The following is a 52,983-nucleotide window of genomic DNA, read 5'->3' as shown; positions in this document are numbered from 1 at the left end:
TCACTAGGAAGTGTAAAAGTAGACAAGGAATCTTGCAGATTGTGACAACGTTGTCCATATTACACAGGTATCTTCATTACACCACCACAAAGATCTGCAGATTTGAGTCGGAGGACCTTTTCTTTATTGGCTATTATGTTCCAAGCTGTACCGATTCCCCATAACATTTGGGCACTTTTAGTATTATTATTATTATTATTTTATTATTTATATAGTGCCAACAAATTCCGTAGCGCTGTACAATGGGTGGACTAACAGACACATAATTGAGATCAGACCACTGGACGTACAGGAACAGAGGGGGTTGAGGGCCCTGCTCAATGAGCTTACATGCTAGAGGGAGTGGGGTATAGTGACACAAACGGGTTAAAGTAGGGGAATTAAATAGTTTGTTAGAGAAGGGTTTATTGAGTGCTTGGTAGGTCATTTTTGACAGTTGCAGGAAAGGAGTCATGGGGTGGGGGATGAGAAGCCTGCTGACAGTTTAATTGATACGCTTTAACGAAGAAGTGAGTTTTCAAAGATTTTTTGAAGGAGTGGAGGCTGGGTGAAAGTCTGATTGAGGAGGGAAGGGAGTTCCACAGAATAGGTGCAGCCCTAGAGAAGTCTTGAAGGCGAGCGTCAGAGGTTGGGATCCGGGCAGAGGATAGGCGTAGGTCTTGGGATGAGCGCAGGGGTCTTGACGGGACATACTTGTGTATGAGGGAGGATAGGTATGTTGGAGCAGCATTATGTAGGGATTTGTAAGCAAGTGCCAGAATTTTGAATTGGGCCCTATATCTAACTGGAAGCCAATGCATGGACGGACAGAGCGTAAAGAACAGAATGCCCAGTGCAAGATTTTAGGGAGGGGGCAGGTGCACAATGGAGGCGGTGAGGAATCTGTGATTTTCTTGCTGCCACAATATATTCCAGCTCCCGGCATCACTAGAGGGCACGCGAAGGAGCAGAGCTCCTTTATCGCCGCCTGCAATATGAGCAGCCGAATGCCTCAAGCAGCCAGCCATCTCTTGGGTCCCCCATTATACAGGGCATTTGCTGGGGCGTTAGGGGGGCTGTGTTTTTAGCTGCCCCCAGCAAACGCCTTGTTAGCCTCGCGGTAAATACAGGGCTGCATCACGGAGCTCCCAGACAATTTCCACGCAGGTCACAGACACATCTTCCATATAGTACACACAGACACAACGTTTGAGATTTTGCAGACAAGTGAAATTAATTTGATAAACAAATTTGATAGCAAACAGATCTTACAACCCTTCCCAACCAGGCATCAATCTCCAGTCTTCTATCCTTTCTTCTAACACACAGGCAAGCCCACTCAGCCACCCCAGGGCATGGCTCCTTCCTCTTTACCTGAAACAGTTGCTTCTTCCATTCTGAAGTGAGAAGTGCTGGAGTTAGATGGAGGCAGCAACTGATCATATTCGGGCATCATTGCCATATACTCCCCTTCTGGAGTCAATGCATACCATTCTAGATGAGGAATGATGACTGCATAGCATGGTTGAGACCTATTCAGTGTCAGTGTGCACTATAATAGCTGCAATTTTACTGCTACAGCAATCACAACTAGTAGATAGATATTCTCCTTCAGCCACAGCCGGGAGATGTGCCACATTGATTCTAATGCACGTGGAGCCCATACTGAAAACCAATATTATATCACTAGGAAGTGTAGAAGTAGACAAGGAATCTTGCAGATTGTGACAACGTTGTCCATATTACACAGGTATCTTCATTACACCACCACAAAGATCTGCAGATTTGAGTCGGAGGACCTTTTCTTTATTGGCTATTATGTTCCAAGCTGTACCGATTCCCCATAACATTTGGGCACTTTTATTATTATTATTATTATTATTATTTTATTATTTATATAGCGCCAACAAATTCCGTAGCGCTGTACAATGGGTGGACTAACAGACACATAATTGAGATCAGACCACTGGACGTACAGGAACAGAGGGGGTTGAGGGCCCTGCTCAATGAGCTTACATGCTAGAGGGAGTGGGGTATAGTGACACAAACGGGTTAAAGTAGGGGAATTAAATAGTTTGTTAGAGAAGGGTTTATTGAGTGCTTGGTAGGTCATTTTTGACAGTTGCAGGAAAGGAGTCATGGGGTGGGGGATGAGAAGCCTGCTGACAGTTTAATTGATACGCTTTAACGAAGAAGTGTTTTTTCAAAGATTTTTTGAAGGAGTGGAGGCTGGGTGAAAGTCTGATTGAGGAGGGAAGGCAGTTCCACAGAATAGGTGCAGCCCTAGAGAAGTCTTGAAGGCGAGCGTCAGAGGTTGGGATCCGGGCAGAGGATAGGCGTAGGTCTTGGGATGAGCGCAGGGGTCTTGACGGGACATACTTGTGTATGAGGGAGGATAGGTATGTTGGAGCAGCATTATGTAGGGATTTGTAAGCAAGTGCCAGAATTTTGAATTGGGCCCTATATCTAACTGGAAGCCAATGCATGGACTGACAGAGCGTGGAGGTGTGGGAGGTGCGACCGGACAGGAAAATAAGCCTCGCAGCCGCGTTCATTACAGATTGCAGCGGTGCAAGCTGGGAACATGTAAGACCGGTCAGAAGGGGATTGCAGTAGTCGAGGCGAGAGAGAACAACAGCATGAACCAATATCTTAGCCGCGTCCGGCGTTAGATATGGGCGGATGCGCGCTATGTTCTTGAGTTGGAAGCGACAGGATTTGACTATCGATTGGACATGGGGAGTAAAAGAGAGGTCAGAATTGAAAAGAACCCCTAGGCAGCGAGCCTGCGAGGTAGAGGTGATAGTAGCGCCGTTGACTTGGATGGAGACAACAGGAGTAGCAGCACTTGAGGGAGGAAAAACTAGAAGTTCTGTTTTGGACAGGTTGAGTTTAAGGAAGTGAGCAGCCATCCAGTTGGAAATAGCAGAGAGGCAGTCAGAAACACGAGTCAAGGTGGGCGGAGAGAGATCAGGGGAGGACAGGTAGATTTGCGTGTCATCTGCATATAAATGATATTGGAAACCAAAGGAGCTGATGAGTTTACCAAGGGAGGCAGTATAGATAGAGAACAGTAGGGGGCAGAGGACAGAACCTTGGGGGACGCCGACAGAGAGGGGTTGGTGAGAAGAGGCAGAACCAGAGAAAGAAACACTGAAAGAGCGCTGGGAGAGGTAGGAGGAGCACCAGGAGAGAGCAGTATCCCGTAGACCAAAGTTACGAAGAATGTGAAGAAGCTGTTGATGATCAACAGTGTCAAATGCGGCAGAAAGATCAAGGAGGATTAGGATAGAGTATTGGCCGTGAGATTTAGCAGCAATTAAGTCGTTGGATACTTTGGTCACAGCAGTTTCGACAGAGTGACCAGCGCGGAATCCAGACTGAAGGGGGTCAAGCAGAGAGTTGGATTCGAGAAAGTCTGTCAATCTGGCGTACACAACTCTCTCGAGGATCTTGGAGGCAAATGGGAGTAGCGAGATAGGGCGGTAGTTGGATGGGGAGTTGGGATCAAGGTTGGGCTTTTTCAGAATCGGGGTTACGGTTGCATGTTTGAAGGGGGAGGGAAATGTGCCAGAGGAAAGGGAGAGATCGAAAATGCTAGCGAGAGGAAGAGCAAGAGAGGGAGACAAAGTGCGGATGAGATGCGAGGGAATAGGATCGAGAGAGCAGGTGGTGGGGCGGGAGGACAGTAGCAGTGCAGAAACCTCTTGTGCTGTAGCAGGTGCAAATGTGCATAGGATGGCAGGGGGAGTGGGGTTGGGTGATATAATGATAGGGCACCTATTTGAACAGTATGTGTGCATATATGAACTTGTAGACTTACTCATTGGGAATGGATTGAGCTAACACATTGTTGTAACCTCCAGGGCATTGTATAATCCTTCCACTTCCTCCAAATTCAAATCAGAGAAGGTTATCACAAACCAACCTTTTTGACTTCACAAATCGGATAAATTGTTGGCATGAAGTCACACCTGTAACACAATTGTGAAAGTCTCCTCGTTTCTGTTGATATACACATCATCAAGTAAATTGTCTATGTTTCTTCAACTGCCCTCTGAATCTACACATCCTATAAGGCGGTGGTTCCCAACCCAGTCCTCAAGTACCCCCTAACAGTTCAGGATTTAGGGATTGTTCAGTTGTGTCCAAGGTGTTTTTAGAAGAGGAATATTAAATAAAAAATAAAAAAAAACTTTAGACACAACAAGGTAATCCCTAAATCCTGGACCGGTAGGGGGGTACTAGAGGACTGGGTTGTGAGCTCCTGCTATAAGGCCTTCATTTTTCAAACAGCACTTTCTCATCCCTTAAATATGAACTCAGTCCCCAAATGGTTGGTGGTTGGAGACCCAGAACCCAACATGGCTACCCTTGTAGGATATTATACCTTGTGTCCTCGACCCCAAGTTGGGGGCTTGCTAGTTTGAGCCAGCCATTTTGGGATTAACAAGAGATTTCCTTTCCCCTTGTTCATTTTTGATTACTCTTATCTTTAGATATACTAAAGGAGTCCTATTGGTGAGGATATACAGCGTACTGTACTTCATCTTCTTATCAGTTTTTTTTTTCTAGAGTATTTGATTAGTCTCCCTGTTTTGGTCTTTCTTCTAAGTCTATGCCATGCTGTTTTCTGCTCCTATACTTACTAAGGCTTTGTCAGTTACTCGCAGGGCCGGATTGACATAGGGGCTGATGGAGCTGCAGCTCCAGGCCCGGGCCCATGGAGTAGGCTCATTTACACACACTACTCTTGGGTCTGCCACCTGACTGGTATTTTAAGGCACAGCCAGTATTTGAGGCTGCCGGGCCGTGACGGTATTGCAGTAATACCGGGAATACAAATGCAAATATTTTTCTCAGTATAAACGGAGATTACTCTGCAATACCAGCATCGGCCAGTAGGGGGTCACTGTGTATGGAGAGAAGCAGGGATAGGAAGTTACAGCGTCTACCTGCCTCTCTCTACTCACCGATCTGCGGGGGAGCAGCTACACAGCACAGAGAGTCCAGACAGCAGCAGTCAGCCTGCAGAGACAGACTACAGCTCAGGTATGTGAAGGATGGGGGGGGAAGGCAGCAGGGAGACATGGGGACACTGAGAGACATGGTGACGCTGAGACAAGGAGACACTAGGGATACAGTGTCCCCATGTCTCCCAGCCAGTTTTCCTAGTGTCTCAGTGTCCCCTAGCTTCCCAGTGTGTGTCCCTATGTCTCGGAGTGTCCCCAAATGTCTGTGTCCACATGTCTCTCAGCCAGTGTCCCTAGTGTCCACAAGTGCTCCCATGGTCTGTGTCCCCATGTCTCTCAGTGTCCCTAGTGTCTTAGTTTCACCAAATGTCTGTCAGGGTCTGTGTGCCCAAATGTCTCAGTATCACCATGTCTCCCAGTGTCCCCGGGTCTCACTGTGTCCCATAGACACTGGGAGACTAGGCGACATAGGGACACTGACACTGTGGTATATAGGGACATTGTTGCCAGACTGGCCTTCCAATTCTTTGGACAGACATGCCCCCTTTTTGGGCATGTTCGCCCCTTTTGGCAGTTCTGGTCACATGATTCACGTCAGTGGCCCACACTTTTACCCCGCCCATTAACTTCCTGCTTCACTGGACACTGCTGTTAGGGGGTATGGATTTACTTGAAAGATGAAAGCATACATTAGAGCGAGATTGGCATAGAGTATGTGTTTTCTTATAGCTGCATCCTTTGAGTTTCCCACCAACACCATCAGATACATGACGCTTGAGAGGTATTACTGTTTTAGTGTTTTTGGTCGATAAGATTCTGTAATTAGGCCCCAACATAATTGTCAGCACCAGGCCCACTGGGCTCTTAATCTGGCCCTGGTTACTCGCTATTGCCTCCTTTATCCTTACACAATCTGCAATTTGATTTCTTCACTTCTTAACCGGTCATGGCGGTTTTTAAAATAATTTCCCTTAGCACTCCTCTGAATGGCTATTTCCATCAATCCCAGATGTGGCTGCATATATTTGCAGGTTAGCTCATTTTTGTATTCGAGACAGCTATAGGAATCGCTTGTAAACCCTATCGCATTATATTCCATAGGCATGCCTCCTTCCCTTCCTTAAACAAGATAGAGGGATCCTATAGTGCCCGGAAACAAAACTGGCACCATAGGTTTCTACAGTGCCCACCCCTCCCCTCAGGGTCACATTAGGATTTCCCCCATAGGAAAGCATTGAATCAAGGCTTTACTATAGGGAATAAAATCTGACCTAGAAGTCCTCATGCAGAGTGAGGACGTCCAGCGTCAGATAACATACCAAAGGTCCGTTTCGATTCCGGAAGCCCTCTAGTGGCGGTCGGGTAGGCAGACAGAGCTGTTCTCTGGAACTAAGTGCAAAAGGGACACAGCACCCACACTACTTCAATAAGCGTAACTGGTCTGGGTGCCTACAGTGTCCCTTTAAGCTTAAAATAAAGCTAATAAGCTCAAAATACCTGTGGTTAGTTTCTCTTTTAATAATGTGTAGTTTTCGTGCTGGGCTGTAAAATGTTGGCAGTTTTCAGCAGTGTAACGCAGCCTAATTAGCCACCCCCTCTCACATTGCAACATGTTCCTGATTCCCATTCTCTGAAAGAAACGTACCTTTTGCAGCCAATGAAAATAGAGGTATGTCTTCTCTAGTATAAGGAATGCTCACAGCACAGACTGCACTGCAGCTAGAGTCCATATGTGATCCTCTTTCTCCCTCATGGTAATGTAGGCGATACATTCTCCTCCAGTCACTGCCAGCCAACCTCCCTACCCAGTGTTAACCCTTTCCCTGACAGCCAACCTCCCAACCTAGTGTTAACCCTTTCCCTGACAGCCAGCCAACCGCCCTACCCGGTGTTAACCCCTCCCCTGTCAGCCAACCTCCCAACCCAGTGTTAACCCCTTCCCCGACAGCCAACCGCCCTACCCGGTGTTAAACCCTCCTCTGCCATCCAACCTCCCTACCCCGTGTTAAACCCTCCCCTGCCAGCCAACCTCCCTACCCAGTGGTAAAGGGACACTATAGTCACCAAAACAACTTTAGTTTAATTAAGCAGTTTTGGTTCATAGATCATGCTCCTGCAGCCTCACTGCCCAATTCTCTGCCATTTAGGAGCTACATCACTTTGTTCATGCAGATCTAGTCACATTTACTTGCATGTGACTTACATAGCCTTCCTAAACACTTCCAGTAAAAAGACATCTAATGTTGGGGCGGAGCCAAGCAGCGCACAGGAGCGGTCGCCATTTCCTACAGCTCCTGTGTGCACCAGCCGATAACGCGGAATATCGCCAGCATCCCGCGAGCCACAAACCTCTAGACACCGGTGCTGCATTCAGGGCACCGTCCGGAAGCGGCCGATGCCTTTCTTTTCGACGCCGGGCAAGAAAAACCGCAAACGAGGCTTTGGGGCCTACCGCGCGGCCGGCCGGACGCACGCAACGGCTGGGGAACACTTTCTCTGGGGAGACCCGGACCTGTCAGACCTGCTACCACTATACCAGGCAGACGGAGAAATGGGGAGAAAATCCCAAAAAACGCCCGCGACCACAGCAAAAACACAGCGCGACATAGGCCAGATGTGGTCAGCCTCAACACCATCAAGAGACTCACAGGAACCCTCTCCCACGAGAGACCCCACACCACAACAGTCTGAAAGTGAGTACTCACCCCAGAGCCCACACCAGGCCACCCAGGACACAGCCAGCACACCTAGACACTTGTCCACTGCCACAAAACAGGATATACAGGAGATGCTCTTAAGCCTCCAATCAAACCTTAAGAAAATGTGGGAAGCTGATCTGGCAAAACTGACCACAGAGGTACAAGCTGTTACAGCGCGCACCCAAGCCACTGAAACAGATGTTGCAGCCCTGAAACAGGACTTCCAGACACTGAGCGACAAGGTACACCAGTTGCAAAAGGTCCAACTTGACACCAACAGACAAGTGAGCACCCTAGATGACAGAGGCAGGAGGAAGAACATAAAGATAAGGGGAGTCCCAGAAACCATCCCCTTGGAGGACCTGCCGCAATATGTGAGGAGGCTGGTGGAAAATCTCATGCCTGCAAAACGAGCTAAGTACTTTACGTTTGATGGGGTATATAGAATAGCCAAATCCCCCAGGGCCCCAACTGCAGCACCCAGGGACATAATCCTCAGATGCCAAACGGTAGCCGATAAACTAGGGCTAACAGCAGCGTTACAGGGAAAAGCCCCGTACAATTTTGAAAACGGCCACATATCCTTTTTTCAAGATTTAAGCAGGGCCACCCTGCAGTGGCGTAGGAGCATGCAACCTCTCACGAGGACATTACAGGCGGAAAACGTAACCTATAGATGGGCTACCCCAAACACCCTGTGGGTCACGAAGGACGGGCAATCCTATAAGGCCACAGCCCCGACGGATGCTCCTGCACTGCTAACTACGTTGGGCCTATCCACCAACGGAACCCGCACACTCGGAACACTAGGCTCCCGATCTGAAACATCTACGCAGGAACTGAGACGGAACACGAACCCCACCACTTGAATGGGACATTCACAGTCATATATCCCCCAAGAGGGAAAGAAGGGACACCATTCAGCTGTTGCTGGAACTAATGGCCCCTCCAAAGCCGTTATTTGTTAAAGTTGATATGTATGATTTATTTCTTATTATTTTTACTTTTTGTGGCAAACTAATAGCGAAGCAACTCACTTGCTGGTTCACCATACTCACGCAAACACACGAGAGAGGTGACGAAATCTTTAAGGCCCTAGGCCTTTGATATACACGTCAGGCATAAAACGAACCCACAGATTGCTCACACAGCAACACACCCCCCCCCCCCCCCCCCCAGGGAAAAGGGGTAGACACTAGAAGGATGTCGGAGGGACACCATGTGACATTAGACCACTGTAGCACTAGACAAGCCCCACATGGTAACCAACATCCCCACGCTATCATAGCCAAGCAGCACGACTTATTACTTGCTCCACGGACACGTAGCTTACACCGCTGTAACATATTGGAGCAACACCTCCATGACATACACAACATTACTATACCTAGCGACTATAGACTAGCTTATCCGAGCTCCAAATAGAACCACACAGGACATGGCGGTACTATACAAACAACTAGGTCACCTCGTTATAACCACACAGTCCACCATCTCACAAAATGTGCAAACATATTGAATGCCATACCTGATGTATAACTGTTACACTCTGACTACAAAGCAATGGCAACTATGTATATCATGCTATGTTATACGCAAAATGCACCAAAAATAAAGAATTTAAAAAAAAAAAAAGACATCTAATGTTTATACTTCCTTTATTGCAAATGCGGTTTAATTTAGAATTTATTATCGCTTGCTTTAGTAACAGCTTACTGTATGCAATTAAAATTAAATGTACAGAGCAGGAGATACAATTTTGTAAACTAAGTTATATCTGGTTGAAACAAACCATTTTGTTTTCATGCAGGCTCTATCAGTCACAACCAGGGGAGGTGTGGCTAGGGCTGCATAAACAGAAACAAACACGATTTAACTCCTAAATGACAGATTTAAGCAGTGAGACTTCAGAGTCTATATACAAAAACCGCCTCATTAAGCTAAAAATTGATTTGGCAATTACATATATCACACTAAAATGGACTAGTAAATATACAATAACTACCATTATTTCAGAACCAACATTAAATGTGTTGTGATTTCTCTTACAGAGCCACTGCAAGTGTGTAATTTGTATGAAGGAATTACAGAGCCCCTATTAACATGCAGTCTGTTTGGGGGTATTGCAAAGTCAACTTTTGAATCCGATTGATGCCTCACTTTGATGATGCAATTCATGATAAACTATTAATAGACAGAATGGAATCATTAAAAATGAAACGGACTTTAGATATATAGATAGGTGGAGACACTGGAAGCAATGGAAGGAAACAGAGTTGTATCTTTTTGCCAGTTCCCTTAAAAACATATACTTCAGCTTTAAAGTTTTATTTTTTCCCCCGATTGGTTACTGGGGAAGTGTTCAGCCTCATCTAAATTGAGCACTATTTGTGTGCAAAAGACCTTGGAAGACTCGTGCATGCCATACCTCACAAGTGTCCCTATTTAGAAAGGACAGTCCCTAAGTCAGCCCAAATCTCTCTGACTCTTTTCTAGGAGCTTTATATTGTTAGTGTGTCTGAGTGTATAACAGAGCTTCAGAGCAATGATGCAGCTGGGGGGGAGTGGCTAGGACTACATTAACAGATTTACCTCTTAAATGGAAGAGAATTGAGCAATGAAAAGGTCAAGTTAAAAGCTATGCACCATAACCACTTCATAGAGCTGCTTAGAACCACTTGTTTTGAAGCTCAACTATGTGATACTTATCATTGTGTGTTAATATACACAGAGCTTAGTGCTTAGCAATAAATTGGCAAACAAAAATAAACAGACACACACTAAAATTATATTTAGCTAAGTTTATTAAATCGGAGCCCCCCCCCCCCCCCCAGAGGGAGATTGCAGAAACTTTGGGGGGAAAAAAAAAAAAAAAAAGTTATCTGGATGCATGGTCATCTGCCATAACAGCTGCTATTAAGACTATACAGTTAATGTTTGGTTTATCCATGATGTTTCTTACCCACATTGGTAAGATCAGGTACCTGACTACTTGCTATTGGACACATTGTTAGAGCAGTTTCACAGAAGCAAAGGAGAAAAAAAAAATCAAATCACATCTGTAAAGGAAATAAATATTTGTGAACAGCAGTTTAAACTTCTTAAAATTGACATTTAAATATATTTGTACTGTGCTGAAAGTGACTTATAAGGAAACAGAATGGAACCAAACAGTGTGGCAAATATTTATTCTAGGTTAGTGTGAAAGCATTGTGATCACGGCATTAAAAAAAGAATGTTATTGGATTCAGCACTTTAATTTTATACAGCAGCCAGTCTTTCCTAAATAAGGAATGTTTGATACATTATTTCCTTGCTTTTATTTTTTTTCTCTTCTAGATCTTTATACATTACAAACTAAAATACATGATCGATTAAATTAATGACTTCACTGTTAGTAATGAATAAAATTATATGTTCATTTAGCAAGGGACTAAAGTGTAAAAAAAAACAAAAAACAAAAAAAAAAACACACGCGCGCTCACTCACACTCACACACTTACACTCACACTCACACTCATCATCATCTACTAACTAGAGCAGCTAGATCTTGCCTGCAAGTTTAAGGGTTCACAAAGCCCATAATATGTGCAAAGAAATGCAATACAAGAATCCATGCAAAAAATACATACATCAAAACAAACTGAGAAAAAAAAAATAAGGGGAGAAAAAAAAAGCAGTATAAATATATATATATACCCTTCCCTGCTAGAAGGAACTTGCCAGCAGCAAAGGACCTAAATGTGACATGTATACAATGGTAGTCTATAGCATTGGATGTATACTGAGGCAGAACCAGCAGACCAGATTTAATGCTTCCACTTCTGTGCAGTTAAGTCATGCCATCTTTGGTTGGCTGCAGTACCGAGTGGGGTGAGCGGCATACATAATGTTGTATTGAGAAGTGTCAACTCTCCGTAGGTAGCTGAGCTTCAATGTCCACTCTACAAATGGGGCACTTCTTATTCGTGATCAGCCACTGGTCTACACATACTTGGTGGAAGAGATGCATACACGGGAGGCGTCTGAAAGAGAAATAGAATAATGTAATGTGGCTCTTTAGCTTGGACCTTTCAGCAACTATATTATTTCAAATGTGCATGAAGCAAGATCTTTAATTAATGAGCTAATTAAAGGAACAGCAACATTTGGAATACAAACATAGTCCTAACATTAGAGTGACGTAGGGGCGATTTAGATTACGTTTTTCCTCCCCTGAAATATTAAAATAAAGCATGTTACTTACCTTATATTCCTGGATGCACATGTCACCGTGCGGTCTCTCCTCTACTGGTGAGATCAACAATACTGATTATCTCAAAACGAATGATCTCAGCCAGCAAAATGGTTCTCTAGGAGGCCTATTGCACATGTGCGGCAATAGCAGCACTGCGCCAATCAGCATCTCCTCGTAGACATGCTTTGACTCAATGTATCTCTATCCAGAGCAAATGCCAAACTTTGCATCGCAACCAGGAAGCCTGCTAGCGGCTGTCCAAGTGAAAGTCAATAGAGGAGGCGTTAAGCAACAATGTAAACACTGCATAGACTGCAGGGAGAGTCTCCTTGCCCCAGAAACACTACAATACAAAGCTGTAGTAGTTCTGGTGCTTAGAGTGCCTCTTTAACTGGTCTTTAACCGTCACAGAAAATCATCATCAACCTAACACCAGCAGAATAAAATACATAAAAGAAATGTAATAAAAATACCCCCCAAAAACGATGTACATCTCTAAGAATATTTACCGGACATCTTCCCCTTCCTCTAATATAGAAAGGCATATTGTACATTTTTCTTCAGTGTCTTCCTCTGTTGCTTCCTCGCCATCTTGCTTGCCTTGTAGTTTCCTCTGTGAGAACCAATCAGTGGATACCTTATTAGTAGAGATATGATTATTGTCAAACTGAACAGAAATTTGAGTCATGCAAAAGAATACAAAGCGCTCGTCTCTTATGCTTTCACGATTCCTTCACAAGTTCCCCCAAAATACTAATTTCTGCAACAGAAAGTACCCACAAGGCTGAAAACACAAATGCTAAATGTTTGTTTTTTTTTTAAATTATTTTAACATTTGTCATTACAGGGTCTGATATGAATTCTTGGCTGTAAAGTGTTTGATTATTATGAATGAGACAGAAGTACTGGTATACAAGACCTCTAATAACACAAAATGCTTTCTAAACATAATTGCATATCCTGAAAGATGGACGACACATACACTCTTCCATAGATGCTAAAATGCATATTCTGTTTCTGTCAAAAAAAATACCCAGAGAAGATTTACAAGAATTACTTTTTTTCTGGTTCAGTGAAAAAGTCCTGACATACTGAAATATGGTATATCCTATTGGCAATACACACAATAAAGTATATATTATTTGATTACACTAATCTCATCCATGTCAAAAATGGACAAGACTATATATTCATTGCACACAAAAAATAAAGAAATAGCCTTACAATACACACTGATCATCACCCACCACCTTATTTATCTATTTTCACTTAATATTCTTGCACCAACAAACTTATAATCATGAAATATATTTTTTTACATTTATTTTTTACCAATAAAATATTTGACTAAATTAAAATTCTTTTATCACATGCATTAGATAGTCTGTCATCATGCCTTTTTGTGTATCGGAAGAATTGGCAGGTATGAATTAAATAAACAAATGAATGAAAGCTATCTATAAAACGATATTCTGAGACAACACTGAAAAAATGGAGCAATCAGGAGGAATATTCCACCGGTTTCCACAATGACTGTGCCATGCTTCAAATATAGTCCTCGGACAACCCACAAAGGCTCGTCAGCTTACGTGGTTGCTTTTTAATGCACATTTAAAGGGTCAATCTGAGAAACATAACCACTAAGCTCACTGTGTTGGTTACTCTGCCAAGAGTGCTCTAGCGCTGACCCACAGTTTCATATCAAACTGTTTAGGAACAGTTTGATATAAACTGGAGCACTTCTTAGCAGCCCCCCACAGCGTCCATCTCGGCAACATTAATAATGCGGAATTAACATTTATACAGTATCAGTGTCAATTTCATCCAACCTGGGCAGTGGTGATAGTGTTGTGGGTAGGTTGGCATAGCTCATCCAGTGCTATCTGTAAATATCAGAGTTACACAAGTTAGTGAAATTGACATTGATAATAAATAACTGTAAATTCTACATTACGAATGTGCCGCTCATGTGGACGGTATATGGCAGGGGTTCCCAACCCAGTCCTCAAGTACCCCCTACCAGTCCAGGATTTAGGGATTACCCAGTTGTGTCTCAGGTGTTTTTAGAAAACAATAAACACTTCTACAAGGTAATCCCTAAATCCTGGACTGGTAGGGGGTGCTTGAGGACTAGGTTGGGAACCCCTGGTCTATGGGAACCAGGGTTTATATCAAAACTATATATATTACGCAATGATTTGATGGTTTTTCACAATAGATTTTTATTGATTTTTCAAAATAGCAAAATACACAAAATTAAATTAATATAAATACTCATTGTACAACATGAGATACTAGAGTATAAGAAATTGATAAACAAAAAAAAGCAAGATAAACCGAGTCACAATAATGACCGTCAATGATTTGTTTACTAAAGCTTAACATTCAAAGAAATGTAAAGAGAAACAGTCAGTGACCATCCATTCTTATATCTCTTTACAAAGAAAGTTATTGGAAAAGCTACCCTCAGCTATGATGGTGAAGCAATACGGCTGCTGACACCGGCAACATCCAACTACATTTTCATAAAAAAATTTAAATAAATAATAATACAAACACGCTCACCTTTTTGTATTTGTGTGGATATGTACATCTTTCTATTGTTCCCTGTGAAGCACCACGATTCACATTACCAAGTCGCTCTTCCAGGTGTATTAATTCCTGTAAACAAGGAGGCAATTAGGGCCACATACATTCTAGAATATATGAAGAGGATTGAAATAAATGCTGTAGAACATATGTTAGACTGCACACAGATGATAAAATAATGGTAAATAAAAAAAATTATACATAAAATTAAAATCTTAAACGAGAATTTAACCCAATTAAAATTAAGGAAAGTAGCAAACAAAATGAGAGGTCCATTTGTGCATTGTATTATTACTAAGGCAATTCTTCACAGAAGAGAAAAGTGTTTTGAAGTGCCAATGCAGTGGTTGCAGGCCCAACAAGTGTGGGCATATACTTTGATGGGATTTATAGTGCCCATGAGAATGAGGCCATGAAGGAAAGGGAAGTTCTAAATCGAGTCCTGGATGGATAGGATAACTCAAATGGCATACATGTTACGTATACATTACACATTAATTAGCGAGTGCACTCACAGTGTAAAAAAAATAGGCACACGGCGGAAATCTATGGACATTTAATATTAGCAGTGTATGCTAGAATTTTGTTACATTGACTCTTACAGATCACAATTGCATCAAAATGATTTAAGTGTGCTTGATTTAATTAACAATAAGTTACACAGTAAGCATTAATCCGTTGATACCAGAGGGAGATGTAAATTCAATGAACAATGCTCTGGCACACAAAAAGCTTCAAGATTTGCTTTTTGTTTATTTTTTTGAGTCGCACACATTCCACAAAAACTAAAAATTGGGTCAGTTCAAAGGTCCTCTTCCCTCTATTTTTTTGCAGGACAATTTATTAACACTCTGCATCTGATCAGTGTTTTCTTCTAACACTAGTAAAATGTAACTCGAGATGTTCATTTTTAAAAATAATAAAATTGTATTTATTTAGGAATGGAACAAAGTAGAAACCCCTAAGCATACTTTGCCAAAGACATGACAGCAGAAATCTTATATTCTGTTACAAACCTCAAAATTGCCCCTGAAAGGAACTCTGAATGACCTTCCATCCAATCCAGATGAAATGTAGCGGATGTGAGGGTAGCCCGCCATGTCTGGAACCTATTCAAATAGCAGATGTAAGTTAAACTTTATCACAACTGCTTGGTAATGATCTCACAAAGCTCTTAGTCGCCAGAGACAGACAAAACACAGAGCAACCGTGTGACACTTCCACTGGCAGGAAATGTCGATTTCTTCATACAGACAGAAATGTAAAACCTCAAGACTATCACCAGAATAATCATAAATGTGGGTATAATGTCACTGTAAGGGTCATCATATTCACTATAAACTTGGGAGTTAAACATTACTGGCAAACAATGCCATTTAAATTTTATTGGCAGATCAGATAAAGGAACTAGGAAACATCCCATAACTCTCTGTAGGTCTACATTAGATTGGTTGTATACTCAGGGCAAACATGTCTGTGGCAACATCACCCAAGTTAGGCACTGGTGATTGATGGATGGAGCTACTGAAAATAGGAGATGGTCACATTCCTTGGTCGTCTCCTACGTTTACAGCTTTAACAAGACACACAATGCCTCAGAACCCGAATGCTAACAAGGTCAACAATTTATCTTCACATTCCCGAGCAAGCAGTTAAAAGATATGTGAAGTCGAGAGCTTTGTTCAACAATATCCTAAAGATATGTTCAAAGGGCAACACAAGTACTATTTCCAGTCTGTTGCTCATAAACAATCAGGGACATAGTCCCATATCCAGAAGAAAATGTGAGCAGTTGTGGTAATAACCGATAAATATACTATTGCTTGGGTATATGAAATGAGTAATAATCTATTGAGAATATAATTTAACTGTTTTATCCATACAAAAATCATGACTTGATTCAATTTGATAAGACAGTCTAAAAGACAAAGATAAGGAAATATTGTATTATGGATGATATTCATTCAAGAAGGGTCATTATAGGATAAAATAGGTTTTACGTCTACAGAGACAGCCATTTCAGTAGGTAAATACAAACTATGTTAAACAGATATTGAACGCATATCCTTTCAAAGCAGTATGGGGACAACATGATACAAGATCAGAAAGCATTATGACTTAAGTCCTTCACTAAAATGACAGAGGCGGGCTACAAAATTAATAAAAGGAATGGAACATATCAGCTATGAAGAAAGGTTAACAAATTTAAACCTATTTAGTTTAGAAAAACGTCGCCTGAGAGGGGATATGATAACATTATACAAATATATTCGGGGCCAATACAAACCATTGTGTGGAAATCTATTCACAAACCGGACTTTACATAGGACACGAGGCCATGCGTTTAGACTGGAAGAAAGAAGATTTCGTCTAAGGCAAAGGAAAGGTTTTTTTACTGTAAGAACAATCAGGATGTGGAATTCTCTGCCTGAAGAAGTGGTTTTATCAGAGTCCATACAGATGTTCAAACAGCTACTAGATGCATACTTGCAAAGACAGAATATTCAAGGATATAATCTTTCAATGTAGGGTAATAACTGCTTGATTCAAGGATAAATCTGACTGCCATTCTGGGGTCAATAAGGAATTTTTTGTCCTAGCTTGTTGCAAAATTGTGCTTCAAACTGGGGGTTTTTTTTTTGTTGTTTTTTTTTTTTGGTTTTTTTTCTCTTTTGGATCAACAGCAAAAAACAGGTGTGAGGAAGGCTGAACTTGATGGATGCAAGTCTCTTTTCAGCTATCTAACTATGTAACTATGTAACTATGTAAATATGAATAGTGTATCTACAAAACAAAATTTCTGGACAGTGTTAAACAACGATGTTCATGTAAGAAACAGGTTACCATGGCGTTCACACAGGAAATATTGTTCTCAAAATGGCTGCTGGGAAATAGAGTTGGTTGATTTAGGTTATATATGTTATCATCCAATAGATGGGTGTAGAACAGGGAAATACTATGAATAGTTCTCCAGTGACTGCCATGGTGCCCTTCCATCTGTCCGTATGATGGCCAGGGACTGCCATGGTGCCCTTCCATCCCTCCGTATGGTGGCCAGTGACTGCCAAGGTGCCCTTCCTCCCTCTTCATGGTGGCCAGTCTTCATAGTGCCCCTACTTCCCTACTCATGCTATCGGAATAATATTGTATGTAGCGGACTATTAATGCACGGCTAGGTCTAGAGCAGGAAATTAAATATTTATATTGGGATCAGCATTCCATTTTACACTATATTCCTAGAAAGATAAAGAGCACTTGCTTCTACCCTCTAAGTCACAAACATAATTAATTTAACTTTTATATAAGTGGTTATAAAACCTTCTTTAGTAATAACCCATTTATGTATATAGCATTAGCTAGGCTAGGGGACTAATTTAGTTGCAGTATACACCAAATAACCAAAATAACTGGCACAAAACCTGCATTACACTCTTTACAGGGTCAAAACAATCTTCAGTGCATTAGGGAAGGTGTGAGCAGTGGCCCGGAGCCTAAGGAATATAATGTTCCTGTCCTCCAGTTAAGAATAACTGTTGTAAATTATTATGGACTATGATATCACAACTCAGACTAATCAAGCTTGTCTATAAATATCTCCGAATTTGAAGACTCTAACTCAACTAATGAAGGGACATTAACAGTAAGAGCATAATTGTGATCTTTATGGGTTTCCTTGAGAGTATAGGATATTGAAAACTATTTGAGAATGTGCTTACAAACAGGTTTAAAAATCCACTTACAAATGGCTGAACAATTATAATCTTTTTCACTGTGTGAATTATAATTTTTAATGAGTATAAAGGAATAAGTGTTCACCTATGGGGAGGGGGGGAATTCTCCGCGAGGCAAGGTGCTAAAACCTTGTGCTTACCAATACATCACTATACTTTTATAGGTGACCGAGCAAAACTGCATGTTCTTTACCCACAACGTCATGTGAAATATTTTAGAACGTCCGAGGTCCTACATTTGGGCCAGTGTTGTTTGATGTTTGCAAGGCCTACATTACATCTGCCAGTAACCATTAAGAGGCAAATGCTGACCAGTTTACAATGCACAGTAGATTTACACATCTTTTGCCTACACTAGCTCCTCAAAGTAGACAGCGATGCAAAAGGCTATGGAATCAGATGCAGAGTGTTAATGCCTCACAGAATTTGATTTATACTATAAAATAAACTACAAACGGTCAGGATCCTTACTGTGTATACAGCCATGAAAAAGACATTTCTAAAGTAAATGATAGACAACAGCTAGAGTTTTTTAATTGATACAGGATTAATTTTATAGCAAAAAAAGTTGTGAATTTGAGACATTATAAAATTCTGTTTAATTGATAATTTCCCTGGAAAAAATACAGACCATTAGCATTCAATGCCTGATCACAAGAGAGACAGAGTCCATGGACTAACAGGGACTGCCCAGCTTGTTTATAATAATAGTACCACAGGGCGCGATTGGAGCTAAATAAATATGATTTTTGATATGGAGATACAGTTTGCAAAGCCAAATTAGGAATTGTGAGACCAATTAGCCTTCACGGGTGTTTACCCCTCAATTACAGCTAACTTGCCAAGACAAAGGGATTTTCACAACCTCCAGCCATGAAGAAGTTATAGCACTCACTGGTGTTAAAAGTTAAAGTGACACTCCAGGCACCCAGACCACGTCTGCCCATTGGAGTGGTCTGGGTGCCATCTGCCATCACCCTTAACCCTGCAAGTGTAATAATTGCAGTTTTTATAAACGGCAATAATGACCTTGCAGGATTAAGTCCTCTTCTAGTGGCTCCCTACCAGACAGCCACTAGAGGGACTTCTGACTTCTTAAAACACAAAAAGTGCTTTAAACTATGCTGGACGTCCTAATGCTATGCATGAGGACCTCCAGCGTCGCCGGAATTCCCATTGGAAAGCATTGAATGATGCTTTCCTACAGAGAGGTCTAAAGCGCGGCAACACCATTGCCGCACATGCGCATTAGGTCTCCCCCGCCGGCTGGTGTCGGCAAGGGAGGAGCGTGGGCGGAGTCTGACCCAGCGCCGAGGGACATCGGCGCTGGATTCAGGTAAGTCACTGAAGGGGTTTTAACCCCTTCAGCAACATGGGATGGGAGGCACTGTAGGAACCTGCAGTGCCAGAAAAACTGAAATATGTTTTCCTGGCACTATACAAGTCCCTTTAAGTGTATTGAAATTAGTGTGCGGATTAATGAGTCCATATTTTATCAAAGTACTTTGACCAAGAAAGGGCCAATACATTATTACTGTGACCATGCAAAGGATTTTAGTAAACTGGGGGGAAAAGGTAACGTAAGGACAAACTGGCCTCACTGTAGTGAACACAACCTGGGTTTTTGGTTGTTATAGCGGAACGGTCACAAGGGAATGTTTTGCACAATCTGATAAACTAAAGTTATCCCAGGGTTGCATTTTTATTTATTTTCTTTAATTTTCATTTGTTACTGATATTTAGTTTACATGCCTTATGAGCCGTCCTGGTAAAGCCAGAGCCTGGCATGCTACTTAATTTAACCCCCATAGCACTGTACGCATAACTGCATATACCCGTACACCAACCTGTGAGAATGCATGCATTCATAGAGCATTTATCTGCAGAAGCACAACAGTGCATGAGCAAGCTTGTTGTACCCTGCGGCGATGTCTCCCTGAACATGAAAGTGCTTGGATGAGAAGTATTTGTCCGCATGATAACGTAGTGAGGGGATGAGAAATTGTCACTTCCAGAGGAAGTGAAAGTTCCATAAAAATGTTTTTTTTTTTTTTTAAATATATATATATATATATATATATATATATATATATATATATATATATATATATACATACACACACACACACACACACACACACACACAAATATATACACACACATACAATAAATGTAAAAAAAAAATGGCTGAAAAGGAATGGATTTGGATCTGTACAAAAACGTAAAAAATTACTATTTGTAAAATTAAATTTAAAACAGCTTAGAAGTAATTGTATTCTCACTTACTAATACTCAGCAGTTTCCACAGTGAATAAACATCTTACCATTAATGGAAGGGCCCCGATCTGCAAATGATGAAGCCTGGGAGGTGGGTGGTAGTGACCTAGATGGGGATGTAAGGGACCAGTTTGGTAGGGTGTTGCTGTCACTCCAGTTTCAATTGCTATTTCCCTGGAAGATCCAAAACAAAAGATTCCTTTTAGAGTTAGCATATTCAATACAGTAAAGCCAAAATGGGATAACATTCTCCAGTAAGTCACAAAAATTGCACTAAAGAGTCGATAAAAATAGCCTGACTAGCTTTTTGAAAACAAACACAAGTTAACAGATGGCAAAAGTATTTAATTACGAGATAAATCAGTCCACACTATTTCACCTTAAATACCAAGGATGCTTGGGCAAATACCAGAGCCGCAATGGTGGTTCTTGGCAAGCCAGATGTTTCTGACTACAACTGAATGAGCATCATGGGAAGTCAAGTTATGAGGATTAGCCATTGCAGCCATGAACCATTCTGTCCAGCAATGCATCACTTTCTATTGTGCCGTAATGTGATGAGTTGTTAAAACCTTTCACTAACTAAAAGCATTGGTAAATCCTGAGAACAAGCAAATCTGTGCAAATTACTGGTGACTGGTTCATATTAAATTTACAATATACTTTTAAAATGGCATTTAGAATAAATTATCCAGAACGCCTGAATAGTTTGATTTTGAAGGACAATCAACATGAAGTGAAAAATAAAATAAAATGTATTTTTATAGAATGCAATGTGGCTTTTGCCACTAGCCTTTAATGTTTTTCAGCTCTGGGCATAAATCAGGAAACCTGAACTTATCAATAACAGATTTTGTATTTGATTCCATTAGATGCAGAATATGAGAATACGGTCAGACTGTTGCTGTGATCATATAGGGAAAGGCAAGCTCCAGAGAGTAGTGAAACCAAAAAAATCTGAAGTCTGACACAGTTATTTAAAGGGACATCATGGCAAAGCTGACTTACCAAGCCGATCTCTCAGGAGCCTGGCGAGGGTGGGAGGACATTGTCTGAGGCACATGAATATGGTGTCCGTGTCCATAATTGGGGTGCATTCTGTGTGGGTGTGGAGGTGGCCGTTCATGAGCACGCCTGAAATATATGACCGCCCTTAAATCCAAATTACTGAAAAAAGCAGTTTGTTTTTTTTAAGTAAAAACACAAATATTAACATACAAGTAAGGTATATTAGCAATGATAAATCTACTGTGGATTCCTACACATCATACAAACTGTTTTCATCAAATACTACATGCAGAATGTTTTACGGTTTAATAATAATAATATAAAAAAAAATAATAATAATAAAAAGCAAAAGATATATGCACAAAGAGCAATAGTGGGTCAAAATAAGAAAGCTGTAATAATCCTCATGTAAACCGACAGACTGCTTTTTACAACATTTCCCCATATCATCCACGTTATCAGTCATGCATGTACCTCCTAAAGAACCTAGATGGCTAGTTCATTTATATAAAGACATGTCAGCCACTAATTATTCTCCTAAATCAAGGCAATATAGCATTGATCTTTAGGATGAGTTATGCATTAATTTCTTAAAGAGGTTATTTTGAAAGGAACAGAAGTAAAAAGTTAAAGGGACACTATACTCACCAGAACAACTACAGCTTAATGTAGTTGTTCTGGTAAGTATAGTCAGTCCCGGCAAGCGTTTTGCTGTAAACATTGCCTTTTCAGAGAAAAAGCAGTGTTTACATTGCTCCCAAGGGATACCTCCAGCGGCCACTCGTTCCTCATCTGTGCACGGAGACGCTGAACTTTCCCCATGGAGATTAACTGATTTAATGCATATCTATGAAGAGAAGTTGATTGGCCTAACCGGGTCCCACCCCGTGACAATCTCATCCAATCCAAGATTTTCCTATGGGAAAGCATTGGATTGGCCCAGATCATCAATTCCAACAAGGTCAGCCAAGGAGGTGGATCAGGGGCAGGGCCAGTGCCGGGGCTCACGCGCAGCCCTGTAAATAAGATACGTTTTCTTACCTTTTAACCCCTTAAGGACACATGACATGTGTGACATGTCATGATTCCCTTTTATTCCAGAAGTTTGGTCCTTAAGGGGTTAAGGGGGCAAGCCACCTAATGGTGGTTTTAATACTACAGGGCCAGGAATACATGCTAAGCAAAATTTCAACACAATCAATGTATTTCATAAAAATTGTATGCTTTAAGCATTTATAGAATTCCATAACTTGGGTTGAATATTAATTTGGATAAAGAAAGAACTACATACGTTGGATGCTGCATCAAACGCCGCCGCTGGACTTCCATTCTCTGGATGACCTCATGTGGATGCAACCGCTGTGTTGCAGGGGCTGCAGCAGAAATATGGTGGGACATGGATTGGTGAGATGTGGTGAGATGCTGGGTGAGAGGTGCTGTTGCACTTGAAAGGTGATGGGAAGGAGGAGGTGGAGGGACTGGATGACCAGATGTTAGGCTTGGTAGAGATGGATGAAAAGGATGCACTGGATGAGCAATGACATAGTCCATCTGAGGAGGTGGTGGTGGAGGTTGCGGAGGGGGATTGGCGTGTGAATGAGGGCAAGATGAAGTTTGGTGGTGCAAAGGCCTTGTAAGAGAAGCATCTGAAATAAAAAAAAAACAGAAAAAAAAAAAAGCTCAACCTTTGTACAGGAAGTATATGTATATGAAATATTACTTATATATAATATAGACTGCATTATTTAAGACCTATTACTATTTGCATTGCCAAAATATGTGTGACAGAGCTGTCTACCACACACCTAGGCTACTAGAAGGCAACATGTTAAACAGGAATCAGTGAAGAGAGGAGAAATAAAATCTGTGCTGATTGGATATACATTAGGTTTAAACGAAACTCCTTTGTGACAATAATAAAAGAAAAACAAAAAAACCCTGGAACTGGAGGCTTTTATGTTGGCTGTAACAAGCTTTATCAAGTATATGAGAGACTTTCTCAATTCTTAAACTGCCATAGCATTCTTCGAGAATATCCTCTGCCAGAATCTCCCATAATCCTCTTTAAGTGTACAAAACACTGCATATTTTATCCATGTGTGTGAAGACACAGTGGTGTTGTGGCATGGAATGCTGGGCGTTTGAGAGGAAGGGTGTAGATCCTCCCACAGATGCACAGTATTTGCTGGTGAGGTGCACTGTGCTGACGTTGAGAGAAGCCTGTTAGCAGAAATAAACACATTTGATTTATTGTATATGCTGTAATATTCTAGCAATTACAATCCATCAAAATTAATTTCCGTAGAGTCCCATGCATAGCCCAATGTATACTTTTTTAAACTTTACTTTAATAGAAACAGTGAGAACGCCAACGTAGCAATTAGCAATCCATGCAGAGAATAAAGTTAACTTACATGGAGCATGCATGTAATGACGACAGGAAGAGAGAGAAGTCTGGGGAGGAGGCTGAGCTTGAGCTACCATGTTGGATCCATATCCATCAATTGCTATGGGTTGTGCAGTACTGGCTGAGGACTGGTGTCCGTAAACGGTAGAGCGTGAAGAGGAGCCTGGACAGCAAGGGTCAAACGCAGAGGTGCTATGAAAACTAACACTCCCATGGCTTCTTATACCATTGTTGCTCAGATCTACTGGTAAGGCTTGCTGCAATAAAAATAATGTAAGGAAAACATTAGCACCCATTCAATTTTTCCTAAGTTACAACCCCCTAAAAATTATTTTATTGATGACATTGTATATCTTATGGATTTTTATACAAGTGGTGTGGAATAAATGGCGCTGAATAATAGGTATAAACAATAGATTCTAGCTGCTGAAAACACTCTGTGGGTACTCCTCAAATGCCCACCATACAAAGATAATCACCAAGATACAAAAAAGGTTTCAGGCCCAATTGGTGTTGCCACCCCTTGGGTCTTCTACCTTTAGGAGTGCAGCGCTGTGTTTAGTGTGAGATTACAGTAAATTACCTGTAGTTTAAAAACAGGTACCCTTTGCGTTCTCCAATGCAGTGAATATACAAAAGAAAACAAAAATATATACAAATAATTGTGCAGTATGTTAAACACTGTGATTAAAAGTTTAGTGAGTTTACAATTATGTCTACACTCACATTTTTTAGAGCCTTTTCAAGTGAATTAGGCTCTAAACTTGTGCACGTCTGTGTCTTTAAAGGTAGATCACACAACCCCTCTCTCCAGGTTGGATGGTGTATTCTCCTCTCCACACGGTATATGAAAGACACAGAATTACCGAGCTAAGTGTAGCATCCTTTGTAGTTTTTGTGAGTTTTAAAAAATTAGATTAAAATGCTCACCTTATTTAGAGCCTTTTGGTAACTGGCTCTAAGTATGCAGACCTAGTGTCAATTTGTGGGGTGACACTGCCCTTTCCCTGGAATCACTGGAACTGGATACAGTTTGTAGTAAAAAATAGATGAATTTATTACAATATATAAATAATCAATATAAAATACTTTCTAGAAAATAAAAAACAGATAAGAACAAATATATTATGAGTATTAGTGGTTCCAAATAAAAATGTTGAGTCCACTTTAAAACATTTTTATTTGGAACCACTAATACTCATAATATATTTGTTGTTATCTGTTTTTTATTTTCTAGAAAGTATTTTATATTGATTATTTATATATTGTAATAAATTCATCTATTTTTTACTACAAACTGTATCCAGTTCCAGTGATGGGGCAGTGTCACCCCACAAATTGACACTAGGTCTGCATACTTAGAGCCAGTTACCAAAAGGCTCTAAATAAGGTGAGCATTTTAATCTCATTTTTTAAAACTCACAAAAACTACAAAGGAAGCTACACTTAGCTCGGTAATTCTGTGTCTTTCATATACCGTGTGGAGAGGAGAATACACCATCCAACCTGGAGAGAGGGGTTGTGTGATCTACCTTTAAAGACACAGACGTGCACAAGTTTAGAGCCTAATTCACTTGAAAAGGCTCTAAAAAAATGTGAGTGTAGACATAATTGTAAACTCACTAAACTTTTAATCACAGTGTTTAACATACTGCACAATTATTTGTATATATTTTTGTTTTCTTTTGTATATTCACTGCATTGGAGAACGCAAAGGGTACCTGTTTTTAAACTACAGGTAATTTACTGTAATCTCACACTAAACACAGCGCTGCACTCCTAAAGGTAGAAGACCCAAGGGGTGGCAACACCAATTGGGCCTGAAACCTTTTTTGTATCTTGGTGATTATCATTGTATATCTTATGTCTACATGTGAAGATAAGAATAGGATGGAACTAAAAAGATTGTAATTCAGCAATTTAAAAGAGGTTGGTGGATAACATCAGCGTACACCAGATAATGTTTCAACAATTAATTCCTACATAAAAGGAATGGTCACCTTAAATAAGCCAACTAAGATGCTGATGAACTATAACAAGGGGGTGTGTGAACTGCCTAACTGCATTCCATTTCAGAATTGAAAAGCATGGTGTCTTACCGGGTCATGATAGGTTGAACCAGAACTGCCAGTGGCTCCACAAGGTGGTGGTACAGGGGCACTTCTCTCCACGGGGCAATGAGAGTCCGGATAAGGAGGAGAAAGAGGAACAGCTGGGTGTGAATTATGATGGTGGTGGTGATGATGGTGTGGAAAATGGTGACTGTGTGGTTGGAAACAGTTTGAGTGTGGATGTCCCAAGGCATGATGATTTTGAGACGATCCACCACATGGTGAGTGTTGGGGGCAACAAGATGGCAAACGTGGCATAGCTGGAGGGCCACCATCTACAGCAGAGCCTGAAGTAGTCATCCTGGTGTCATCTACAATATGGACGACAATAAAAATAAAATGTCTTTCTGGTTCCTTGAAGAGCCCTTATAATAGACATGCTTCATACACATTGATGTGTCAATTAAAAAAATAACCAGTTTAAAATTAGTGGATGAAAAATTACAATACATTTTATACTATTAAATATTAATATTATATTATTAAATGGTTTGCCATTGATCTGCTGTGTAATAAAATACTCAAGGCATCATAAGAATTTCATCTCAATGAAGTTATGGTGCTTTTAGGTAATGGGTCATCTTTGCCAAAAGATATGTTGTTGTTTTTTATTTTAAACGAGAAGTTAGTGATAGCCTGAGAGCGTCAGCTGATGCTCTTAGACTATCGCTGGTGCCCATTCCAAGGCTCCCACATTGAAGCCGAGAACTTAACTTGAAAAAGAAGGGCAGAGCAGATAACCACCATGTACACTACTTAAAGTGTCACCTCAAACCTCCCTTACTCCTATTGTTTCCTCTTCTTTGCCTCTTTCAGAATCTGTTTCTTCATTTCTGATCTATTTATCTTTAAAACATGACAAGATCGAGACTGCTTTGTCTTGTGTATTTTTCCTATGCTTGACAATTGTGACAAAAGGGTGGAGATTAGGGCAAGTTGAGGTAAGCTCCTCTCTTTATCAAACTGCCAAATGTAAGAAAACCACAAGACAAAATAGTCTCTACTTTGTTTTAGGTTTTAAAGAGAACCAATTCAGAAATAAAGACAAGAAGAATCTGAAAAACAAAGCGAAGAGAAAACAGGAGGAAGGGAAACTTGAGGCGACAGAACCACTTTAAGGTAAGACAAGATTAAGTTGTTATGGTGCCTGGAATGTTCCTTCAACATAGAATGTTGCCAAAAATGTATCACACAGTGACAAAATATGTAGGTCTCAGGATGCTGTATGCTGTCCCTGTGCTCATACATTCATAGTGAACATTAATAGAAAGCAAAATAAAAAGTAAAGCAAAATAACTGAAAATCTAAAGTATACATAACAAAAGGCATTTGCATATAATACAAGACTATGATTAATAAAATCGAATACATTTTGTGAAGTTACATTACACAGATATCGAATATATAAAAAAAAAAAAGAAAATCCTTTGCTAACCTATATAAGTAAACCATGAAAAAAACTTTACAATGTTCAGAGTGGCTGGCAAAACAAGTGCTATAGCCTGTTGCCCCATTCTCCTTAAACAATTTCGCATCTATTGCTTTGATTGAAATATGACCCAATAAGCAGCATTATTCGACCTACTGGTTTTCTCTACCGTTGGCTTAATATGCCAACAGTTGGCACTGCAGTCAATAACTCAATTTCTAGAAGCATTTTAAAAGCTCTTGTGTGCAAAATGCTGCACAAATCGGGCTTAAATCTTTCTTAAGTTAGCTTTATAAATCACTTCTAGACAAAACATTGTCTCAGTCTGCTTTTGTATGCTCACAAGGAGCCAATTTAAATGCAAACACGGCCCAGTTGGAATTAATTGCTTGTAAAGCCGTATCCCACTGACGGTTAGTGTGGATTCATGGTCTGGCAGCAATTTGTCCTTTTACTTCTAGTTAATCACGGCTGTCAGCATAAGGTGTGAAAAGACACACTTGCTGTTTTATGAATTAATTCAGTTGTTTCCAACACCTTATTGAATTCACTATTGGCAACTCACTTGCAATGCCATCAGTCTCTTCTTTTTTTTTTTTATTATTATTATTATTAAGATACAGAATTAAGTTTTACCTCTTAGGAAATGAAAAGTTTAATAAGAATAACTATTGGCAAGCACTTTGTTCAAAGGAGTTTATTCACAAACAACAAAGTGTATTAAGAAAACAGAATTGCCATAGCATCTACTGCTCTATAGTCACTGTATTGCTATTTTGGCCAACATTTTGCAATTTGATTTCCAATTCACTACAATATGGCATTAAATGAATAAACACTAAAAACTTTGACGTGATTATTTTAGAGTCCCTGAAATGTGATTGCCGTTCAAAGTGCACATATCATAAAGCTATTTTACTTATAAATTACCTGCATATTATGAAGTGGCGCACACGTTGTCAAAACATACAAACAAGTGATTTACGTTAAAGAAAACAAAAGGTGACAAGAGCCATGCTTAAACGAGCATTTGTGAAGCGAGATTGCCAAGTGTGGAAACAAATAATTCTTTCTACACACATTTGCTCAAGCACATACTGGGAAGGCATTCTGTGCAGAATACATCAGAGCAGGGGATTTACCAAGGCAAATACAGTTGCTACTCCAAAGCAAAGAGATGAATAAGGAGCTATCACCACAGAAACCAATGGAATGTCTCTATATTTAGTACTTTGCACCTTGAACAGCACCTGTTTTGCTTTCATACCCCTCTCCCCTAAGGTCTTTGAAGAGTTTGTTTCCCCCGAATTGTGTATTTCTGATCTGGTTCTGATCAGGTTTGCAGCTGCTTAAAACCTCATCTTACCTGCTGTTGTGCCTGTAGTGCTGTTATTTGCAGGGCCTGGGGGTGTCTCAGGCACGTTGGAAGTCTGAGCCCCAGATGATCCTGAAACAGCTTCAGAGGCCGGCTCTGAGGTAGACGTATTGCTGGAAACAGTGCTGCCAGGCTGGGACTCCATTCTGACAGAGGTAGTTGGCACAACTGTGGGATCTATAAAGCAGAAAGGCAGAATACCTATCGAAAGTTCAGGTTTGTGTTTTTTTATTGTTGCTATTACAGGTCAAGTTATATAAACATCTTCATTAGCCTACCGTACCCATATTTAGGAAACGTAGTCGTTTCAGATTTAGTGCTTAGAGCACGAAACGTGTTAGACAATGGTCCCAGTTCCCCTACTTTGCCGTTATTCATGTGTTTACAGTATTTGTCAATCTGTTATGAAGAAATTCAAGTATTTGCATTTTTCTTTTCTATCAGAGGTTGCGGCTGTTCTTTTTTGGAATTCCCCACTTAGGGTCTGATCAATAGGACACAATTAAAGGGACACTCCAGGAGGCAGATGTGGTCTGGGTGCCAACTCCCATCACCCTTAACGCTGCAAGTGTAATTATTGCAGTTTTTATAAACTGCAATAATTACCTTGCAGGGCTGAGTCCTCCTCTAGTGGTTCTCTATCAGACAGCCACTAGAGGGACTTCCGGCTTCTTAAAACAGGAAAAGTGTTTTAAACGACGCTGGACGTCCTCACGCTATGCATGAGACCTCCAGCGTCGCCGGAATCCCCATAGGAAAGCATGCACATCAGGTCTCCCCCGCCAGAGGAGCTTGCGCGGAGCCTTACCCAGCGCCAAGGGAGCGCTGGATTCAGGTAAGTCACTGAAGGGGTTTTAACCCCTTCAGCAACATAAGAAGGGGGCTGGGAGCGGGGCACTGCAGGATTTGTTTTCCTGGCACTGAAGAATCCCTTTAAACAAAAGCCCAGAAAGAAGTCTAGGCAATTTCACGTTTTGAACCCTAGGTTTCAATAAAATCACATAAAGGAAGTCCTGCTGTAATTATTTCAAAACTTTAACTATACACAGTGCAAGCCAAATGGCAAGCAAATGAATAAATGAAAAAAGTAGAAACATGCAAATCATGTGAGGAAAAGCCAGGAGGGTGCAGTGTCTAGGTACTGCAGGCACTATACAAATGTCAATGATGTGGTTATAGTGTCTGGTGTGTCACTTTAAAGGGTTACACCAACCAAAAAAAACAGTCTTTATAAAACACTGTTTTTGTTAGAGTAACAATTTATGGCAGATCTTCCCCACCGCCCTCTATAAAATAAAACTCATACTCAAATCATTGTAGTGGTCATGATAAACAAACTACATATCTAAACAAGGGCATGAATTGCTGAAGGAAAACTCCATGATTGAAAACTTAGGCCCTTGAAGGCGCACTCAAGGCAGTACAACCACTGTTGAAATCTGTAGTGGTTATTTTGCTTAGATACTTCTAATGCCATTTCTTGGTTTGAAATCAAAAACATTAATAAAAGTTTGATAAAAACAGGGGGTCCACCAACAGACTACCTCCACTTCTCAATTGTTAATGTCAATTTCATCCAGACGAATACGAATGATTAGCTGGGACTGCTTTCCTGATCCGCTCCCAGAATCTCACTAAATCAGTGAAGACTTGGTTGGATGTACATTGCATTGACACTTTGAAGGTGTTCATTTTGCATCGTCAACAACAGAGTTGGGGACTGCTTATTAGGAAAATTCCTAACGTGTTATCGTCCTGGTACACAACTCAGCCTTCAATTATAGAACATTACATCTCATACATAGTGCTAACAGAAATGCTAGCAAATGCATAGGTTTTAATTTAATGTGTGGATCTCTCCCAATTATCTATCAAATCCTCAGCTTTAGACAGTGTGTGCTGGCTACTATTATAGCTTTCAAGAAGCCTTTGTGCCTTGTTCACTTTAAAGGTTTTATATTAAACACTTTAAAAGGACAGCACCAGGGAACTCTTTGTAGCAAACTACTGAACCAGTTTTATTGCTTAGAGTGCCCCTTTACACAACTGTAAAGGGAAATCACTGGGGAACTTCATAGCTTAAAGACAAAATAAAAATCATAACCTTAAAAATTAAATTTTATAAGTAAATAACACATACCATCTTCATCTACAGTCAGGTCCACAACTTCAGTTGCATTTTGCCTTAAAGGCTGAATAACTGTGGAGACCCTACTGCGACTCCTCTGTTCCTGTGATCTGCCAGACTGAGAGTTTGAGCTTTGGCCCCAATGAGATCGAGAGTGTCCAACTGAAGAGCGAGATCTGAAACAGAACCGGGGCACTGGTTAGCATGTCATACTGATAAAAGTTAGCCTATGATAGCAGAGGTGAAAAGGCTTCAGAGAATCATGGGTAATGCAGTTAAAAAAGCAGGGCCTGCAAAATAAATAGTTACATACACGTATGCAGTTAAAGCGATCCGTCAATTCCCAGTGTTTTTAATACTATGTTTACTTCTTCCTACATTAAAAACAAAAACTTTTAACTTGCAATGTTATTCTAGTTTTGCCTTGTCTGAACTGGATTTTGTCATTTGCTAAACCTTATATTTTTCTCATTGATTACCAATGTTCTAATTGATGCAAATTATAGAGAACCGACAGCTCCCAATTAAAGTGTCTGCGTGTTGAGTTTTTTAAACCTACATATTTAAAAGGGCAGCAGCTTAGCAAACTGTACAACCCACAGGAGACAGTCTGCAATATCTCAGAGAAAAGTTTTTAAAGTGTTTTACTGAAACGCTCTCCAAGATATAAGACCACCTGATATAGACATAGATTTATTCCACCTGCACTGTACAAGTTGCTCTTTGATAGATCAAATATCCCAATGGCTCTGAACACAAATATTACAATGGAAAATATAACTTTAGACAGCAGTTTCAGTTAACAGACGCCATCAAAATAGAGCTGAAGAGATTTTTCAAATATTTCAAACAAAAAGGTTTAAGATGACTTGTGCAAAACAAACCTGCACTCCCTAAATATAGGATACTTCATCTTAGTGAAATAGTTATGGTGCAATGACCCTGTTAAAACTGCCCTATTTATTGCTGGGTGTGATATGCTTGTGCGCGCGCACACACACACTGTCAACCTCTTATTGCCCTGCTCTCAAGCAACTTAACTCTTTATAAAGAAAATAAAAAATCAGCTTATAGCAAGCCACTCTGTTGGGAATTTATGTCCCATCAAATACTATGCAAGAAGTTGCCTGCTCCTGCAGGACTACAACTCCTATTATGTTCACTGAGATTTTAGCGGAGGCTTGGGGGGGGGGGAGTTAAATCTTATGTAAGCTTATGTGACGTGTAACACTAATCAAAGTCATCTAGTGCTTTACTGAGCCTGCTAAGAATATTGGTCCACAATAGCTTTATACACCTAGGCACCATGTAAATGGTTTTTTTTTTTTTTTAAATCCTAAAGTAGGTTTGTTTTTGTTGTTGTAGTTGTAGTTTATTTAATACAAATACCTAGATCGGTTGTGCAGTCCCGTGATACAAACCAGCCTTTCACACTGTTATTACATATCTAGGTAAGTGACGACTCATTCACAATTATAGAGACTTGCGTGTTTTGATACATTTTAACTTGTGTTTTGGGGCCCTATGAATCCCACTTTTTTTCTGTTTTCCACTGAAAAATGTCAATAAAAATACATATAGACAATAAAATAATCCACCTCTTGAAGCAGCTTTGGACAGAGATCTTTCTTCAGTACTTTTCTATGAGAAACATTTGAACGGACATTTCCTAAGCGCTAACAAGGAAGTATGGTGGGGAAGGGGGAGAGGGTGGGGTGGAGGAGGAGTCTTCTTCAGTTTTCATTACTGGGCCTAATGTCATCCAGCATAGGGGCAGCCTCTTTACTGCAGCCATATCCTCTTCCTGTGAGATCATCAAGTTTGATGATCTGTGTCCAATTAATTGTTTCTCATAGACCAGCACTGCAGACATACAGTGTATACCTGCCAACCCTTTACTACTCACAGATAAGAAGTGGACGGACACATGCAGCAGTGGCATACTACGCGGGCACACATAAGATCAAAATCTGTGCCCCCAAATCACCTTAATACAATGTAATTTGGTGCTTTGATTGCCCCTTTAAGCTCTGCAATAAACAAAGTTGTCATGTGAAGGGATAAAACACTTACATTTCAATTGCTTTGTTGTTATGAAAGGAAGTGCATAACAAGCACATTTCGGGAACCAGTGAAACAGCCAAGAGCCTGTTTACACTATAACATATCCCAAACTGTCAGTGTCTTGACTCACAACACAATTCTAGTACAAGCACTGTTTAAAAGGATTCTGACATACAACACGCTCTCATCGTAACAAAAACAAAAAGCAACAAGACACTTAAGTATATAAAGCTAGGGAGATGTCTCTGGAAGCACCAAAGTAATTTCTATATTTACGCTGTAGACAAGAGAAATGTAAACCATACTTATTTACAATAATTTATGCAATATATGCATATACCATTGTGTTTTCATACTTTTTCAGGCCACATGTTTAGCACATGTATATATGGCATCTTAAAACGTAGAAGCTCCATCTAAACAACTATTTGCGGTCAATTGTAAACAATGCAACATATACATACAATATATTGTTAGCCAACAATGAGAAAGGAAAGAAAATAAATTGGTTCAACCTGTATGTTTCCCCGACTGTCACAATCTCCACCTCGCTGTCAGTTGAGGTAACGTTGATTTCTTCGTTGGCTGGGACCTGGGGGGTGGATGAAGCTTCGATGACTACAACGTCCTCATCGATGGTGCCTATTAACAGAATATTGGAAGGCAGGTTTACAAGCTGGACTTAAAAAAATAAATTAAAAAAAACAAACAAATATGTACGCCCCTGCTTGTCACATATGCAAAAAAATTTAGAAGTGTGCCCAAAAATAGCCGCATGCTGAGAGCAGAAAAGAAATTAATGCCATGGACTCAACATGCAGATTTACAAAAGTAGCACAGACCTGAATAAAACAAGGTATGATTAGTATTTTCAATAGGGAGAGAGAGGAAGAGGGTGGGGGGATTGGTCATCAGCTTAAAGGAATACTCCAAGAGTAATAATCACTGCCACACATAGCACACCCCACTGCTCCTGGGCGGCAGTAGCATTCATCACCCAGAAACATAGAACAAGTAGTTTGACTACCTACAATTGGGGGGAGCACTATTACCAACACAGCAAGTTGTAGAGGTGATGGTGGTGGTCAAAGAATGAAACCACTTATTGTTACAAATTAAATAGTCTAACTCTCTTAAACAAATCAAATTCTAATAAAAGGAATAAAATTGGACATCATAAATAAGATGTGGAAATTTCAAAGTGGATCATCTGCCATTTTGGCATTCAATATTCATAAAACACATTTATTTTAATCCGATACCCAAAAAAGAAAAAAAGAAAGAAAAAAAAAGAAAAAAAAAACAGCAGTCATATTTACTGAGAACACTTGAAAAAAGATTTTGCCCAAACTAAATTGGTTAATTTGGTTACAGGTACCAGAACCTAAAACATAATTTTCCTTCACTACACCAACAAAATAATTGATCTACATTGTTCTCCATCAAGCTAAAACATACTGCAAGGGTTTCACACATAGCAATTAATGCAACTTGCTTGATCTCCCACTATGTAAAAGGCCACTCTAAGCAATAGCTTGGTGTATTAGCTATGTTTGATCTCAAACTGTCAGGATGTAAATCGATGGATCTGTCTGTTAGTGTCTGTGTTTCCAGTTATTCACTAGATTGGAAATTGCACATTTAATGCCACAATATCCTAGCTGGAAAAACTGTTGGAGATTTTTTTTTTTTCACAAGGGAAATGCCCATTTTGGCCTAAAGGGTGCAACGTCCCTTTCACTTGCCCACAATGTCTTGCTTATTGAAATCGACTCCTGATTTTGAGCAAAACATAACAGAAATACTGCCAGATAAGGAATTGTGTTGCTGCTAGAAACTGCTGATTGGGGGAGATTTTTTAGCACTCAAATCAAACCATCTGCTCCATCTACTGCCAGTCATAGCAACAAAACTACTAATTGTCAGGCAAGGGGGATTCTATAGAGCTCGCACCAGCTGTATACAGAAAACATGCCAACAAGCCTTTGGTTACTATGGCCCAGTGACTGCAAAGGAGATCCAATGCACAATGAAAGAGATATAAACAAAATTCCTCCATCATCACAGAACATTGCTTGCTGTGAAATGCTTGTGGGTGGTTACAGATAGCCATACACAGCATGTATTCTCTTTACAAGGGATACAAACACAGTACCTAAAAGAAATATTGATTTTAACGGACATATCAAAATATTTTTGGCAGTGCTGTGGGATTGTGAATTCACAATCTCGGATAATAATGCATTTAGTATACTCCGTAAGCAATTTCAGGCAATAAAATCTCCTGACTGCTGCTTTAAAGTTATTAATCCATTGCTGTAGAGAATAACTAGCCATAGTGTTAGTAAACCATTAAAGAACATCTCATGTGATAACTAGGTAGAACTATATAGTATGTATAAGTTGCACGGGTGGTTAACTCATAATTATCAAACTTTAGAGCAATGGATTTAGAAGTCAGTCCCTGCCGGAAAAAGAGAGAGCCTGCACCACCACTAAACACCAGTGACAGAGACCTCCAGATCTCCCCTCACTCCTGACAGGACTGAGCAGCAGAAATTAGACAGGAAAGTGTTTGTCTATGCATAAATGTGTGTAAGCATGGGCAAGAAACAAGTTATCTCTGAATGCATGCGTGAGTAGCTACTTATATATATATGTATATGAATACATTTGTGCATATGGCTAATGAGGTAAGTGGTTAAGTATGCATATATTAGACTGTGCAGCTTTTTGCTTTGTGCATGTAACGGACTTATTACCGTATATACTCGAGTATAAGCAGAGTTTTTCAGCACATTTTTTGTGCTGAAAAACCCCAACTCGGCTTATACTCGAGTCAATAGTCTGTATTATAGCAATTTGCATTGCCATAATACAGACAGGGGCTGTGGGGGCTGTCAGAGCTGTAACTTACCTCTCCTGCAGCTCCTGTCAGCTCCCTTCTCCTCCGCGCCGTCCATTCAGCACCTCGGTCAGCTCCCAGTGTAAGTCTCGCGAGAGCTGCTTACAGTGTGAGCTGACAGAAGAGCTGACCGGACGGCGCGGAGGAGAAGGGAGCTGACAGGAGCTGCAGGAGAGGTAAGTTACAGCTCTGACAGCCCCCCTCTCCCCCCCACTGAACTGCCAATGCTGGACCACCAGGGAAGGAGAGCCCCCCTCCCTGCCATGTATCAAGCAGGGAGGGGGGGTGAAAAAAATATATAGTAATAATAATAAAAAAATAATAATAATTAAATAATAAACCATAATAAAAAAATTAATAATAATTAAATAATAATAAAAAATAATAAATTAAATAAAAATAATAAATAATAAATAATAAAAAAAAAAAAATTGCCCACCCCCCACCAAGGCTCTGCAACACACACACACACGCTGCACTCATACACACACACTAAATAAATATTCAATTAATATATTTTTTTTAGGATCTAATTTTATTTAGAAATTTACCAGTAGCTGCTGCATTTCCCACCCTAGTCTTATACTCGAGTCAATAAGTTTTCCCAGTTTTTTGGGGTAAAATTGGGGGCCTCGGCTTATATTCGGGTCGGCTTATACTCGAGTATATACGGTATGTCTGTGGTTATTTAGTAAGTTAACGTTTTGGAACAGTCCCCTAAACTTGAGGGAAATTTGCAAACCCTTGTAATAATATTGACAGTGGAAAAAAAAAAAAAAAAAAAAGTATTTGATCCCCTTCTGATTTTGAACGTTTGCCCACTGACAAAGAAATGATCAATCTATAATTTTCATGGTAGGTGTATTTCAACAGTGAGAGAGAATAACAATAACAAAAAAACAGAAAAATGCATTACAATGAGTGCATGTCAATGAGTGAAATAAGTATTTGACCCCTTAGTACTTGATGGAAAAATATTTGTTGGCAATCACAGAGGTCAGACGTTTCATGTAGTTGGATACCACGTTTGCACACATCTCAGGAGGGATATTGTCCCACTCCTCTACAAGTCATTTATTCAAGGCAACTCGAACCTTCAGCTCCCTCCACAGATTTTTTGTGGGATTAAGGTCTGGCTAGGCCACTCCAGGACCTTAATGTGCTTCTTCTTGAGCCACTCCTTTGTTGCCTTGGCTGTGTGTTTTGGGTCATTGTCATGCTGGAATACCCATCCACGACCCATTTTCAATGCCCTGGCTGAGGGAAGGAGTTTCTCACCCAAGATTTGACAGTACATGGCCCCGTCCATCGTCCGTTTGATGTGGTGCAGCTGTCCTGTCCCTTTAGCAGAAAAAACACCCCCAAAGCATAATGTTTCCACTTCCATGTTTGACGGTGGGGTTGGTGTTCTTGGGGTCATCATTCCTCATGCTCCAAACACCGCAAGTTGAGTTGATGCCAAAGAGCTTGATTTTGGTTTCATCTGACCACAACACTTTCACCCAGTTCTCCTCTGAATCATTCAGATGTTTACTGGCAAACTTCACGCAGGCCTGTACATGTGCTTTCTTGAGCAGAGGACCTTGCAAGCGCTGCAAGATTCCAGTCCTTCATGGCGTAGTGTGTTACCAATTGTTTTCTTGGTGACTATGGTCCCAGCTGCCTTGCGATCATTAACAAGATCCTCCTGTGTAGTTCTGAGCCGATTCCTCATTGTTCTCATGATCAGTGAAATTCCACGAGGTGAGATCTTGCATGGAACACCAGACCGACTGAGATTGACCGTTAATTTGTGTTTCTTCCATTTGCGAATAATCGCACCAACTGTTGTCACCTTCTCACCAAGCTGCTTGACAATGGTCTTGTAGCCCATTCCAACCTTGTGTAGGTCTACAATCTTGTCCCTGACATCCTTTAACAGCTCTTTGATATTGGCCATGGTGGAGAGTTTTAAATCTGATTTATTGCTTCTGTCTTTTATACAGGTAACAAGCTGAGATTAGGAGCACTACCTTTAAGAGATTGCGCCTAATCTCAGCTCATTACAACTATAAAAGACACCTGGGAGACAGAAATCTTGCTGACTGACAGGGGATCAAATACTTATTTCACTCATTGACAAACTAAATTGCAAACTAATTTATAACTTTTTTGACATGCTTTTTTTCTGGATTTCTTTTTTGTTATTCTGTCTCACTGTTAAAATACACCTACCATTAAAATTATAGACTGATCATTTCTTTGTCAGTTGGCAAACGGTCAAAATCAGCAGGGGATCAAATACTTTTTCCCCTTCACTGTATTGGTTGAGAGCTCAAATTTTGTGATCTCAGCCAAGGAAGCGGAGCGGGGCCAGCCACAAAGAAAACCAGCGCGGCACTGGAAAATAATGTGAGCAAATGACTTTATTAAACGCGGAGGACAAATACCTGGGCTCAACGTAGCACCCAGACACCACCAGCTGCTCAGCCAAATTGATCATTTTAAATTTTTTTGTGAACAGGCTATCATGTATACAGCCACCAATTAATTATTGAGAACTGAAGATTCTAGGCCAAAACACAAGAAATGGAAGCCTCTGCAACTCTGCTTCCATTTTCTCTATTTTGACCTAAAATACACAATTCTCTTGTCAGCTCTCAACAATTCCGATTTAGAGGAAAAAATAAAAAAATGAATAAAACCATTTCTAGCACTGCATTTTATACTACGACAGCGTCTCAATTTACAACAATAGATAAGTGGCAAATGGTTAGAGGAAAAAACACAAGGGTTATACAAGGGACACAAAGCAACACAAAAAACACATTTAAGGCATTAAGTCAAACTTCTGACAACTGTACCACTGGGATTAGATAAATCCCTGTAAATGTAATATGGTGCTTACATGGAATAAGGACTCCTGTGCAAAGTGATTGATCAAACCTAAACATTACCACCAATAAGCATATACAGCAGTTTCCCTCTTGATTTATGATGTGTTCACAAGAGGCGAGATGTTTTATGTTTTTACCTGAGGGGAGTGTTGTACCATTTTGGTGATTTTCCCCCGGAGAGACAAATATATCCTCCTCTCCTTCGGTAGACGAACTAGAGGCAGATTCACTGCTAAGGTCATTCTCACTGGAACTGCTGGAACTAGGCAGCAAAGCATATTTCTGCCTTGCCAACACCTCCCTCTTTTTCCTCTGCATCAATATCCGTTCTTTTTGTTTTTGTGTCCTCTGAGTAGAGCCATTTTTTACAATCCTCTTCCGGTGCACAGACCTCCGTAGACTGCTCACTTGATAACAAGGCCGCTTCATAAGCATAGTAGACACAGAGTCTGTCTGAGGACGGGGCCACTTCTGAGCCCTTGCACTTTGAGTTCTAGATGCTGTGTTAACCCCTGAAGGAGAGAATCTCCTAGGAACGTCCTTGTCCTCATCAGATGTCATAGTGTCAGAGTCTCCAAAATGAGAGCTAGATGAAGGTGAAGATAAGCAATCACTGAAGGAAGAATCGTTGTCTTCATTACTTTGAGGCTCTAGTCTTATTTCTAACAGTCTCTGGTTTTCCTTAACCTCACAGCTTTGAGCATAAGAAGGGCCAGCCTGCTGGCTTTTTCGCTTTTTCCTCACCACAAGGTTTTTCTCTTGTTCGGGTCCACTGCTACCCAAGTCTCTCTGTGGTTTACTAGAGTCACTGCATAAGTGTGAGAACTCATTGCCCACCTTGCTAGCAATCATCTCCACCTCTGCTGGAAAATTCTTGGCTGCCCCAATAGACTCAGGGTTTAGGAGCACCCCTTTTAGGTTTTCCTGTATCTTCGGTGCATCTGAAGGAACCTCACTCTTCATATCCGCTTATATAAAAGGTATAATCTATCTTGCATGTAGAAGATCCTATGGTGGCAAGATGTCCCTCAAGGAGGTCTACAAAAAAAAAAAGTGGGAAAAAAGTTAGCAAGCTGATAACCACAGAAGTTTTATAGATTCTCAATTGACACCCAACATTATGACAAACCTCAGAGCTGAATAGTAGTAACAATTCATTGTCTTAACATACAGTGTTGGTGCACTTTTATTCACATACATTTCAATCAAGGAATGATCAATGAGTTGACATGGTCTTGAATTGTGCATTAAACAAAATTATACATTTTATTATTCTAGCATAATTGCAAGTCTAAGAAAAGTTTGAAAGGACTGTGTACACCATCACAGACTTAAAGGAACACTATAGTCACCTAAATTACTTTAGCTAAATAAAGCAGTTTTAGTGTATAGATCATTCCCCTGCTCGATTCACTGTCATTTAGGAGTTAAATCACTTTGTTTCTGTTTATGCAGCCCTAGCCACACCTCCCCTGGCTATGATTGACAGAGCCTGTATGAAAAAAAAAACTGGTTTCACTTTCAAACAGATGTAATTGACCTTAAATAATTGTATCTCAATCTCTAAATTGAACTTTAATCACATACAGGAGGCTCTTGCAGGTTCTAGCAAGCTATTAACATAGCAGGGGATAAGAAAATCTTAATTAAACAGAACTTGCAATAAAGAAAGCCTAAATAGGGCTCTCTTTACAGGAAGTGTTTATGGAAGGCTGTGCAAGTCAGTTGCAGGGAGGTGTGACTAGGGTTCATAAACAAAGGGATTTAACTCCTAAATGGCAGAGAATTGAGCAGTGAGGCTGCAGGGGCATGTTCTATACACCAAAACGGCTTCATTATGCTAAAGTTGTTCAGGTGACTGTAGTGTCCCTTTAATCATTGCAAAAGAAAAGTGGTTATAGTGCACCGGGTTATTTCATATTCTTTAAAAAGGTTTTTTAAAAAAAAAAAAAAAACAATCATAATAACTTCGAGCAACAGGCTACATAAAAACACACACCTGGGCTGGTATGATACTAAAAATCAATAAAACTAAACTGAGTCAGAAGCATGATATAAAAAATTATAACATTTGAATATCTTGATATTCTCGTGACAGCAATAGTCACACCTTTGCTACATATACGGAGTCCCACTATCCAATAAAACTGACATTACGCAATCTGACAATACATCTATAGTGCTGCCCCTATTTCGTAACAAACATGCTGGGAGAGTGTCTGTGGCTCTCAGGCACCTCTCTACAGAAAGGGGTTTAATCAGTACTAAGCATTACGCATAGTTATTCATTCAGTTTGTCAACTCTCCTACCAGTTCCTCTCCCAGCAAGTCAGGGGGCTGAATTAGTTGCAGCAGTTGCAAACGATGCTGCTCACATGTAAGACTTCCAGTAGACATAGATGTCCCAATGCTGTTAGATCGATGGATCCCATGTTGCAAATAGTCACAATGTGCAATGAGATTTTTTTAAATTAAAATCAAGGTTTCTAAATCCTGCAAAGTATACACACCTCCCACTAATTTACTCGCTATGTAGTATGGGCATAACAGCCTATAGAAAGTCACACTTCTAGGAACAGCTGCTCTAAGACCCAAGTAAAAAAAACAAAACAAAAAAAAAAAATACACAATTGTAATATAAAGGATTCATAATACTGAATAACCATTATAGGGTTCTGGAAACATTCATCAACTACTCTGTTTTCTGTCCTGTGGTTTACTGCTGTGCACCTTCCCAAAAGCATACTTGCCATTACAAGAGCCTGGTGAAGTATTTACATTAAAAAGAAAAGAAAATTTAAAAAAAATCCAATCCATAACTAGCTTTTAGTTAGCAGTTAGGTTCTGCAAAAATAGGGACATTCAATATCTATTCCAAAAATATCTATTTTCTTCAATAAACACCATGTTCCTTTCCGTAGCCAGAGTGATGACTTTACATGGGTTTCTAATACAGGGATCCATCTAACTGCTCACACGTGGTTTAATACAGACTGCCACCTCAAATTTATAAAATGTGTATTACGGCCATTCTGTAGCAAAATTCATGACACCAGGCCCAGTGACTGTCAGCAACTGAGGTAGCATGCTTCACACAGCAAGGAATAAGGGGGCATATATATTAAAAAGTATATACTGTATATTTCCATTTAAGATACCATAAAGTTTTGTGTTTTTCTAAAAGGAAAGGAAAGTCTTGGTTAAAAAAAAACACGTATACTAATATTACACAGTTTGAAATGTTGCTTCCTCTTACATGTGAGATGCATACCGCAATATACAAGCATATTATAATTGCAAGTCTCAAGAAAGACAAAAAATACTCTGTTATTTCTTTCACAATAGAGTTATAAGCAAGAATGAATGACAATGACCCAGCTAGAACTCAGATAACCCTCAAATACCATACTAAAATATGTACAAGTAAAATAAAGTTTTCATTATTTTATTTATTGCTTTTGCGTGTCAAAATAGATGCAATAAGCCTTCATTTTTTAGCATAGAGGTACTCTAAAAAGCTACACATGTGAAGGTGTGATCCGATTTATAGAAATATATATAACCAAGAGTGCTGCACTCACCTGAACATGCATACATTATAGTGTGCTGCTGGGGCCAATATTTTGAATGTCTCCACAAGCTATCTTCATCTAATATTTTCAATATAAAACGGAATACACTGTCAGCTAAACTAATGTGCCACTATTAAATATTAATGACACTTAATTTTCTTAAAGACTCATATGGGGGAGGTACGGGGGAATCTCACTACAAAATACTTTTAATCTAATTGCTTTCAAAGACAGCAACAAAAAGAAAAGCAGGTATAACCACATAAAAATTTTAAAAATACAAATGTTGGCAGGGCTTCCCCATGGCTCAGGTAAGGTGCATCTCTGCTCCAGTCTTAGATCTCCTCTGTATACAAAGGGTGATTTTCTCCACTATACAGGTAGGCCGGTTGCAGTACTCCAAGTTTTTTTAATGAGGTTATGGGAACAAATTAATTTTATCTGACATTCACCTACCTTGCTTTGTGATTTCAAAAAAAAAATAATCAGGCTTGTGATTTATTAAACTAATCTCAGGATAATTCTTTCAATACCAGTGATGTATTAATTTTCTAGATTCATTATTAAAAGTCATGGGGACCTACAAGTCTACAAATTGTTTTTACCAATTACTCTCTAAGACTACACAATTTACTCAAGTTGATGATTTACATATGATGCACTTTGAAACTACTAATACTTCCAGTCAGGCTGATGGGGAAAGGGTATCTTGACTGATAATGGCTTTTAGTTGTTGTATAAATTTGATTTCCAAATAAGAAACGTTCAACCTTAAAAGGTACATTCCAGACCCCTAACGCACTTGAGCTTGCTGGCATGCTTTATGTTTGAAGAGTCTGTGCCTTTTTTTCATTTTGCAAAAAGTGCTGATTTCAATAAAAATGTACACTTTTATAAATTAAAATGGTTATACCCCCTTGCCTTTCAAGCAGACATTAGGTGATGTTACCTCCTGGTTTGTTTAGCTCAGTCGAGCCAAACTAAAAGGGCAGCAATTGCCCAGAGCACCTGCCTTGCAAAGACTTCTCATTGAGCTGCATTGGGAAGTCTGTGATTGGACAGCCACAGAAAGTCTGGGCGGAATATCTGCAGTTATTGTAAGCTTCTTCTAGCAGTGTGAATGGCTTCCCTGGGTTCTAGTGGGGAGCAGGCTGGCCAGGTACAGGTCAAGGACAGGAGCTGCAACAGCAGCTGCAGGTTCCTCTACTGCAGTGTGGATTCCCAATCACAAGTGCTGCAATGCATGAATTGAGGAATGTCCTTCACCACATTTTTGTATATCTGAAGTTTCACGAGGACTCCTGACAGGCCAGAGCCTGTTTGGCTCGGGCAGCCGTGAGTGCCGTGCAAAGACATCTTGAGTGCCGTGCATGGCACATGTGCCATATGTTGCCTACCTCTGCCCTAGGATAGACCGTATAGATCCAATTACCTTGTGCTATATCACAACATGTCATATAAAAGGTGGTAGAACATTAAATCTGTAATAAAAGAACTGAAAACAGATAAGCAAAGCACTTCAGCACCATAAAGGATTTTCTGTCCTATATCTGTAGAGCGGATAAATTATGATGTAATGTCATCTATGGCAACAGATGGTATATGCAGATGAGTAATGTATTCTCAGAGGCATTTCAGGTCTACCCACCAAATAAGAAGAGATACATGTTTATTCATTTCTGCTCTCAATCCATTTATAAAACACACCACAGTATAAACTACACACATTAAGATTGCTCTCCACCAACCATTATAGATAACAAGGGAAAGTTGAAGACTACCCATTTCCCTGACCTTAGGTTAGAAACATGGATGGGGGAATAAACTTTAAAATAAAATATTATAAAAATAAAAAGCTGCTTCCCACCACAAAACACAGCCCCTACCATACTCCCTAAACTATCTCTCACACTACACACACACACACACAGTTACTCTGGTATTTATTAATAGGCAAACTTACTGTTGTATTTATTAAAGGGACACTCCAGGCACCCAGACCACTTCTGCCCATTGGAGTGGTCTGGGTGCCAACTCCCACCACCCTTAACCCCGCAACTGTAATTATTGCAGTTTTTATAAACTGCAATAATTACCTTGTAGGCTTAAGTCCTCCTCTACTGGCTGTCTATCAGACAGCCACTAGAGGGACTTCCGTGTTCTTAGAATACGAAGTGTTTTAAACAACGCTGGACGTCCTCACGCTATACATGAGGACCTCCAGCGTCACCGGAATCCCCATAGGAAAGCACTGAATAATGCTCTTACCGTGATTGGAAATTTTCTCCAAAATAAATAAACAAAAGGCTCAATTTGCACCTTTTTCCCCCATACATCTGAAGTGACAAATTTGTGGGGGAAGAAGAAAAAAAATAAGTATTTTCAATGGGAACAGAAAATCATTCACTTGGAAATGGGGGACACAAGTATTTAGCACTATAGTACAACGGTTACATGTACAATAAAGAGATACATTATAAACTTTCACTTGCACCTGGAACCTTACAAAATAAGAAACTCGACTAGAATACAATATGGTCTGTAGGAGACACCCAGAGACTGTATTTATCAACCCTGGGCCTCAAGAATTTGTGCTAAAAATCGGTTCCCCCCCCCAAAAGACGTAAGCATAGCTCTATTTGAGTAGGATACTGGATTATCAGTCACTGCCATTCTGAGGAATCTAGCTGTGCTCAAACATGATTACTGTGGAAACTCTGTGTTGTTATGGAGCCTGGAAAACAACATTTGTCACAAGAAATTGCCCTAGGCTACAGCCCTCATCCTTGACCTCCTGGCAATTTTAACTAAATCCCCTATGCTAACACAAAATTATGGAGACCTGACCTCTTGAGGATCGGAGCAAAGTGCAAATGAACAGCTTTCCACGAGTAGTGTGTACTACAGAGTCTGTATTAAACAAAAATATATTACCAAAAATATTGCTAAGTGATGTTGACTAAATATATAATGCCACTTTTTCAACTCTGAGCCTCAAAGGAGTGGTGTACCAGGATTTAATTATCTTGCACAATAGCTGTAGATTCACTAAACATGGAAATTATACTTTATAAAAGGAATTGCAAAGTCTTTCTCAAAGCAGTAAATGTAGTTACGGTGGCAAGAATACCCAAGCGCCATCCCATGGTAAACTGTTGCACTGCTTATGAACAGTTTGACATTAACTTGACTCAGGCTCCTGTGGCATTACTGGTAAATAAGGATATTATTATTTTATTATTTATATAGCGCCGTCAGATTCCGTAGTGCTGTACAATGGACTAACAGACATGTAATTGTAACCAGAAACCGGACGTACAGGAACAGCGAGGTGGAGGGCCCTGCTCAATGAGCTTACATTCTAAGGATATGCCAATGAGCTGTTTATACTGTGGCATTAGCAACATCAATTTTGTGAAATGATTAATTGGCTGAGAGTGTAAGCTGATGCAACGCGCCAGCAGGAGCACCCTAGTAGTTATGGTGCTTAGAGTATCCTTTAAAACAATACTAACAGGATACAGCAAACCACAAGACAGAAGTAACATTTATCTTGATTCAAATGTCTGGTTGGTTCCCAAAATATATAAATATATGACAAATCTAAACTACAGACTCAACAGTATAGAATCCATCTTTAAATCAATATTTTTACAAGGCAAAATTCAACAAGAGCGGCTTATCATCAACTACGCACCGCAATGTCCAATGACTTTACATAGTATAAGAATTGCAAGTTTACATTTTACATTATTTGTAATGTCTTCCCATTACGGTTTATGGCAGATCTGATATTTCAAGATGAAGGCCTTGACTCCATCTCACACTTTAGATGCTATTCCAACAGCTTGCCACAGGCCATAAAAATCTATCACTTTAACAAACGGTTACTCTTCTCTCGGTATAATTTTCCACTCATGTATGCTAGAGGCAGCCAGCCACATAACAAGAGAATTAGCATTGCAGTACCCCTTGACATGGATAAATGGAACAAAGCTGTACAGTTTTACATCACAGGCTGTACAAATAACTCCTGAAAACACAGACAAGCTCAATAATAACTGAATGAGAGTTTAGCATTAGGATGCTAAGAAAGTCATCTTCAGCATAGCATCAGCATGCAGTAACTCTCACTGTGATAAACAACTGAGAAAATTAAATGAAAATGTTAAAATATGTAGAATCGCTTTAGAAGAATAACAATTCTATTTCACAGAATTTTATTTAGGCCACAGGAAAGCCAGACATTGGGATGTGTACATAACAGTGGTTCTTAGAGGGACGCTACAGTCACCAGAACATCTACAGCTTAATGCAGTGGTTCTGGTGAGTAGTCTGTCCCTGCGGGCATTTTAATGCAAACACTGCCCTTTCAAAGAAAAGGCAGTGTTTACATTGCTGCCTAGGGTCTCCTCCAGTGGCAGTCACTAGAGGTGCTCCCTGGGTCAGTGCTACACAATATGTAGCACTGACGTTTAGCGTCTCCACTCTGTGCCTGAATACGCTAAACCTTCCCCATGAGAAAGCACTGGATAGGCTAAGATAACCAATGCTTATGATCTCAGCCAAAAGAGCGGATCGGGGGCAAGGCCAGGGTCAGCAGATCCAAGCTGCATTGGATTAAAAAGATACGTTTTCTACCTATTTAAGGTGAGCTCGGGGGCTATAATGCGTTTTTAACACTATAGGGTCAGGAATACATATTTGTTCCTTTAAAGATTCTTTCATATCTGAGTATTTCATAAAGACAAAATTCACTACCTGAATGTGTCCAAAAGATAAAAGGCAAAGCAGGGACTTGTCTTATGTGCCAAGCTAAGGTTTACAATATTGGAAGAAAGGAAAAGCTTCTACCACCAGCCTTTTTCCATTCTAAGCAGCCAATACTAGCCACAGGTGTGCCCTGTACAAGTAGTTCTAGAAAAGATCTCATGGTCTCATAAAATATAATTTTGAGTTATGTGCATGCGCCAGAGTACAGCAGTGACAAAAAGACATGATGGATTAAAAAGACACTACAGGCACCCAGACCCCTTTTATCTCATTGAAGTATGGGTGCGCAGTGTCCCTGTCCCCTTAATCTTGCAATATAAAACACTGTAGTTTTAGAGAAACTGCAATGTTTACACTGCAGGGTTAATCCAGCCTCTAGTGGCTGTCTCCTTGACAGCCATTAGAGGCGCTTTTGCGATTTACACTGAGTAAATCGCACTTATTTGATGCTGGACGTCCTCATGGAGTCCAGCGTCAAAAAAGATCCCAATAGGAAAACATTGAGTAATGCTTTCCTATAGGTGGGTTTGAATGCGCACGCGCCCTGGGCTGCACATGCGCGTTCGGCTCCACTGGGGAGCGTACGACGATGGAGGAGGAGAGGTCACCAGTGCTGAGGGAGCCCGGCGCTGGATTAAGGTAAGCAAATCAATGGTTAACCATTTATTCGCCGCGGAACAGGGCCCTAGTCACCGTTTAGGAGACTAGGGCTCTATAACGTTAGGAATACATATTTGTATTCCGAACGTTATAGTGTTCTTTTAATGTTGAACGTCATCAAATGCTGATTATAAGAAAGCATTGGATTCAATGATTCCCTTTGAAAAGCATTTGACTGGACAAGCGCAGCACTCCTTTCTTGTCCGGGATGTCACAGAAGGTAGATGAGGCAGCCTCAGGAACTGGATGAGTAAAACCTCTTTCTACATTTTTCTTTTCTTTCAATTAGAGAGAAGCTTAATCAAAATAGGGAATAGCACACCAAAATGTTAGGAATATAGGCTTGCATTAGGAATACACGTTAGTGTTCCTTTAATCTTTTTAGACAAGGACCTAAATGCTGTGCATAGAATACATAAAGACACACATACCTACACATACTGAGAGTGCTGTAATCACACACAGCTGCCAACCATTCAGCATCAAATAAAGATACCATTGTCTTTAAATCATCATTCCTGAATGAGAATGGTAAATAAATCAATAAATGAGTCAAATTAAACTGATGGCCAATTGGCAGTATGCATCAGGTGTTCAAAATGTACCATATTGCCTCGGGATACTTTGAAAATACAAACAGCAACTAAGAATCTCAAAGGGGCCTAGTAGCTAGTACACAAACTGAAGAACAAAAACTGTAAATTTAAAATGTAAATTACAGACAACATATGAACAAACTTCATAGGCAGAGAGGAGTGGTCACATATCAATAATTACATTCTCACAAGATAACTAGTAAACAACACAATAGTTAGAGTTAGAAAGTAACAACATTGATTTAGCTCCTCTCTGGCCTAGACAAATGAACAAATCAATCTATAAAACAAAACTGTATTGCGTGGCTGGGCTGCCACAGACAGATTGAACGTATCCAAAGTCAACACACAAGGACGCATAACCTGGACGAAAACACCACGCCTGAATCCCAAAGCAATCAAAAACAGTATGTTCTGGTGTACATCAAGACAAATTTAAAAGCCAAAAGATGCCTTTGGTGAAAAAATAAATACAAAAAAGTTATATGAACACTCTAGGCCCCAGACCATCATCTCATGAAGTGGTCTGAGAGCAGTGCTCCTGTCACCTAAACCCTGCAATGTTAATTATTGCAATTTAAGCAGAGGGACAACATTACAGTAAAGATTAACATTACAGTGTTAAATTAAACAAGGTGTGGAATCCATAATGCAAACTGGAAGTCATATCAAATGAGTCATTAACTGTGAGGATCGTGTTGCACAATCAAACAACAACAAAGAGATATAAGGCTATTTTACAGGACCAGGTGCACCTTAAGATGCCAAGACAGATTTCTTATTACAGGATGAGAATGCCATAATACGCACTGGAGTCTATGCCTCCCATTACTTCCATCACTAGCCGATCTAAACACCACTGGACTTTTACTTGCTGTTCTGGAGAAAAATGTGAAGTTGATTTTCCGTTCCAGGACTCAAAAAGTTACAGAATCATCTTGAAGAATGGTGTAATATCCCACTGTACACAGTTCAGGACTAGTGTGACAACATTCCAAGAATGACTGAACCTACTCTGAAGGTAAAAAGGTTCCCTCTATTCTTCATGCAGTTTTGCGTGTTTGTTATTTTGTATACACGTAAAGGAACGGAATCTGTTCTAAAGTCAAAAATTGCCCTATTTCATAATATCACATATGTTGAATTAGGATGGCAAAAGAAGAAGTAGAAGATTCCTATTGACGTCTGAGATTTTTGCAAATTGCTGAATTTATAAGCCATTTGCAGCAGAGATACCGGGTACAGCGTCCTCCCTGCACCATAACCTTTGCACAATACAAAGTTTTTATTGTACAAAGAATAACCCTTTATATGAATGCAATTGCCATTTTTGAATCATATCTTACTGGGATATTCACCAAACAGGAAATTGAAAATAGCTGTGATGAAATGTTATTTCTAATTTGGCTACTTGGCTATAAATGTATATTCCCCTGTCAACACACAGCTTAGTAAATAACCCTGTTAGTTTTTATATATTAAGGCAAGATTTGTGTGAACTTGTTTTGAGAGGCCATTGAAGTGGCACTGCCATGTTTTTCTTTCAGTCTGAAATGCCCTCATGCCTTTTGTATCTTAGGGAGTTTGCTCCCTCAGCTGCCACTTAGTATCTACAAAATGTTCTGCTTTACACTGGATTTAAACACCCGAGTGCCTCCATTTTGTTCTTCTCCGTCCATGATGTCTGCAGTTTGTACTTCTGTTGGATTATTTTGATCGATTGTATCACAATGTTCATGGGGGTGGAGGGGATAAAAAAAAAAAATGTATTCCCTATGTCAGTGGTATGTAACCCTTGGCACTCCAGATGTTGTGAACTACAACTCCCCTGATGCTTTGCCAGCATTAAAGTTGTAAGAGCATTATGGGACATGTTGTTCATAACATCTAAAAAGCCAAATGTTGCCTACCCCCTGCCCTAGGTTTTAGTGTGTATAAGTAAAAATGATGGTTATTAAAAATAATAAAATCAATAAGAACCAAGGAGAAATAGAGGAACAAAAAATAAAGTTTAAAACCAAAACCTACAATGTGCCATCTACTTTAACCATTGAGAGCCAATAAAATATATGCTTAATTATATACTTCTTTCAGATGCAACAATAACCAAAATGAATCAATCATAGCACTCACAACCTGCATTTTAGTAAAGAAAGACAGATTTTGCTATAAATATTATGTTGCTGATTTCAGTCATAACGGTATTAAAACATATACAGTACACCAAAAAGGTTAGCTGTCAGAGACAGCATATACTTTATAATGCTCAACAAGACTATGGTATACGTGTGTTCATGACAATGACCAAGTAGGCTTTATCCACATTAAAGCCTCTACCATCCATAAAGCAGCCTCGTTTGCTTTTAAACAACAGATTTTTTCTACCGTGCTATCAACATGATACTGTATTACAATACTGTACATATAATCCAGGATAAAAGCCTACTTACTGTAGGGTGTTTATTTTGGTTTGTTTGTTTTTAGCATATATGTTTTTAGCATATATAGTAGTGAAATTGTTTAATTGCATACAGGGTTATTCACTAAGCTGAAAATTGTCAGAAATAACCAAACTAAAAAGCATAGGAGACTTGGAGAACGTTACCAAATTGTACATTTCAGGCTAAAATTTGAAATAATGTTCAAGTACTGACAAATAATTTGTCACCACTAAAACATGAACACTCCATGGTGAGTATTTAATAAACATGTTTTTTTCAAATTACAATTATTTATATAACACTAACATATGCAGCAGCGCTGTACAACATGTAAACAAGACAGACACTACATTCTAGCAAAACAGGATTAACATACTGGAACAGTAAGTGAAGTGGGGCCCAGTACCAACAAGCTTAGAATCTAAAAATGCTATTTTTACAGTTCATAAAGAAAATATCGGCTTCAGCAGGAAAACAAACCCTTTGCACAATAATGTGGATTTTGCATAATAAACTTTATTAAAAAAAAAATCTAAACCTTCTGTGTGTGTCAGGAGTCATAGATAACAGTACAGTCAGTGTAGTTGTAATTAGAACTAATGTATGGTACATTTTTAGTAAAAAAGTAGAAAAAATAAAGAATTGAAATAAAGCATAATAATCAGACATGTTGTAAACTGCAATGCAAGAATCCAATGAAAACTAGAACAATCGGTGTATTAAAAAAAAAATAGAATTTAAAAAACATTAAATAACAAATTAAACACATAGCAACAAACATGCCTCTTGAGTACTTAGATATTACTAAATAAGAAGACATGCAGATCATTAGACATTTAAACATTTTTACTACCATTCCCTTATAAAATATTACTATGTGGCTCATAAAACCCAATGATGCTGCATAAAAATATCAATATTACGTCTCAAAGGAGGTGAGATTAGGAATAGAGAGAAACCTTAGATTGTGTTTCTGCTCCTCCCAATGTTGAGACATTAAATATTGATCAGCATATTTTTTATTTTTTTTCCTGCAAACCCTGTTTATTATTTATGCAGATCCCTAAAGTGGATCATGTACTGGCATCAATCTGGCCAACAAAAGCAGCAGAGAAACTCAACAAACAGGAAGAAAAAAAACAAAACAAAAAAAAAACACATATATAGCTTATTCATTAAACCTTCACTATAGAATTTAAAAACAAATGTGACAAAAATAAAATAAAAACTCAGGCTATAAAAGTTATCCAATCTCTCTCTCTATATATATACTGGAGTGCTAGAAATTGTCCACTTCAGCTATTTCTGCCCCAATTTTAGGACACGGCCATCCAACTCGCAGTTTAGTGAATAAGCGAGATGTGAGAGGTTTTATTATTGAGTGTTAGAAGTGTCAGATGAGCCATGGACAGAGAGAGGAGGTAAATACACCCCATCCCCCACCCCCTGATTAACCACCATCACCACCACCTCCCCCCTGCCCCGATTATTATGCTGGCGATAATCGATGCTGCAGCCCTTACCGATACCGATTAGCCAGTCGAGGTCTGGATCATGGCCGTAGTGTGAGACAATCAGACCCCCCCTATGGCTTCCTTCCCCACCCAGAGGGGCTGATGGCGGAGCTCTCACCCAGTTGGGGGATGGGGTGATGGGAGGGAGAGCTCACGGTGTTCGGGTATCCAGGTCGGCCGGATGGCGATCAGACCGAGGATTGGGGGTGGGAGAGCTGTGCGGGGAGGGCGGCTCAGAGCTGGGGCCCCTTTACTGGCTCTGTGCTGCTTGTTCCGGCCGAGCTAAGCGACTATCCTTGGCCACAGCAACTACACCTCTCTCTCCCTTCTCTGGATTTCTCGCGATAACTTGCGACGCGACAGGGAAGCGGAAAAGCGAGGACGCAGAAAGCCCAGAGGAGAGGGGAAAAAACAGAGTCACGTGACGAGCGCAGGGTGGCGCCGGCGTCGGCGCCGCCATATTTGTTTCGGGCGCTTGGCTTATGGTGTGTTGCAGTATGTGACATACTGTACAGCTGACACTGCAAAGGGGAACAGTCTTGCATGGCTTATAATTAATGTGTGATATGGAAAGAAATTAAATTATTATTATTATTTACTTTTTTTTAATGCTACAATAGCTAAATTGGAAAATTCGAC

General features: G+C 40.0%; 1 protein-coding gene across 7 annotated transcripts; it reads right to left on the bottom strand.

Moving 5' to 3' along the window:
- Positions 1–11,131: 11,131 nt before the first annotated feature.
- On the bottom strand, positions 11,132–52,702 carry RNF111 (ring finger protein 111). 7 transcript variants are annotated; one of them, XM_063449110.1, is made up of 15 exons: positions 52,354–52,702; positions 38,926–39,826; positions 33,523–33,649; positions 30,956–31,119; positions 28,807–28,992; positions 26,000–26,322; positions 23,908–24,157; positions 22,785–23,139; positions 21,494–21,619; positions 20,533–20,659; positions 15,494–15,586; positions 14,454–14,549; positions 13,718–13,771; positions 12,398–12,525; positions 11,132–11,676 (listed from the first exon to the last, which is right to left on the bottom strand). In XM_063449110.1, exons 2-15 carry the CDS (start codon positions 39,749–39,751, stop codon positions 11,559–11,561), a joined length of 2,973 nt encoding a protein of 990 aa, XP_063305180.1. In that variant the 5' UTR covers positions 39,752–39,826; positions 52,354–52,702; the 3' UTR covers positions 11,132–11,558. The 7 variants fall into 7 exon arrangements, with proteins under 7 accessions (XP_063305180.1, XP_063305183.1, XP_063305182.1 ...); XM_063449113.1 differs by having other exon boundaries at positions 12,398–12,501; XM_063449112.1 differs by having other exon boundaries at positions 52,463–52,702.
- Positions 52,703–52,983: the final 281 nt, after the last annotated feature.

The sequence above is a fragment of the Pelobates fuscus genome, chromosome 3 (genome assembly GCF_036172605.1).
Source record: "Pelobates fuscus isolate aPelFus1 chromosome 3, aPelFus1.pri, whole genome shotgun sequence".
In the NCBI taxonomy this organism is placed as follows: Eukaryota; Metazoa; Chordata; class Amphibia; order Anura; family Pelobatidae; genus Pelobates; species Pelobates fuscus.
This window is presented reverse-complemented; position numbering and strand designations above follow the sequence as displayed.

Excerpts from the sequence above, each read along its gene's own strand:
- RNF111 (XM_063449110.1), bottom strand. The coding sequence starts at position 39,751 with ATGAAGAGTGAGGTTCCTTCAGATGCACCGAAGATACAGGAAAACCTA. Across the intron at positions 33,650-38,925 it reads TGGTACAACACTCCCCTCAG|GCACCATCGATGAGGACGTT; the intron begins GTAAAAACATAA and ends TTCTGTTAATAG. Across the intron at positions 15,587-20,532 it reads TCGGGGCCCTTCCATTAATG|GTTCCAGACATGGCGGGCTA; the intron begins GTAAGATGTTTA and ends CTATTTGAATAG.